Source organism: Trichomycterus rosablanca, chromosome 22, assembly GCF_030014385.1.
Source record: "Trichomycterus rosablanca isolate fTriRos1 chromosome 22, fTriRos1.hap1, whole genome shotgun sequence".
Taxonomy (NCBI): Eukaryota; Metazoa; Chordata; class Actinopteri; order Siluriformes; family Trichomycteridae; genus Trichomycterus; species Trichomycterus rosablanca.
The window spans coordinates 12006889-12078977 of NC_086009.1; the positions used below are offsets into that span (position 1 = coordinate 12006889).

A 72089-nucleotide genomic window follows, 5' to 3' on the forward strand; every position below is an offset into this window, starting at 1 on the left:
GCTGTCTGTCTGTCTGTCTGTCTGTCTAGCTGAGAAAGGGGGATAAACTATTAGTGAGGGCAGAATGATTGTCTTAAAAATACACTGTAAAATCCTAAATAAACTGCATCTTTCAAAATGCTGGCTGATTTTGTGACCTGCAAAGTGACACATCCCGCCAGTAGATGATGTTACACATATTTACACATGATCCTAAAATGTACAAGAAGATAAGTACGAAAATTAAGCATAAGGAGGAAATTTAATGAAAGTGAAAACAAGTTTGTGCTTCAGGAAGAAAAAACGGTGCATCTCTTGTGTTATGAGGCTGTGTCTGTGGTAAAGTAGAACAATATAAATGCAGAATTCAGCCTCCAAGAAAAACAGCAGACTGCAATCACAGCAGGATACGTTACAATCGGCCCTTCGAGGGCCACCATAATGCTGATGTGGCCCTCGGTGAAAATGAGTTTGACACCCCTGTTCTAGAATATAGACCTTCATCAGTGGTCACAGGACGCTGCCCATGGGGTGCTGTTGGCTGGATATATTTGGTTGGTGGACTATTACCTGTCCAGCAGTGACAGTGAGGTGTTTAAAAACTCCATCAGCGCTGCTGTGTCTGATCCACTCATACTAGCACAACACACACTAACACACCACCACCATGTCATTGTCACTGCAGTGCTGAGAATGATCCACCACCTAAATAATACCTGCTCTGTGGTTGTCCTGTGGAGGTCCTTACCATTAAAGAACATGGTGAAAGCAGGCTGAAAAGGTATGTAGAGACACAGATGGACTACAGTCAGTAATTGTCGAACTACAAGGTGCTCCTATATGTTAAGTGGAGCTGATAAAATGGACAGTGTGTGTAGAAACCAGGAGGTGGTTTTAATGTTATGGCTGATCGGCTTGATATATGTATCAAAAAAATAACAATTAAGCCATATTAACTGGGTGGGCTAAATGCAATAGACTTGAGATTGTAAACGCTATGGTAATACTTAAATGGTTGCAGTCATTTCTCAGGAATCCTTAAGTTTATGGTTTAAGGTGCTAATGTCAATATAAAAAAAAAAATAGTATCTATATTTGATCTAAATATGAGCTAGCTAAGTTACCTGTGAAACTTTGTACATTTTATCAAAGTTATGCTGTACTGGACATTAACCTTCACAATTTCATTTTATTTTAAGATTTGTCTTATAAGAAAACAAATCATTATTTTATTCAGATTGGTTTAACAAGCTTATATGGTCATTTTTTACTTTTTGGATGATGTGGGCAACATTTTTTATTGTAATGAGTTAAGATGGAGAGAGATATAGATAGACTTTATTAAAACAAATTACCTGCCATTCAAAACTATTGAACTCTGATCACTGTGAATCCCAATAATTATGTTAGTGTGCTTTGATTTATTCCACGATTACTCCTTTTTTCCTGGCTTACACATTGGATTTTGATTTTATGAACAAAAAGATGCACCAGTGGACATATTAGGCAGACCCTCATTAATGATTACTACCCAAATCAAATATACATAAAAATGCATGATTTATATGATAAGCATTTTTATGAACAAGTTAGAACTCATTTCTTAACTTTTTCAATTCTTTCTGAACCAAAGAAAGTTCATTTTAAAATTATTAATAAAATATATCCTTTCAAAGTTTGCAATAAAAAAATTAAGATCTTGATTTACCTTTTAGAAAATAATTGTCATTTCTGTAATTATGAGTTGGAGGATACAGAACATTTATTCTTTTCATGTACATTTTTATTTATTTTTTGTAAAAGGTTATATGAATGGTTAACTCAAAATAGTGTTAAGGGACAGCCTGAAGATTCCACAGCGAGCAGTGTAAGAATTCTACATTTCAAACATAGACTCAAGAGTGTGCCTTAGAAAACAAAATGCTGCTCTGACAAATTTAGAAATGGATAATTCTTTTCTTGTGAAATTCCGAATGCACTAACATTTACTAATCTCTGCTTGATTCCTGTGATATCAATTTTGATTTTGGATGTGCCTGTAGCGGTTGTTGTATTTAACTCAACTGACCTTTGACAGCACAATTACGTCATTGAAGTAGGACAAAGGACTCTTGATAAGTGGTAAGACTACAGGTACCAGTTTTTCAGACATCAGCAAGTTTATTTGTTATTGAAAAGTGCAAAACAAATACAGGAATATATAGTAAATTTTTAAATCCTGCTTATTCTTTTTTAAATCTTGCTTAACTTTGTAATATTGCCTAAGTACTTGAGGTTTTCTTCAAATAGGTCAAACGAGAATCCAGTTCACAACATATAATAAACTGGTAATCATACTATCCTAAAAGCAAAACGTGTAAAAGCAAAGAACAGTGTAAAAGGTGCACTCAGTTAGGTACCAACAATTACCATAACAACCCCGTTCACTTATAGTGCAACATTTGTAGTAATAAGAAAAGAAAAAAAACATGCAACCTAACTAAAAACTTTGGCTTTTAACAATTTATATGCAGCATTTAATGATTTATTTACTACTGTTTAGAATAATCACAGTAAACGATGTATTCCTTTCAGGGTCTTTCTTTGTTATTTATTTATTTATTTATTTATTTATTTTCCTCACTGGACTTCATTGCCCCCAGCAGGCCATTGGCGGTGGTGAAGAGGTTGATGGGAGAGGAACCATCAGTGATCAGAGTGGATTTCAGACCCAAAGATTGTAGCAGTTTAACCTGAATAAAGAATGAACAGAATGAAGAATTAACAGTTGCAGCACAAAAGTTTTAGAATTGTAGTGAAAAAAATTTGACCTTTAATAGTCTTCATTTTTTTCAAAGCCAGTTTATTGCGTTTATCTTTAAGAGACAGCCTGAAAATTGTTGATTTACACTCAGTCTGCTTTTTAAACACCGAATCAAGAGTGTGCCTCAGAAAATAAAATATTGTTCCAGGAAATAATGAAGAGATTTTTTTCTTGTGAAATTCAAAATGCACCAACATTTACTGATCTCTGCTTGGTTCCTATAATTCAACGGATTTTGGATGTGCAGTGGCTGTTGTATTTCACTCAACTGAAAAATCAAGTCATTGAAGTAGTAAAAACAAATACAGAAATGTATATAGAATTTTTTTTATTTTGCTTAATTGCATGTGTGATATAGCCCTAGTGCTTAAGATTTTCTTCACATAGCTCATATGAAATTCTAGTTCACGTCAATTTGATACAAACACTAACGCAACACAAATTAATAAACTGGTGATCATACTACTAACTTGTAAAAGCAAAGAAAAGCATACAAAAAAAGCATCTGTCAGGTATCAACAATTACCATAATAACCCGATAATTGCAAGAAAGTTTTATAATTAAATTATATTTTGTTTATGCATTTTCTCCACTTTTTTCTCCCGACTTTTTAGCACGTCCAATCGCCCAATTATGTCATGCTTCCTCTCCACTAATGCTGACCCTCGCTCTGATTTGAGGAGAGCAAAGCTAACCCACGCCCCCTCCGACAAGTGGGCTGCAGCCGTATGCATTTTGTTACCCACACCAGGTGAGTGCATATTTGTGAATCAGCCTTGTGTACAGAGACACACAGAGATCATCGCACTCTTTCCCCGCCTCTGTGCAGGCTCCATCAATCAGCCAGCAGAGGTCGCAGTCACATCACTTACGAGGAGTCCCTATCCGGCTTAATACCCGACCCCTATATAAACAACAGGCCAATCGTTGTTCATGTGGCCGCTCAGACCAGCCGGATGGCTACGATACGATACAAAGTTTAGTGTGAATCATTTCACAGTGTGTTTATGCAGCACTTCATAGTATTTATTCTCATACTCTAATCATAAATTTGGAGACCTAGCAGGATTAGATCTAAAACTTTGCTAGTTGCAAAATTTCTTTTTCTAAAGTGTTGTTTTCTATATAATCTCAGTTGAATATAGATATATTGCAAAATTCCTATTCAGGATTTATCATACTTTTTGTACAACTTTGGATGTGCAATGGGTCCATATCTTAAAGTGAACTTTTTCATCAAAGTCTTTGAAAATACATTGCTTATTACATTTCACAGTGTTAAAACATATATGCCTTAATCAGAGATGAGCTGTGAGGATTTAAACCTTTTAAATAGAAACTGCACTGATAGCCTAGATGAATCTAGTAGGAATTAGATGCATTTACTTAAACCTAGATCAATCACTGATGTCTGTTTGTAAAGATGATAAGGTGTACCTGTAATTCTGGCCCGGCTCTTGCCATCTCTGTCAGGGTGCCGCTACCAATAGCCTCTACCAGCTGCTTGAAGCGCTGGCTCTCGATCTCAGACAGCTTCTGCTGCTTCTCTGTCTCTAGTTTATCCATTTCCTTCTTGTAGTGGATCTCCTGCTCACGTGCTTTTGCCAGACGCACCAGTTCAGCCTCCTGCAAAGACAAATGTTGCATGGTAAGATCGGACACAACCAAAAATATCAAAACTTTGAATCACAGCAATGCCTAAATATGACATATCTTATTATATTTCTGGAAAATTGTACTATTTACTACATAGAAAGTAATAGACTAATAATTGTAGTACCACATCATTTAGCAAAAGAAATTAGGGCAAAAGAGAGAAAAAGCTGAAAACAAAATAAATTACCAATGGAAAGTACTAAAGTTATGTTGGTGTTGAAGGGATAAAAAATTGTAAAAGTAAAAGGGAAAGAATTTGAACTAAATGTAGTAAGGCATAGGGCTGTCGCGGTGAAAGAATTTCCCCTTGCGATATTCAGCCTGTCTCAATATCGCGGTATGTGGTGATATCGCCATTTTTTTTGTTTTTGAAAATTACTTAATTTATCTGGATTTTAGAGCTATATAAACAAGCTCTATTGTTAGGCTACGATTCGGTATATTATTGCTTTATAATGACAAAGATGAGACAGCTTTAAGACAAATCAAATGCGTGTTTATTGTTAAATACAGAACAGAGCAGGGATGCGCGTCTTTTCTCTATTAAAAAAGGTTTAAATTAAGCTTCTAGCCTAGGATAGATATACACTGTGAAACAAAAAAAAAGTGTTTAGGCTAAATATTTTAAATGCACATCTAATCAAAATATGGTAAAAAAAAATAGAATAAAGTCTGTAAGAGTTTAAACCTGCGTTATCATGCGCGCTAGAAGAACCAACATGTTCACCTGATGTGGTTTAGAGAGGATCTGAGTGGGGGAGTGATGTTCCCGACGTTACCGATGTTGCACTAATACACGTGCACTGTACCTGCATGCGACTTTACACAGCAGAGCAAATCTAGCCTGGTTATCGCGCCACTATTAACTATCTATTTAGTAGGTATAATTAACATAACAATATAAACTACATTTTAAGTTATTATTCGTTTCAATACATTTTTATTCAACGAAACATACATTTAAATCATTCCAGCAAGCCAGCAAGAGAATATTTGCAGGTTGCAATGCCATAATAACCGTCATTAAGTGTTTTAGTACACCAAGGCTGTTTGAATATAGTCTAAATTACAAGTATTTATTGAGTGTGAACTCAATTTAATCATTAATAAACTTGCCAATAATTCCTGTTGCGATTGTTTACATTTTAAAACACAAAGCCTGACGCTCAGCAGCAACACATGCGAACAGGTTGCGGGAAAATGTCGCTCTTAGCTCATTTTCATTATGAATTTATTTAATATTTATTACGCCCGAATGTAAAAGTAAAACAAGATGGACCCTGCAAAAAAAAAAAAAAAAAAAAAAAAAAAAAAAAAGAGAAGAAAGAAAAAACGTCAATATCGCGGTGATGCGGTTGCTTGGCATGCCCTGCGGTTGGCTTGTCTATACCGCAATATTTCAAAATTGCGGTTAGCGCGACAGCCCTAGTGAGGCATAAAGAAAGAAAGACATACCGCCTCGATTGTTTGAGCCTCAACTTTAAGCCTGGCTTCGTCAACAGCTGCTTCACTCTGAATACGTGCTGCTTCTGCCCGGGACTGAGCTTCTGCTTTTGCTGCTCCTGTACTCTCCACTGCAGCACTGCACATCCCCAACAATAATACACTCTTTAGGGGTCATCAAAGGTTTTTTTCTGTTTCTTTTAGTTTGCAGTTGTTTTTGACTTGTAAATCTCTTACAAATACTATTCTGGCCTTAAATGCTGTCAGACGAGCTGAACACTCACACACAGGGCAATTTAGTATCTCCAGTTAACGTGACTGCATGTCTTTGGACACACAGAAAAGGCCCAGACCGCTCTACTTGGGAATCGAACCTGGGAGCTTCTTCCTGTGAGGCAACAACGCTACCCACCTATCCAAATAACTTTTTATGAAATGTCTGTAAATAAAAAAGGCCTGCAGTTCTTAAAGTTTTGTCACTTCCTGGAGTCATTAAAGCACTATCTCCCTTATGTTATTGATTATTTATTTGGATTTTAACATAATGTTTTACACACTTTGGTTAGATTTATGACAGAAGAGGTAGCTACTCGTTACACAAGATTCATCAGTTCACAAGTTCAATGTCAAACACAGTCATGGACTATTTTGTATCTCCAATTCACCTCACTTGCATGTCTTTGGACTGTGGGAGGAAACTGGAGCTCCTGGAGGAAACCCACAGACACGGGGAGAACATGCAAACTCCACACAGAAAGGACCCGGACCGCCCCACCTGGGGATCAAACCCAGGACCTTCTTGCTGTGAGGCGACAGTGCTACCCACTGAGCCACCGTGCCACCCACTGAGCCACCGTGCCGCCTCTCTACCTTATGTAGATAGATGGCTCTCATTATGATAATATTAAAATTAGCATTGTAAAACCTTTCAGACTCATATATTTCATTTCATTCAAAATTTATTTGATGTAAAGATTTATCAGGTATGAAAGTTTAGTGTTTAGTCTACTAAAAATTAATTGGGCTACTAAGGGGGCAATTACATTTTTTACACAGGGCAAGCAGGTGTTGAATTACTTTAATGGAATAAATTTATTTGTACATTTGTAAATGTATTTATAAATGTTTAATTTAGTATTGGACTGTTACCTGAGTGCCTCCAGTTCTAGCAGTTCTTTCCTTGCTCTCTCAGCCTCGGCCTGGTCTGCGATCTTCTGCCTCTCCAGCTTACCACGTGCTTCCTGCTCGAGACGCTCTGCTTCATGTCTGAAAAACAGAGGGAAAAGTAAATTATAATACCAAAAAGATTAATACCAGTACAGCACACTGTAATGCAGGGGTGTCAAACTTATTTTTACAGAGGAAAATAAAAGGGCCGATTCTAACGTATCCTGCTGTGATTGCAGTCTGCCTTTCAAGTCTTGGACAATGTGTTGTTTTTCTTGGAGGCTAAATTCTGTGTTTGGTGTCAAAATGGCAAATTTATACTGTATATTTATAATGTATATCTACATTTATATTGTACTCCTATACCACAGACACGGCCTCATAACACAAGAGATATACCAGTTTCTCTTCTTAAAGCACAAACTTGTATTCACTTTCCCATCTTCCATTTAATTACCTTCCTTCTGCTTAAATTTTCTCTTCTTGTACATTTTGGGATTATTTGTAAATATTTCTCAACATCATTTGTTTAAAACCGCCTCAGTTAAACGCTGATGTGGAAACACTGCCATCTAGTGGCGGGATGCGGTCACAAAATCGGCATGCATTGTGGGAGATGCAGTTTATGTATGATTTTACAGTGTATTTTAAGACAATCACACGTCTTTTAAGTTCTCGTGTGCCTTCAGTTCTGACTTCTTGAGTACTGAGGTCTGCCACTGCTCTGCTGAAATAGACATGGAGTTCCTGGGAAAAGATGTCTTACACTGGGCGGAAGACAGCAAACACTCTGGACAGGTCGCCACTTTATCACAGGGCAAAAACACTCACACAAACATGTATACACACACACAGGGCAATTTTCTATCTCCAATTGATGTGACTGCATGTCTTTGGACACACAGAAAGGACCCAGACCAAACTCCAAGGGAATCAAACCCAGGACCTTCTTGCTGTAAGGTGACAGTGCTACCCCCCTGAGCCACCCAATTTTTCATACAATGAGGTCTGTAAATAAAGAGTAATGAATACAATATAGTTCTGTGAAAGAGAATTAAGTGTTATATAGATGGGAACCAAGAAAATGATTTATCTATCATATCATATTGGTTCTGGCTATTATTTACAGTGGCAGGGTAAACACCTTTGGTCCCTACTTCATATAGTATGGAAATTTTAAAGATGTTTTAATTTAAGTTTATGATTTATCAGCACAGGTGTGGCACTGGTAATGTGCTGGCAAATTTAGTTTAAATAAACTAAAATATTTATAACAACACATCATGCAAAGTAAAAATAAAAGCTATGTTCTGACCGAGCAGTAGCTTCCTGAGAGTTGGTGGTGATCTCTATAGCCAGCTGTACACTCTTCTGCAGGGCATCACGGGTACGCTGGTCCACCGGCTCCACTGACTGAATGTCCACACTGCTGATCACCAGGCCATTCTGACTAAAGCACAGACTTGAGCGCACTGCCAGCTTCTCATCAAAGCCAAATACGGCTGAGCAGATGATCCGGTTTGAGTTCTGAAGAAACAAACACGAGAGCAGTGTAAGGAAAATAAGAAGAGAGTAAACCCCAAGTGCATCGATGCACTGACAAAACATAAAAATATTCTTTAAAAAATATTGTACTATTTAATTGTAAAAAGTGCAGTCTCACATAGTCTAAAATCTAACACATCATATATTATATTATATTACTATTGCACTATTATTCAACCCCCAGCCTCAGTACTGAGGTGCTAGAGGAAGTTCTTTCACGCTTCTGACACCTCTCTTATGGAATCTTCGCTCATTCTTCTAGTGCAAAATCTTCCAGCACACTGAGGTTTCATAACCATCATTGGAATCATCGTCTTTCTTGAAAGTTCAATTTTCACAAAGAGTTTCACCACAGAAGGCATAACAGTCCTTCTCAAACAGCTTGGTATCTCTGTGAATACATGATGCCAGTCACATGGTCAAGATTGCCAGTTCCTGTAGCAGAAAAACATCCCCTAATCACTCATGCTTGAGCGTAGGGATACTATTCTTCTGGTTATAATCCTCACCATTCTTGTGACCAGACAAACTGCTGATCTGTATGGCCAAACAGTTCCAGTTTTGACTTGTCACTCCATAGAACTGTGTCTCAGAACTCTCAGAAAGTAGATCTATTCAAATTCTTTCTGACATATTCCAGTCAACCATTCCTGTCCTGTCAAGAGTAACGTGTATTGTGGAGTTCAGATATTAATCCTTGGCTGTTAAGTGATCTTCTTATGGTTGCCACTGACACATTTGTCCTAGCCTTTATCAGGTCATCCTGTAAGTCATTTGCAGTAACACAGGTTTTACTTTATTGCCTTCTGCTTAGACCTCTAAACAAAATTTTAGAATTCCTCCCACAGCCAGGCAGGTTTTGCTACTGTGCCATAAGCTATGAACTTTAAGACAATACTCCTAATGGAAAATGTTAAAAATTACTTTTAAACACAAGTTGTAAAATGTAATAAACAAAAATGGAAATGTATTGTGAGGAAAAAAGTTAGGACACCCCCACATTTATTACTACTTAAAATGTCTAAAATTAGAATCCGGTGCACCACATCAGCTGCAATGATTAGACCATCGTTAGAGGACATTGGAGTTTTATTTACACCTCAGACATTAGTTTGGTTTGCTCTTGAGTGTTATCACCATGGTGAGATCTGTAGAACTCTCTGAGGCCTTCAGAAAAAAGGTTGTAGATGCATACGAGTCTAGGAAGGGATTTAAAAAGATCTCAAAACTATTCGAAATCAGCCATTCCACTGTCCGGTAAATAATTTACAAGTGGTGAACATTTAAAACAACTGCCAACATGGCCAGGTCAGGCCATCCTAGCAAGTTCAGCCCAAGAGCAGACCGCAAGATGCGTAAAGAAGTCTCCAACAATCCTACAATGTCATCACGGGACCTACAGGCAGCTCTAGCCACAGTTGATGTCAAGGTACATGCATCTACCATCAAAAAGAGACTGCACAAGTTTGATTTTCATGGGAGGTCTGCAAGGAGGAAACCCTTGCTGTCCAAAAAAAACATCAGGGCAGGACTTAGGTTTGCCAGAGAACACCAACACAAAGACCAGGACTTCTGGAACAATGTGCTTTGGACAGATGAATCCAAAGCTGAATTATTTGGGCACAGTAACTAAAAACATGTTTGGCTCAAACCAAACACAGCATTAGAGCACAAAAACCTCATACCAACTGTGAAGCATGGAGGTGGAAATTTCATGGTTTGGGGCTGCTTTGCAGCAGCAGGGCCTGGCAAGCTCTCCATTATAGAGGAAAATGTAAGACCATCTGTCCAAAAACTGAAGCTGAAGCAGAGGTAGACCATGCAACATGATAACGACACAAAACATTCCAGTAAATCCACCAAGGAATAGCTCAAAAGAAAGAAATGGAGAGTTCTGAAATGGCCAAGTCAATGCCCGGATCTGAATCCTATTGAGATGCTGTGGGGTGATTTGAAACGGGCTGTGCATGCAAGAAACCCCTCAAACCTCACACAGCTAAAAGAATTCTGCATGGAGGAGTGGGGAACTTTCTCCCAGTCGATCTAATCTAATTGAGGTTATAAGCTCCATCTCTCAATACTGTTCAAATGAAGCTCAAATGCCCATATGTTTAATTATGTTCTAAAAGACAAAGGTTCTTATGGGGTGTCCTAACGTTTTCACATGACTGTAATTGTATACATATCCTGTTTCAGTTCATGGATCACCCCACCCTAAAGAAATCCTGAATAATGTAAGCTTTAATTAACCTTGTGGAAGTCGTCAAACTGAACTGAAGCCACAGCTCCTCTGATCCTGGATGCGATGGCTTTACAGGCATCTCCTACAAAGTCAGGAACAGAGAAGAGAGCTGCAGCCTGTGCAGGGTCAGACTGGTTCTTTATGTCAAAGTGCCTGTTCATGGGAAGAATGAAAGAAAGAAAAGAAAGAAATAGACAGATGGCATAGGTAATACACAAATTAGTTTATATATTGAAGAAAAAAACAGTCAAACCTGTATTATGAGCTCCAAATTGTCTTTTTTACAGTAAGTGCTTTTACTTATGATTGCTGTTTACTACACACCACTCTTTGATACAAGAATCACCTACACTTATGGATTTTAGAAGTTTGAGTGTCTTTCAACCACACTGAATAATGGGTATATAAACATCAGACTAAAGCTATTATGGTGCCCTACAGACAGACAGATTGCACAAATAGAGACGCACATAGACACAGACACGCAGCCACACAAATAAACAAATTACCAGTTGTAGGAAAGCTGAAGCTGCAGCCGGGCGTGGTCAGCAGTTTCTATGGTGATGATGTCTGTGCAAAAGTCAGGACCGAGCAGCAAGCAGATAGCTTTGATGACATTAGCTCGTTTGGGTTTATCTCCAGAAAGAGACAGAACTGTAAACTGCTCATCTGGACCCAGCATCACCAAATCAGGTCCAAACACCACCCTAAGAACAGTAGGAAGAGTATTACATATATAATTAGTTTTTAAGCCACTAACTAAATTAGGGTAAAGCCTTTCAGTCATTCAAATGTTTACAGGTAAAATCAATTATATGTTTACAACTTTGTGGCAACAATTTGAGAAGAGGTCCTTTCCAGTTCTATAATTTGTAGGGTCATTTTATTTTTTTCTTATTTATTTTATGGCACCATGTTTACACTCATGCGTTACAAACATGACAAGATAGGTTTGTATTTGAGCTTTTCTGTTATGTTAGATGGCTTTCAGTTTCACATGTGTATGCCCAGCTTGATATTTGTCTCAAGAACACAGTAACAGTAACAACTTACCCAAAAGTTCACAAAGAACCCAAATGAACATTTAAAAACCTACAAGCTTGCTTTACTCAGTTAAAGTCAATGTACATGATATCAGAATGCAAAAGACACTGGGTAATAACAGCATTTATGGTAGAGTTGCAAGGAGCAAACCAAAGAGACCAAAGACAACACAATGGGTCATCTCACATTTTGTAATATGTTGTGAGTCACAAGTGTAACATTTTGGAAGACATGGATTGGATCTGAAGTAAATATAATATTGCATTCCATCATAAGAATAATATGGTGAACATTCATCTTCAAGATCTCCATGATGGTCTCGGGCTGCTTTGCAGGGTCTAGTCAACTAAATGTTGGAACCATGAATTCTGCTCTTTATCAAATAACCCTAATGAAAAATGTCTGTCTGTGACTTTGTAACCTAAAGCTTAAGCACAATTAGGCTTTGCAGCAGGGCAATGACCCAAAGCACACAGGCAAGTCCACCTCTAAATGGGAGCGGCCGATTCAAAGCCCTGATTTTAATTCCACTGAGATGCTGTGACGAGCTTTCCAATGGGGCAGCACATGCACAGAAACCCTTTAATGTAGCCAAATTGAGCAAGACTCGTACAATGGCTGACCCTGCGCTCTGACTCCAGCTTCCAAACAAGTATATGTATATATGACAAATAAAGGCATTCTATTCTATTCTAAATGTGACAAATGAGCAAAAATAGGAAAAACAGAAACTGGGAAGGGGCAAATAGTTATTTACAGCGCTGAAGCTAGTGCATATACTGGTTTCATAAAGATGTCCTGGGAAAAAAAAAAAGATTTTCCAAGCTGGTCAGCCATTGTGCTACAGGCTCTTATAACCAACAAACAGCTGCTTGTTCATCCTCCAGCACCATGTAAATTTTTATGTTGATGTTTAGCATATGAAAGCTGAAAAGAGCCCAGTCATGCTGAATTTACTTATTGGGGGGCATTAAAGACACTACTGCAGTGTCTTACCCAATTACAACATAAGCAAAAAAGAAAAGGACCCTTTTCAAAAATGGCAGGGAACGTTTCAAAAACCTAAATGCAGAGCAGTAGAGGTTTAATACAAATATTGTTACCTGGCTTTCTTCTCTCTGTAGTCATATACTTGCACCGCAGCATTGTGTGGCACACGGTAGGACACTACTCTGGTCTTGTCTCTCTGTTGGACCAAATCATCTCCTCCACGATCAGAGCGGCTGGCCAGTGGGTCACGCATGTTTGCAAGCAGCTTCTCCACATTGGGGGGAAGCTCTTTTTCCCACAGCTCTTCATCCTGTGTCAGCATATAGCTATGGCCGATCACAGCCCGCACCTTCACATAGCATTGGAAGAGAAGAGGATAAAAACATTTAAAATCGCATATTTCTGCATTGTGCAGGTTTTACTTTAAGTTAATGTTAAAACATAAAATTAATATTTAATCAAATTTGGGGGTGTCATGAATCCAGAGAGGTTTTTTTTTTGTTTGCTCCTGTTTGTTTGCCCACAGTCATGTTTAGAAGTCTTGTTTAGTGTTAGTCTGGTTCATGTTTAGCGTTAGCTTAGCTTAGGGTTTAGTTTTGGTTAGGTTCATGTTTCATGTGTTTAGCTTTGTTTATGTATGTTTAGATTAGCATTTAGCTTAGTTCTTGTGTTTGTGTTAATATGTCTTGTCTTTTATTATTATTAAAAATTTTGATTATCATTTCTGCGTGTGTCTGACCCTCTTGTCATGATCTTATATGCATGCATTTGTGCAAATATACTGTATTGGTCTGCTGTATTGTTATATATCAAAATACCAGACACATAGGGGCATGATGGTAAAGATAAAGGTCAAACAATACGACAAGTAGGTGTCATCATACTGTCTGTTCTTTATCATCTTCATGGCTCAGATTCTTGAGCATTTCTTTTCAAAAACCATTTCATGCTAGCTTGTGTGCTTCATGCAAAGCCTTATGATGTAATGCATCATGTGGTTTTGGAAAAGAAAAGTGTTTGCCTATTCAGGTCACCTTTTACACAGTCATACACTGAACCCAACTCTGACATTGCTATATGGAGAAAAGAAAAATATTTTAAAAAGTGCAATGTGGAACTCGGTCAAGTTCTCGGTCCTTGTTTGTTGTCTGCACTAATTACAACAGTGTGACAGAGAAGTAAAATAGTGCACATGTTACACTGGCCTGCCTGCTGTCTTCCATTAAATACGTGTGGAATATAATAAGCTACAAAGTTCTCAGTCAAACTGATACAAATTCCATGAGATTTATGTGAAAAAAGATTCTCTGACCTTGCCAGTCTTTATGTCCCGCACATATATTCCCTCATTCTCATCCAATGGAATGGCTTCACGTCGTAGCATAACCTCCACTGTAGCAGGTGGCACATATTCAATCGGCCCTCGCAGCATCCAGCGATCTCCTGGGCGCCTCCGCACGACAGCCTTTTTGGAGCCCCCTTCCTGCCCTTCTTCCTCTTCATCTTGCTGATAAAGAGACAGGGGGAAAGAGGGGGTAAGAGAGAGAAAAAGGGAAGGGGAGCAAATACAATGGCCAGACATGGGCGGAGAGTGACATGGCTGCACATGAACCATGCACTAATGTGTATGCACAAACAAGCAATGTAAACAACAAAATATTAAAAAAGTAAAAAATAAAAAGAGGAGTAAAATATTGGAAATGAGGATGAAATTAAATGTTTAATCAAAGTGGGAAGAAGACAATGAGAGGGGATAATGAATCAAATTCTGAAAAGGTTACAAAGTGACAATTTTATAGATTTATTAAACATATGCATACACCCAGCTCTTTATTAGGTACACCTATCTGGTACATACATTCATTGATTATTTTATAAGATACACGTATTATATGAATAAAATTTGTGTTTATATTTACTTACAAATACAAATCCACCCCCTCTACACCAGATAATAAATGAAAAAGACCCCCTTAAGACCCACTAATGACAATAAAATGGTAATAAGAATTTAGTGTGTGTTGTACTGGTATGAGTTTATCAGGTGAGGCACTGCTGTTGCAATTTTTTGACAACAGTCAGTATTTAAAATACCAACAACACTGCTGCAGCTACTACAATTATACCAGAACAACACACACTACTACTGTATGTCATTGCAGTGCTGAAAATGGTCCAACACCACCATCATTTGGTCAGGAGGGGGGAGGGGTGACAATGTGTACAAAGCTACAGCTAGTAACTGTATACCCACAAATTCCATCTGTATGTTAGGTGTAGCCTATGAAATAATTAATGAATGTGCTTACCAGATTGGTGCACATAATAAGGTGCATTATATGGCTGCCAACTTGCTTGCAAAAGACATCAGTTGATATGCAGGGCAATTTACTTGTATATAGATTGAACATTTAAATCTGCAGTATATTCTGGATGGTCCTTTCAAATTATTAAAATTGTTTGCTATGAGTTCTTCGTCTTAGTCATAACTATGAAATAAGCTTTTAAAAATGCTTACTTCATAATGCCATATAAAGTATATGTTTCCAGAAACATGACTTTAAAAAAAATATATTTTAGTTCTCAAATTAGAACTCAATGTGAGAAATCTACAATATGTTTTATTTATTTAGAGTGTTGTACTCTAAAATGTATTTACAGTGGTGTTAAAAAAAATAGCAGTCCAACACCATTAACCTGATAAATCACTGTTTTTAGTAGAAGTGATACCTCTGCATAGCAAAAAATTTACTTGAAAGTGTAGTAGAGTAATGAAAACAAAACAAACCCAACAATTAGAACATGCATGCCGCTCATTATGAGTAATCGAAGCATTGATTGAAAGGGGGTTGTTCAAAATAATAGCAGTGAGTTCAATTGGTGAAGTCATTCATTCTGCAGAAGAACGGGTGTCAATTTTGGCCCTTATTTAAGGTAGGAGGGAGGCAAATGTTGCACAGGTTGGTCATAGCGCATTTCCTTCTGAAATACTGGGTAAAATGGGTTGTTCCAGGCATTGTTCTGATGAACAGCGTACTTTGATTAAAAAGTTGATTGTAGAGGGAAAAAACATACAGAAAAGTGCAGCAAACTATAGGCTGCTCAGCTAAAATGATCTCAAATGCCTTGAAGTGACAACCAAAACCTGAAAGATGCGGAAGGAAGTGTGGAACTACTGTTCAAAAGGATCGAAGAATAGCCAGAATGGCAAAGGTTCAGCCAATGATCACCTCCAGAAAGATCAAGGAACATCTGAAGTTACCAGTGAGTACAGAAGATGATTAAGTGAAGTCAATTTACCAGCAAGAACTCCTTGCAAAGTCCCGTTGTTAAGAAACAGACGTGTCCGGAATGGGTTAACATTTGCCAAGGAACACATTGACTGGTCCAAAGAGAAATGGCTTAACATTTTGTGGAAAGCAAAATTGTTCTTTTTGGGTCTAGTGGCCGTAGACAGTATGTCAGACGACCCCTGAGCACTGAATTCAAGCCAAAGTTCACTGTGAAGACAGGTGGTACAAAATGATGATATGGGGATGTTTTTCATACCATGGTGTTACGCCCAGAGCCGTAGATAGAGAGAGTTGCGACACTCCTTGATCTCGCCGCCACGCGGTCACGTGGTTCATGTAACCCTCCAATAGTTCCAAACAAACCCGGCGCTGTCATGTTCTCATATGGGACAGGCAGCAGTGAATTAAATATTAAACGCTAAATAATAAACATTTGTACAATTTCTGGGGATTTTCAACTGCGTTTACATTTACTGCATCTGCTTTAATGTCAATTTGGTATATGAAGTGGAAGATTGATGTTTATAATGACTTGTTAATAGGTCGTTCTTGTTAACACACAGTACATTATATTAGCATACATTACATAATGCCATATCATCAAGTAGTAGAGACAATATACAGTACAGGGATTAAAGAGTTTTTTATGTTTTGTTTTTTGCATAAACTAATCTCCCTTCACTTTCCTGAGGATTCATAATAATAATCATTTTGGCTAAACACTAAGTCATGTGCTGGATTCATAAGGTTTACCTGCACTGAATGAACAGATTGATAAACACACTACCGTACCTTTAACATTATAGTGCAGGTACATGAAAAAGCTTCATTCATCTCTTATTTCATGAGTGATTAATCATTGATTCCTACATGTAATACATTAATGAATTCATTATGAATATGCACTAGTTCATTTTGTCTAATGTAAGTGGTGGAGAAGGAACACAAACCATGTAGTTGAGTTAAAGTAGAGATATCCAAGGTAACATATTACTCCAGTAAAAGTAGTAGTAAAAGTAAAATACTCTTTACCTCCACTAAAGTACTAAACTAAATTTACCTTCAAATGTACTTAAGTATGAAAGTAAAAGTATAATGATTTATTGTGGTTCTAATGTTTTATGATCATTTCTGTAACAAGACTCTTGATTAATCAACTAATTTTAGGTGAAAAGACTCTAGTGTCATTAATTAATCTTAACTGACTGAGCTAAATTGGGTTATACCTATTAATTAAGATAAACATGTAACATTTAGTGCTGAGCAAATGCTAAACAATAACAGTATTAAGTATATTAATGACATTAAATTCATTATTTTTTTAAAACAAAGCAACATACAGCTAAAAATGCTTGATAAGTAGTGGAAATGAATGGGGCTCTATGGGATGTTTGGAACTATTCAGAGCTCCACAACCCGGAAGCTGCGCAGAAAATATGTCCCGCCCCCTTTCCAACGGTTCCCTATGAGAGTGTCGCCACTCTGTTCTCTCTACCGCTCTGGTTACGCCTATTTATCTCATACGAGGGATCATGGATCAGTTTAAATATATCAGAACACTTGAGGAGATCATGTTGCCCTATGTCGAAAAAGAAATGTCCTTAAAATGGGTGTTTCAACATGACAATGACCCAAAACATCTTGGTTACAGACAAACAAGATTGAGGTAATAGAGTGGCCAGCCCAATTCCCTGACTTCAATCCCATAGAGAACTTGTCTTCTGACATCTGAAACATGTTTTTTTTAGGAAAAACCCAAAAATGCAGAAGAACTGTGGAACGTAGTCGGATCATCCTGGACTGGAATACCTGTTTAGAGGTGCCAGAAGTTGGTCGACTCCATGCAACACAGATCTTAGAAACAATTGTTACAGTGTATCACAAAAGTGAGTACACCCCTCACATTTCTGCAGATATTTTATTATATCTTTTCATGGGACAACACTATAGACATGAAACTTGGATATAACTTAGAGTAGTCAGTGTACAACTTGTATAGCAGTGTAGATTTACTGTCTTCTGAAAATAACTCAACACACAGTCATTAATGTCTAAATAGCTGGCAACATAAGTGAGTACACCCCACAGTGAACATGTCCAAATTGTGCCCAAAGTGTCAATATTTTGTGTGACCACCATTATTATCCAGCACTGCCTTAACCCTCCTGGGCATGGAATTCACCAGAGCTGCACAGGTTGCTACTGGAATCCTCTTCCACTCCTCCATGATGACATCACGGAGCTGGTGGATGTTAGACACCTTGAACTCCTCCACCTTCCACTTGAGGATGCGCCACAGGTGCTCAATTGGGTTTAGTCCATCACTTTCACCTTCAGCTTCCTCAGCAAGGCAGTTGTCATCTTGGAGGTTGTGTTTGGGGTCGTTATCCTGTTGGAAAACTGCCATGAGGCCCAGTTTTCGAAGGGAGGGGATCATGCTCTGTTTCAGAATGTCACAGTACATGTTGGAATTCATGTTTCCCTCAATGAACTGCAGCTCCCCAGTGCCAGCAACACTCATGCAGCCCAAGACCATGATGCTACCACCACCATGCTTGACTGTAGGCAAGATACAGTTGTCTTGATACTTCTCACCAGGGTGCCGCCACACATGCTGGACACCATCTGAGCCAAACAAGTTTATCTTGGTCTCGTCAGACCACAGGGCATTCCAGTAATCCATGTTCTTGGACTGCTTGTCTTCAGCAAACTGTTTGCGGGCTTTCTTGTGCGTCAGCTTCCTTCTGGGATGACGACCATGCAGACCGAGTTGATGCAGTGTGCGGCGTATGGTCTGAGCACTGACAGGCTGACCTCCCACGTCTTCAACCTCTGCAGCAATGCTGGCAGCACTCATGTGTCTATTTTTTAAAGCCAACCTCTGGATATGACGCCGAACACGTGGACTCAACTTCTTTGGTCGACCCTGGCGAAGCCTGTTCCGAGTGGAACCTGTCCTGGAAAACCGCTGTATGACCTTGGCCACCATGCTGTAGCTCAGTTTCAGGGTGTTAGCAATCTTCTTATAGTTCAGGCCATCTTTGTGGAGAGCAACAATTCTATTTCTCACATCCTCAGAGAGTTCTTTGCCATGAGGTGCCATGTTGAATATTCAGTGGCCAGTATGAGAGAATTGTACCCAAAACACCAAATTTAACAGCCCTGCTCCCCATTTACACCTGGGACCTTGACACATGACACCAGGGAGGGACAACGACACATTTGGGCACAATTTGGACATGTTCACTGTGGGGTGTACTCACTTATGTTGCCAGCTATTTAGACATTAATGGCTGTGTGTTGAGTTATTTTCAGAAGACAGTAAATCTACACTGCTATACAAGCTGTACACTGACTACTCTAAGTTATATCCAAGTTTCATGTCTATAGTGTTGTCCCATGAAAAGATTTAATGAAATATTTGCAGAAATGTGAGGGGTGTACTCACTTTTGTGATACACTGTATATTAAATATTAGTTCAGTAATTTAAAGTAAAGTGAAACCTCAAACATTTTTTCATGTTATAGAAATTTTTTTTTAGTTTTTTTAAGAAAAATGCTGGCACTGCTATTTTTTTGAACAACCTAATATTCATTTTTCTTAATTTTCTGTAAAGGATGAACGCAAACTGGCTAAATGTTAATAATGTTTTGATTTAGAATTGAAAGTGTAGTATTTTCAATGCATTTGCATTTATGGAAATAAAAGTTATTATAATGATTTTGTGCTTTATTCGGTTTTTTGAAATCACTGCTATTTTTTTGAACACTACTGTAAGTATATTCACGTGAAATTTTAGCCAAGTAGCTTGCTAAGAAAAACTCAGATTGCAGTTAACAAGCACAGTAACTATTAGGTTTTAACAAGTCCTACTGACCTTTGCTTTTTACAGATAAGATTTATGATTTTGCATGTTTTGTGAGGGTGTGCAGTGTGTTCATCGGGTGTGAGCAAGTCGAGGCAGTTGTGTAATACACAGATAGGATTGTGGATGAACCACAATTCTTGCAACACATGGATTAACTGTTTTTTTACACCCAAGCTCTCCCAATTTTTGCGTCAATCAAAATGTTTCTGTGTCTACAGTATAAACAGTAAAGGTATAAAATGTTAATGGAGTAATTTTGTATATCAAGTTTTAAAAAGGCTGAAAGATAAAGGTAAAAAGTTCAGTGAAGTTCATTCACACCCGGAAACCTTTGATGCAAAAGCACTGATCGCCGTGAATTGTTTTAAAATAAAAGAAATTTCAGCCAAGAAAAGGCTGATACGATTAGTAAAACCAGCAACGACCTAGAGAGATCTGATTTTCCTTCATTCCTAATTCTGGACTAAGCAATATAAAACTTTAAATACACTATATGGCCAAAAGCATGTATTCACCCCTCCTAATTACTGAGCTTAGTTTAGCTTAAGTCCCAGCCATTGCTAACAACTGTATAAAATCAAGCACATATCCAGGAACTCTTATGAACAGTAGGATGGATTGTAGTGAAAAGTGCACTGAATTTAAATGTGACAGTCATAGGATGCCACACTTTCCAGCCCTTAAACATTTGCTCTGCAAAATATGTTCTAATCAACTGTAAGTGCTATTATTATTATTAAACATAAGTGTCTAAGAGGAACAACAGCTCAGCTACAAAGAAGCAAACTCACAGATTGGGGTTTCCAAGTACTGAAGTATAAAGCATGCTACCATTAGACTCTAAAGCATTGGAAATGCGTTTTCTGGAGTGCTGAATCAGTATCTGAAGACAAATCTTAGGTTTTCATGGTTTCAGCTAGGCCCTTAGTTCTTGTGAAAAGTAATGTTATGTATGGCATAAAAAGACATTTTCAACTATTAGATGATTAACTTTATTGTAATGGTCACAGTTTTGGAATTGGATGTCCAACAAACTCATAGAAGTGTGATGGTCAGGTGCTGACAAACTTTTAGCCATATAGTGTAACTGTATAAATAAGCATTACATTCATGAATGTGGTTTTCCTATATAATAATATACAGTGGTACCTTGTAACTCAATGTCCCCTGAACTCAACATCTTTGAAACTCAACGCCCTTCGTCGAGAAATTTGTACCCTTAAACTCAACGTTTCCCTTAAACTCAACGTGTTCAGTTACTTTAAAAAAAAAATGATATATTTAATTTCAAATTAACAATGAACAGCCGCTTTGTTCAGTGATTGGAGCGGTGCCGTAAAACGTCATCAAAGTGTGATATATGAGACAAATCTGCATTTGTGTGGAATAACCGTCAAATCCACTTCGAATGCGTCTACATGTATCTGTGTTTATCTGGATTTTTCTTCTGTTTCACTTTTAAACTTGTGTTATAGCTTGGGGTTCTGAGAAATTGTGAGAATCAGCTTTTCTTCGAGAGAGTCTAAAACGCTTATCGTTAAAAAGCAGCGCAAAAGCTAATGTGCCGCTTCTCATGTGAATGAGCCTTTACAGAATGGAATATGGTATTCCAAGATCAAGCATCTCCACGATTAAAAAGCATAAGGAAACAAGAAATAAAGGTAAAGTGCAGGTTTTATTGTATTTTAATTGTTTTTTTAACTGTTTTCAATTGTATTTCAGTGTTCTTAAGTTATATGTGTGTTATTTTCAGTATATAAGTGTCACAAACAACCCCATTATTTTACATTAGCCTAAAATATATGTATGTAGTTCCACGGAACCATGGAGTGCATTAACAGGTTTTCCATACATTCTTATGGGAAAAAAATACCTTAAAACACAACGCCTTTTAAACTCAACACCACTTCCAGAACCAACTGACGTTGAGTTTCAAGGTACCACTGTATGTTCATACTCATTGCTCAAGCCCAATTCCCGATTAATCTTTGGACAAAGGTCTGTCTCACCGCCTCCGTGTCTGTAAAAGCTTCAACTGCACGCAGCACCAGCCCTTCTTCCTCGGATAGCACATATACATCCTGGATGCCATTTTCCAAACACTCACCAGGCCTCAGGAAGAATGATCTCTCTCCCTGATTGAGACAGAGAAAAATTAGAGCATTACTCACAAATTCCTCAATAATCAGTTTTAAATCATTTAAAAGCATTAGTTCTCAATATAGCAACAGAACAGTTTCTCTAGTGCTATCTAAGACACACAATCCAAGATTCTACAAAAGGTAACACCTAACAAGATGGTTAGATAATAACATTGGGCAAAGTAGTGTTTTCATGTCTGCTAGATTTATAAATGAACAGATTATAACATGGCCACCTAACAGAATTAAAAATATAAGACTTTTGATATATTTTGTTGTTTCTTTTTTGATTATAAGTTCTTTCTTGTAACAACTTGTTTTAAAATTTAACAAACAAACCTTATGGTTGTTCACCTTCATAGACTGTGATTATAAATACAACATTTGTTGTGTTCTCTCAGAATTCTCTTAGTATTTTGTGTATGTGGTCCATGGAGATTTAAACTGCCCTTTCGAGTCTGAAGCTTTCTTTGCACCCAAACATCTGATCCAGCTAATAAATGTTTGATCATTACTTTATAACTGACCATTAACAATAATCTAAATTTAAAGAAAATATTGCAGACCTTCACCACTCTCTTCTGTCCAAGCTGGGGCTTTCCATCAGGACCAACAGGGTCCAGAATGACGCAGTACTCCCTGCTGCTCAGTGTTGTCACGTTGACCACACCAACCACCTCTTCAGCCACTGAGGGGATATGTGCCTCTCTGTCTGCCACTGTCACAAGCCACTCCTCTCCTGTCTTTCGTTCATTCCCCCCCACATCCTTGAAAGGGCGCACAGCCCTCACATGCAGAGCAGACTAAAAAAACATTAGAGCATTATTAGATTACAATTGAATGTGATAAGTAAACAAGCTGAAAATGGCAGATAGGAGCTTACAAAATTGGATATAAGCTTGTAGATTAGGGATGCTCAAACTTTTTTTAGAGTTTAACATATAAAATATCAAGGGGAGGTTATTGCTTTTACTGTAATAGGCTTAAAATTATTCTGTTGAAAACATTGATTGTGTGTAAAGGTATTGCATTCTTTTTAAAACAAGTTAAAAAGGATGAAACCTAGGCTTAACATTTAATTTAAGGCCATTATGACTAAGTGATTATTTTTCTTTAATATTCAAGGATTAAGCATAAAACTAAAATTTAATTAATTAAAGCTTTGCAACAACTACTTAATAACAACATGTACAGTCATGCTTGAATAACAGATCATCAGATTATATAAAATGTATATAAAAAGTTACCTTATCAGTAAGAATATATGCGTTGACAATATCAATGACCTCTTCATGTGCTCCTGGCAGGTATGCTCCAACTTTACACACCTGCCACTCCTCACCTATTGAACACCGACACACAATTTATCATGGTATTATTATAAGCCTGGTATTTAATACACCAGGTTTTAATGCTGACATGTTTTAATTCATCATGCCATTCCTTAGGAAAAGCACCAGACTTTATGCCCTTTTCTTTTTGTCACATTGATTAGCTGCTTTTAATAGCTATTAACAAGCTTATGTCACAACTGTAGAGTTCTGGCTGGAAACTGTATTCATAATGACTGGCTAAACAAGTATAATTATGTCAACTCTTAGGAGATCCACCTGTTTCTGAACATTTACTTCCTTTATCTCAATGCTTACAACTTTTTAACTTCATTAAGATTTACAAAGTTGTTTTTTCTTCTTTAGGACCTACTGTAATTAATATGACCCACACACACATACACACACCAATCGGCCTGCCTACATGTTTTTGAAAATTTGGGAGCGCATCCGAAACCCACTTAAAAACAGGGAGAACACACAGAAAGGACCTTTCCATATCACCTGAATAATCAAATCTACTGACAATAGATAATAATCAGACTATAAGTGTATGCAAGAGCACATTTATTGACTCAGACTGCTGCTTCAAAATAGCTTATATGTCCTGCAAAAATGTGTTGCACATATTATTTGTTTATAACAAGATAAAACATGTTCAAATGTATAAAGTCATTAGTCTAATATAATCTTTTTAAGACAGTAATGATAAAATGATATACAGTGCTTAAAAAAATAATTAATATTTTATCTCAGAAAAGACATTTAAAATACAGTAAAGTAAATAAATTCAGTAAGTAAAAAGGTTTTTTATATAGTTGACATTCAATCCAAAAAAGTTAAGACAAAAAACAGGCAATGACTTGCTAATTCTTTTAACCTGTATTTAATTGAAAAAATGGTAAAGAAAAATAACATATTTCTTCACAATTTTTTTTATTAATATGAACTCATTCAAAATTTGATGGCTGCATAATGTTTCAATAAAGTTGGTACAGGGCGTGCTTACCACTGCTCCATCATCTATGCTTTTAACCACAATCTGTAATTATTTGGGACCTTACAATATCAGCTGTTGTAGTTTTGAAGGGGAACTACCATTACCACCATTGTCTACCATTACCACTGTCATTTACTGCACTGCATATTATGCACTGTGAAACAGGTCTAAACTGCAGGCACCTAGCACCTGCACTTTCTATAAAGCCATAATGTTGTTAGTAACAAAGTGCAGAAAGAGGCTTGGTAGTGACCATGATTGATACTTTTGAACTTTGCGTTGGTCTAAAAACTAAAAGGTGATCGCAGACATGTTTCCACTTTGTGTCAATCCATATCAGATGAGCTTGAGCCCAGAAACGTTTAGCAGCATTTGTCCATGTGGTCTTATTTATTACAAAAGCAAGTTGGTTTTTAATGTAATGTCATCTGAGGGATCAAAAGTCACAAACATTCAATTTAGTTTTTTGGATTATTGGAATTTTTTTAATGTTATGGACTGCAGATGGCAAAATCCCCAAATTCTTTGTAATTGTGCACAGAAAAATATTGATTTTTTTTAACTTTAACTTATCTTTGCTTACTACACAGCTTAGCCTTTGTTAATGTTGCTTTCATACCCATTATTTTTATTTTACAGTGTTCTCGGTCAATTTGCTTTACTTACTTGCTAGCATTAAATTACTAATTAGCATTTACTTAGAACAATAATTTGATCATGAAAAAATAAATATCTCTTAATTGAGATTTTTTTTACATAAAACTTACAAATCATTGCTTTGTGATTTCATGTGTTTCACCTTCTGTAAACAGTGTTTGCATTTACATTTACGGCATTTAGCAGACACTTTGATCCAAAGCGACTTACAGTACTGTGACAGTATATTGTCTAAGCAATTGAGGGTTAAGGGCCTTGCTTAAGGGCCCAACAGTGGCACCCCGGCAGTGGTGGGGCTTGAACCAGCAACTGCTGGATTACAAGTCCAGTACCTTAACCACTAGGCTATAACTGTCTTTAAAAGTAAAAGTGCTTTTTAAAGTATAGGTGTGCCTTATGTTATTTGTTTGTTTGTTTATTAGGATTTTAACATCATGTTTAACACTTTGGTTACATTCATGACAGAAACGATAGTCACTCGTTACACAAGATTCATCAGTTCACAAAGTTATATCCAATACAGTCTTGGGCAATTTTGTATCTCCAATTTACCTCACTTGCATGTCTTTGGACTTTGAGCACCCGGATGAAAACCCATGCGGACACGGGGAGAACATGCAAACTCCACACAAAAAAGGACCCGGACCGCCCCACTAGGGCTGTCGTGGTGAAAGAATTTCCCCTTGCGATATTCAACCTGTCTCGATATCAATATCGCGGTATGCGGTGATATCGCCATTTATTATTTATTTTTTTTTAATTACTTAATTAATCTGGATTTTAGAGCTATATAAACAAGCTTTATTGTTAGGCTATGATTCGATATATTATTGCTTTATAATGACAAAGATGAGACAGCTTTAAGACCAATGAAATGCGTGTTTAATGTTAAATACAGAACAGAGCTAAGATGCGCGTCTTTTCTCTATTAAAAAAGGTTTAAATTTAGCTTCTAGCCTAGGCTAGATATACACTGTGAAACGAAAAAAAAAAGAGTTTAGGCTAAATATTTTAAACGCACATCTAATCAAAATATGGTAAAAAAAAATAGAATAAAGAATAAAGTCTGTAAGAGTTTAAACCTGCGTTATCATGCGTGCTAGAAAAACCAACATGTTCATCTGATGTGGTTTAGAGAGGATCTGAGTGGGGGAGTGATGTTCCCGACGTTACCGATGTTGCACTAATACACACGTGTACTGATCCTGCATGCAACTTTACAGATCAAAGCAAATCTAGCCTGGTTATTGCACCACTATTAACTATCTATTTAGTAGATATAATTAACATAACAATATAAACTACATTTTAAGTTATTATTCATTTCAATACATTTTTATTCAATGAAAAAATACATTTAAATCATTCCAGCAAGCCAGCAAGAGAATATTTGCAGGCTGCAATGCCATATTAACCGTCATTAAGTGTTTTAGTACGCCGAGGCTGTTTAAATGTAGTGTAAATTACAAGTATTTTATTGAGTGTGAACTCAATTTGATCATTAATAAACTTGCCTATAATTAATGTTGCGATTGTTTACATTTTAAAACACAAAGCCTGACACTCAGCAGCAACGCATGCGAACAGGTTGCGGGAAAATGTCGCTCCTAGCTCATTTTCATTATGAATTTATTTAACATTTATTACGCCCGATTGTAAGCGTATAAAACAAGATGGACCCTGCAAAAAAAAAAAAAAAAGAAAGAAAAAACGTGAATATCGCAGTGATGCGGTTGCTTGGCATGCCCTGCGGTTGGCTGGTCTATACCACGATATTTCAAAATTGCGGTTAGCGCGACAGCCCTACGCCCCACCTGGGGATCAACAGTGCTACGTAGCCACCATGCCGCCTGTGCCTTATGTTAAAAAAGATCTTACAAAAGTTTACCTATATACCTTTATCTTTCTTTTGAAATCTTATTTCATTTAATAAAAAAAAATTACAATAAAATATATTTATAACTCTTGTAATGTAAAACTAGCTTCAATTATGCAACAGAATGCACTGCCAACTCACTTAACTGTCTGATAGTTAGCATCTGTGTAAAAAATGTAGCAGATAGCTTCATTAAGGTAGAGAAGAAAGTCTAAGGAGCATTCAAACCAATCTAGTAAAGAAAAAAGATCTGACGAAGGATACAATACTATTCAAGAGGCAAAACATAAAACTACCACCACGCTGTTGAGGTCAAGCTTACCTTCTAATGGGCAACACTGCTCTATCACTGTTAACTAAAACTTATCGAAAAAAACCTCTGTTTAACACCAAATCTTAAACAAGGAGTACACATTTTTTAAATTTGTTTTTGGGGCTAATAAATGTTTAAGATAATAAGTATCAGATTTGAAAGTTTGATGTTAAAATTAATACAAATCCTAGGTGAATATATTTTTTCAAGGTAATGAAGATGTGTATGGTAGAAAAAATAATGTGTTTGTATCTGGATAAGAAATAGTGTGTGTGAGTGCATGTCTAACCTGTCACTCTGTGGACTCCGCTGCGATCCACTCCCTCTTTACGAGCTCGAAGGCGAATGGCCTGGTTTTCTCTAATCACAGTGGCTTTAATGGTCTCCAGAACTGCTACCTCTTTTCTTGGGATGTATGTCCCTGTACAGTCATACAAGCCACTGTTATCCAGCAAGAAGTACATTAAACTGACAAGATTTCTATTGAATTCAAAATATTCAGATTGTGTGTAATGCCATTTCAAGTGTCAGTTCATGATATGTGAAAAAATAATAGAAAAATAATAGCCAGACAAAATGAAAAGGTACCTGGTCCTTCAAACAACCACTCATCTCCAGCTACTCTCTTCTCTCCGTTCTCCTCCTCAAAATCCAGCAACGACTGCAACCGCAACGCTGTGTCAGGATACACAATCTGCAGCGGCGTCACATCCTGAATAAGTGAAGAAAGAGAAAGGAAGAGAAAGATTAAGAATATAATTTAATAAACCAAACCAAGAGAAAGTGAGAGACTGATTGGTGGATGGTGTTTATTTGAGAAAACAATGACAAAATACAATGACTGGTTAATATAACTGGTTAACTGGCACAAGCTTGAAGCTTCCTAACCTTTGGCTACCTGCTCAAGTTAGGAATCCAGGCAGATGCAGGGCCATATAGTCATAAGTTAACTTATAAAGGAAAATTAAATTGTGAAAGACATTTAGTAGCTCTAAGCAGCATGTTGGTATTGGTGTCACACCTGTCAAAATGAACACTAATGTGTTGCAAAACAAAAAAGCAGGTGCAATAGGTAAGTTCACACTTCTTCCTTAACTACAGTACTTCTAATGTGAACTCCAACAGGTTTTACACAAAAAAACTAAAAGAAAACCTCACCTTTTGAATCTCTTCTCCAGGGTAAAGAGGGAAAGGATCCTGAGTCAGGCGAATCTCCAGATCAGCATGGCGCAGTTTAGCTTGGCCTGCAGTGTCAAACTGAACATGTCCTTCACCATCACGAGCCACCGGGTTCAAAACCACGCAGTAATGACGTGGGGGGACCATCGTCATGCGGGTTGGAGGGAAGAGGACCCTAGATAAAAAGAATTTGAAATTTAAAATGAACATTTATATATTTTTACTGTCTCAAAAAAATAAACATTATGTCATACAAGTAAAAAATGTTAAAATCAGCAACGTTTTTACTAATCTGACAAAGTGTGTAGTAGTGGAAAGTGGTTTGAGGTGCTAGTCAACTAGTCATTTTGATTACAGGTAAACAGAAGGGGATTTTGTTAATATAATATTGTTAATATAATATTTGACTGGATCACATGTCAAAAATATTAATTATTATTATCTATGCAGATAAAATTACTTTGTTTCCAGACCTTTTGTTACGCTTCACTTATTCCAGGATCAGATGCAAGCAAAATTGTGGACCTTAAAAGGCACAGATATTTAATGTGTTGCCCGATGGGTCTGAGGTTTGTTTTCTTGGCTGAGCTCTAGTTCTTGAACTTGCGGGATGCTGTCATGGGTATGCATGTTTTTCAATCTGCCACTTCCGTTTCGTCTTTCATAGCTACCAGTTTCACGGATTTTACCCAGCAATTTTTAAGTTCTCCTTTTTTCCAGTTTTCTCTGGAAATTCAGCAAGTAATCTTATACAGCCTTCCAGGAGATACAAGTTCTTTTTTAAATTCATTAAATTCTTATGTTCTGTCTTTAATTCTTAAATAGTTAAAATTAAAAACAAAATTACCATGTTGTTGTATCCAACAGTGAAGGAATTTTGAAAGTTCATCATTGTATTGGTTGTGTAGTACATGTGACAACAATCTCCCAATATTTTTACATGTCTGGGCTATATGTTCAAGACTGGCTATATTTGGCAAAAACCTACATCAAGACCAAAAGCATGTGGCAAAATGTGTCATGGTCTGATAAGAGCAAGGTTAAACTTTTTGTCCATAATTTTTGCCAAGGAAGGCAGGAATTTGGGCTTTAGTCAAAGTGTATGAAATTATAAACAGTTCCAAATATCAGTCAAATTTTGAAATGGCCCCGCCAGAGCCCAGACCCAATCCAACTGACGATTTGTGGAGCGACCTGAAGAAGACTGTGCACAAGAGATGTCCTAGCAATCTGAGAGTCGAGATGTGCCATTCTGATAGATGCCTACCCATAACCCATAAAGACTGAATGCTGTCATAAAAAATGTGCTTCAACATAATATTAGTTTAACAGTGTGCATATTTATGCAACCACATTATTAATATTTTATACTGTTCCCCCTAAAAATTTTGTTTGTTTTTCAATGAAATTGTACATATTGCAAATAATAAAAGGTTAAAAAAAGTATATATAGTGAAACTGGATGTATTACTTAAAGGTTTTTATATTAGTCAATAATTATGTATCTATATTAGACAAATTTGCTATTAAATAATAGTGAATTGTACGATTCAGTTACCTTTCATTGTCCTGTCGGATGTAGGTAAGGGGTCCAACCTCAACCCGGGCAATGTTGGTATTTTGATCCAGCACATGGATGAAGTGGTGAGGAGGGATTCTAATGATGGAGGCATCATTAAGTTCGATATCCATTCGGGTGTTTTCCTGTCTCTTTGACATATTCTGAGAGAGACAAGGGTACAGTTAGTTACTGTAAAATTTATTGTGACAGCAGTATATTAATAAAACACTGATTCTAGACCTGATTCTAAAGCCTAGTACAATATGCTTATCATAATGTCATGTAACTTTGCTTAAAATTTCGAAGAATAACCAAATAATACCCAATTTTCTAACCTCAGTAGCTTAACACACCATTCACATAGTAATTTTAATTTGTGAAATGCAATAAAATGATAAACAAATAAATAAACAATCTTAAGTAATGTGGATCACCCAAATGGAGGGTCCAGAGGCTATTTAGGAAACATCAGGCACACCTGGACAGCATCCTAGCAATGCCTAGCAGGGAAACATTTACTAGTCACCAGTACAGGTTAAACTTTATGTAAGGGCAATTTAAAGGAGCCATTTAGTCTATTAAGATGTAAGACAAAAACAGAGGAACCCAGATATCACACCATTATATACTATACAGCCAAATGTATTTGGTCACCTAACCATGAGCTTGTTAGATGTCACTCATTCATTTATTGTCTGTTTTACCACCGCTTTATCCTGGTCAGGGTCGTGGTGCATCTAATTAATTGTGCAAAAGGAAAAAGGAAACACCCTTAACAGTTAGATAGTCAATTAGGGGACACACACACACACACACAGGGAGAAAACCAAAGCACCTTAAGGAAACCCACACAAACACAGTAAGAACATGCACTTGACAAAACAAGGACCCTGGCTGCTTGGCCATGGAATCAAACCCAGGCCGTTCTTGCTGTGAGGTGACAGCACTACTTATTGCGCCACTGTGCCACCCCTTGTTGGACATCCTACTTCAAAAACAAATGGTATTAAATAGTGACCTCAGTTCAGTTCAGTTGTAATAACAGACACTTTTTAAGAAGACTTCAAACAAGGCTTAGAAGTATGTCTATGGGAATTTGCACCCACAGAGTCAAAAGAGAATTTTTGATGTCACTGATGTTGGTCAAAAAAGCCTCAGTTGGTGTTACAGGTCATTCCAGTGGGGCTAAGGTCCGGGCTCTGTGCAGGTCACTGGAGTTGCTTTAAACTGAGCTTTTCTTCATGTCTTTATATACCTTGCTTTCCAATACGTCACAATAATTTTGTCCTTATATATTTATTGATTCAAGCAATTTTGATAGCATCTGGTTCTACTGACTTATGTCCATGTGTAATTTTATTCAATCATCAACCACAGTACTTTGTGGTGCACCCTTTTGTACTGATAACATTTAATTACAAATAAAAAAAATTTCTCTCGCTCTCGTGGAAGACGGACGCACTTTTCCCTCCTCCTCCCCTATCTTCCCTGCTTGGCTTCTCCTGTATTGTATTGTCTCGTCTACTCTACTCTACAGAGTTTTTCTTAGCACAGCTCCTCAAAGAACAAATTATGGAATTGGTTAAATGGTCTCTGAATGCTATTGACACCATCTTCTCATCGAGAAGTTCGGGTTCGGGGAAACCCACATGCCCCGACGGAACGCAGATGGCAGGATACGCGATGGACTCGTGGGGGAAGTGGAGGGTCGTGTGCCTGGCACCTCTTTCGTTGGAGGACGTAGAGGTTGTTTACCTATTCGGAATTTTGATTGTGGGGTTTTTGCTGATTGGATTAGGCTTTGCCCTGCTGTATCGGGAAATTAAAAGAGTTGGGTCAGTTGTCAAAGGTCCCCAGAAACTGCCCAATTTGATTGAGATGGTGGGCAGAGCCGTTGGAACTCAGACTGTGAATATTAGTCGCAATATGGATTCAATCTTGGAGAAACTAACGGTTTTGCGAAATGAGATGAACCAGAGACGCATTCATTCTGAGAGTTTGTGTTAAATTTTTATTAGTGCTCAGACAAAACAACAGTCATTTCTGCTCTTGGCTCCCCTGTTATCAGCTACGGCCTCGCTGATAAGTAAATTCCTCCAGAGGACCTGCTGCGATGTACCGACCCCCCTTCACTGACTGTTTTTCATTCTGGGCAGTAAGACAGCCATGTTATCGCGAACTTTGTACAGACTTTTCTTGCTGCAGGAATGATGGATTGACAGAACTTTTCCCGAACCCCAACCCAACGTCTCCACTCTCTTAGCTTAATCCCACCAATACGGCAGGACGGGTCTGCAGTGCGCGCTGGCATACTGGCTGCGAATCGCTGGGGCTGCTTGTCGTAGTTTGGTTACTTTCCTATCCCCACATCCCTAACCTGTGGCTCATTGTGTGACTATGTTATGTTCTTATGTTTACATGTGCTTGTGTGCTGTAAGGAGCTTTTTTTCGTGTTACCATAGTGTGCTCCTTAGGGAGCACAATGTGGTTGCTGGTTTTTTTATCTCCTACTCTCCCAATGTGTTACCATTTCTTGTTTAACGATGTGAATTTCCCCATTGTGGGACTAATAAAGGATTATCTTATCTTATCTTAATTAGCTACTCTGATAAGTGCTAACAAGCTTCTGACAACTCCCTTGTGGAATTTGCCCATCCTCTGGTACAAAAGATCCAGCTCGTTGAGGTTAGATGGATTTCAAGCTGCAATTGGTTTATGGGATTTAAAGACTAAGAAACTGACTTCATGATATTTCCTAATGAAGTTGGTTGACATGGAAGTGTGCTTGGGATCACTGACTTGCTGAAAAGTCCAATTATCACAAAGATTTATTACAGCACAGAGACCATAACATTCATGTCTGCCATGATGCCAGTCAAACGGTCAAGATTGCCAGTTCCTTTAGCAGACAAACATCCCTACATCACTGACCCACCTCCAAACTGCTGATTTACACTGATCAGCCATAACATTAAAGTCACCTCCTTGTTTCTACACTCACTGTCCATTTTATTAGCTCCACTTACCATATTGAAGCACTTTGTAGTTCTACAATTACTGACTGTAGTCCATCTGTTACTCTGCATGCTTTGTTAGCCCCCTTTCATGCTGTTCCTCAATGGTCAGGACTCTCCCAGGACCAGTAAAGAGTAGGTATTATTTAGGTGGTGGATCATTCTCAGCACTGCAGTGACACTAACATGGTGATGGTGTGTTAGTGTGTGTTGTGCTGGTATGAGTGGATAAGACACAGCAGTGCTGCTGGAGTTTTTAAACACCTCACTGTTACTGCTGGACTAAGAAAAGTCCACCAACCAAAAATATCCAGCCAACAGCGCCCTGTGGGCAGCATCCTGTGACAACTGATGAAGGTCTAGAAGCTGACCAACTCCAACAGCAGCAAAAGATGAGTGATCGTCTCCGACTTTACATCTACAAGGTGGACCAACTAGGTAGGAGTGTCTAACAGAGTGGACAGTGAGTGGACACTGTATTTAAAAACTCCAGCAGCGCTGCCGTGTCTGATCCACTTATACCAGCACAACACACACTAACACACCACCACCATGTCATTGTCACTGCAGTGCTGAGAATGATCCACCACCCAAATTATACCTGCTCTATGGTGGTCCTATGGGGGCCCTTACCATTGAAGAACAGGGTGAAAGCAGGCTAAAAAGGTATGCAGAGAAACAGATGGACTACAGTCGGTAAATGTAGAACTACAAAGTGCTTCTATATGATAAGTGAAGCTAATTAAATGGACAGTGAGTATAGAAACAAGGAGGTGGTGTTAATGTTATGGCTGATCGGTGTATATGGCCACACAGTTCCAGTTTGATGTCCTTGTTTAGTAAGTGACCTTCTTTTGGTTGCAATTCCTTTTCAGTAACACAGAGGTTTTCTTTGTTGTGCTAATGAGATTGAAAAGGCCTCTGTATGAAATGTTGGAATTTCCTCCATGGCTAGGCAGGTTGCTGCTGTGCTATAAGTTTTAAACTTCCATCCAATATGCCTAATGTTGTCTCAATGAATGTTCAAGGTCTTGGAAATTTTCTTATACCCATAGCCCTTTGGTGCATTGAATTATCTCCTTAATTTTCACCATGGTTGCAACACATGTTAAACAGATCTCTAAGTGGTGTTTATACAACACATCACAGCTGAAGCAAATTAAGGGTTATTAAGCGTTATTATGTTGCCAAGGTTTTACTCATGTTGTAACCCAACTTTAGGTGACTAGTAGGTTAGGATCAACAATATTATTTATGGGTTAAATAATTGTAAAATTGCAGCATTAACAAAATATCTTCCATCAGCTGTTTGTTTATTTGATGTATAATTTCATATATAATTTATAATTATAATTTATAACAAAATGTATCTTAGCAGGAATGTTTAGAGTTATAAATCCTTATTTGCTTTGGGGGCTGATTATTTCCAATTACAGCTGTATTTAACAGTGACTTAAGCCAGATCTTTATCTTATTTTAGTTGTTTGTATAATTTCAGCTTTTTTTGTTTTTATTTTTTACTATTCAGTTTTTATTTAGTTTTTTATCTATTAAAAATGAGACACATTAATGTATGTTTAATTTTTACATTTAGCAAATTTTGAATGTCATGGTTCCAGCTTAGCCTGGCTCCCAGAGCAATGTTTTTGTTTATGCTCTATTCCCCCTCTGTCTTGCCCCCTTGCCCTCACATTCATGATTACTTTCTGTTCCTTGTTATGCCATAATTGTCTTGTATAGAAGTTACCCCTGTTTTCTTGCCCATGTTGAGGGCTGTTAGGCTGAGGAGAGGAGCTGAGAGGAGCTTCAAACCTTCCTTGTAATCCTGACAGGCGCTTTGTACCTTGTTATAGCCTAGTCATAGTATTTACCTTGAGATTCTTTTTATAACCCTAGCCTTATATAGTCCTTGTTAGGTCTTTATTGTTCACAGTTCTTGCCTTGTTCCTTGTTTTCACCTGTTTAGTGTTGTAATTAAAATCCCCAAGCAAACGTCTCTGCGTATGCGTCTTGTTTAATAATCTTAAATGGGCAAACGTAACATTGAAGGCATTATTTGTAATTTGAATGTTTATACATATTTTCCCCCATTTTGCCTTGTCCTAATTTGCACATACTCAATTACCCAGTGCACTTTGGCAACCTCTGCCATTTGCATACTTACACTAGCCAAGACTAGCTGATGGGCTTGAGTTTACTAGTTTTTATTTTCCTTACCAAGCTGTACCAAACACAGCTTTGTACCAAATATTTAATAAAATATATCTGGTATAGGACTTCAATTTAAATAGTGTCTGTTCTTACACATACAACATTTTTTTTAACTACACAGGTAAAATCTTTACTACAGGACACACCACACATATCACATCTACTAATCATGCATATGATAAGATTACTAAAAATCAGGACACAACCATTACATCTAATGATACAGAGGGTTTGAATGACTGGATGGTATTGCTGTACTAAAGATTTACTGTAAAAAGTCCCTGGACCTTTAACCTGTCAAACCTGGTTACTGTACAGAGAACAAAGCACATGCAATAACTTACTGCATAGCAATAATCTTCCTACGCAAATAAGAACACACCTACATTTCTGTCACAGCCCTGTGAATACAGGATTGTTTTTACTGACATGGCTTTTTCACCTGCAGTATTCCAAACAATCAGTGGTACGGGCAACGTATAAATTAAGGCATGTCAGTTTGAACAATGACTCAGAGCAAACAAAGGAGGGTTATAAAAATTGTCTATGGTCAAACTGCATGTATAAATAATGCAAGGTAAGTAAGGTGGGTAGAGGGCTGGACCAGCCAGGTCATGTAGAGCAGGACAAAAAGTCACTAAAAACTATGTAGACTTCCCTTGACAGATTTCATTCATTTCGCCACAACCATTGCTAATACCTACATGAAATTAATTAAAATGTATGTAATTTCCATAGACAAACAGTAGCAGTATTTTACAATTTCAAATTGTAAATGGTACGGGCAGCTTTAGGGTTCCAAAGCGGGTAACAGTGCCAATGCTTTGACAAATAACTGATGACTGATGACTGATAAACAACAGCACAGTGAATGTTTAACTTGCCAGCAGATTAATTTGCAGGGTAAAATGTCCTGCAATGTAACACAAAATGTCTTTTAAAATATGCCTTTTAAAATATGGCTGACCTCATAATACTTGTACATACAGTACTTATATACTACAGCTTTTAAATTTGGGAAAAATTTCAAAAAAGTACAGTGGTACCTTGTAACTCAACATTTCCCCTAAACTGAATGTGTTCAGTTTGTTTTTAAAAAAATTATTTATTTAATTTCAAATTAACAATTAACAGTTGCTTTGTTTAGCGCTCGGCTTGACCGGTGCGGTAATATGTCATCGAAGATGAGATGAAACTGCATTTGTGTGGAATAACTGTCAAATCCACTCTGAAAGCTCCACATGTACCTGTGTTTAGCTGGATTTTCCTTACTGTTTCACTTTTAAACTTGTGTTCTCGAAGTTCTGAGAAATTATAAGAATCAGCTTTTATTTCAGTGCTTTTATATTTGTGTAATTTTCAGTGTATGTGTCAAAAACAACCGAATTATTTTTCATAAGCCTAAAATATATGCAAGTCCACAGGACCATGGAACGCAGTCCCAGAACTAATTGACGTTGAGATTCAAGGTATCACTGTATATCTAGAAAAGCCAATTGGACATCAAGTACAACCAAATTAACAAAGTAAATCCAAATGTGGATTTAAAAAAGCTTAAAAGTCAATTAATTCTTCCAAAGAACCATTCAGCTAGCAACAGTTTAAAAAGCAAGTCAAGACTTTAAAGTATGTCTGTGGGAATTTGTGCTTATTTAATCAAAATAGCATTTGTATGATTGGGTACTCATGTTGGTCAAGAAAGCCTCAATTTATGTTTCAGTTCAACCCAAAGCTGTTCAGGATTTTTTTTAAACCAGGCTTTTGTAAAATATCTGAAATAAGTGCAAGACAGAACTTATCAACCAATATGTTTAACTGCCCAGGGCTTAACGCTACTCTTGTGGTGTAATGAAAATGAATTCCAGCAGTCACGCTTCAAACTCTAGTGGAATGGTCTCCCAGAAGAGTGGAAGGTGTCATAGAAGCCATAGGGTATAATTACACATTAATAGAAATGGTTTCATTTACGATTTGGGTATCCACAATCACAATAAATAACATGTGCCCCCCCCATATTTAGATATGCTCACACATATTCCACAGATTTGCATAATGTTAGGATCCATCAGCGTTTACATCAGCTGTTGATGGCAGGAATGTTTTAGAATGGCAGGGACCCCAGTCCCCCCACAACCAGGTAGATTTGGTCCCCCCAGTGTTAAGTTCATGGCTTTGGCTTTGATTTACAAGCTGAATCATCCAATCCTATTGCAATTTCCAAGCAGTAACCTGACCTCGTAGAAACACAACTGCACACAGCACTGGTCACATTACTCTTTTATCTATGTGTGGTGAAAACCCTTACTGTACAAACTCAAGCAACATAGTCAGCACTGCAGTATTGACAAATGGAAAGCAAAGAATAACTTAAGACAGTGATCAAGGCAGAATTGTGTAAGTTTTGGTGGTGAAACGCCCAGAATTTGTAATGCAAACAAGCTGAAGCTCGATCTTCCGCATGTTGTACAGTGAATACAGTCATCACAATAACAGGTACATCACAAATCCAAATGGTGTAGCAACTAAAAGGTGGGATAAAAACTAACTTATGACGTAACAAAAGTGCTTAAATATGTTAGTTAAAAGTGTTTTAGGAGCAGTACAGTTTGTATAAGTACGACATATAAGTATGACAGACCTTTTTACCTCGGCGTTAAAATTGCTGGCCTACAGCTCGCATTCCGAATCAGATCTTTTAAATTTGAGCAGTTTTATAATAAAAGACTTCATTCAAAAACATAAATCTCTTTAACACAAGACTCTATAATCGCTAGCGACACATATGCTTAGTCATAACTTGACAGCGCCATAATACGTATTAAATGCAAAATAAAAGTGATAGATTACATTTCTGACAGTAATTTAAACAGTTAAACTTACATTTGAAAGCGAAGAACACTTCCTACTGTTCAGATTGTTGATCTAAATGGAGGCGTTTGCTTTGACGACCTCCTGTTTCTAATATAGTGTGGGCGTGGCATTAGACATACGCCTACTAAGACCGCAGATTTTCGTTTTTTACGTCATTATTCAGTAAATTCGCATTATTTTTTACTATTATCGAGTACATGTCATGAACAATGTCATTGTATTAAATATAAAATCTTGTACTTTTTTCAATACAATACAATGGAAAATCTAGACTTAACAGCCTTGTCAGGACGGTGGGTGGGGTTTACGAGAGATCGTGCGTGAGGGAAAATCCCATCATCCACGTGATTACTGGGTATGTGAGTATTTAAACCCCCTTCCTGATTTGCGCTGGAGTAGGATTTGAGACAAAATCAGCAGTTGACTGTGAGCTTGTTGGATATCCAATTAAAAAACAAAACAAAACAAATGGTGTTAATATAGAGTAACTTCTGTGTGAACGTTTAGATTATAACAACATCCAGTATTCTAAGAAGTATTTTTACAAGCTCACAAAACATTGAAGTATGTCTGTGGGAATTTGTGCCCATTTAGTTAAAAGGCCATTTCTATGACTGCACCCTTAAGTTGGTCAAAAAAAGCAGTGATTGATGTTCCAGTTTAATTCCAAAGCTGATAGGTGGGGTTGAAGTTAAGGCTCTGTGCAGGCCACTGGAGTTTCTTTGAATCAAGCATTTCTGTATGTCTTTATAGACCTTGCTTTATTCACAAGACCACAGTCATGCTGGAACAGAAAAGGAAATATAATTTACTTTATATAACTGATTTATTACACCTGTTAGCAACTGTTGCAGAAACTAGTAATTAGGAGAACTGTCCATGTACATTGGTTCATATAGTTTAGGGGGTGTCACGGTGGCTCAGTGGGTAGCACTGTCGCCTCACAGCAAGAAGGTCCTGGGTTCGATTCCCAGGTGGAGCGGTCTGGGTCCTTTCTGTGCGGCGTTTGCATGTTCTCCCCATGTCTGCATGGGCTTACTCCGGGAGCTCCAGTTTCCTCCCACAGTTCAAAGACATGCAAGTGAGGAGAATTGGAGATACAAAATTGTCCATGACTGTGTTTGACATTAAAGACTTGAAATGATGTAGTGTAGGTGCCTGCATTCACAAGGACATTTTGACATATGTTTGACATTTATTGGAGTAAATTCTTCTCCACTTCACCTGCATACTAAATCATGTACAATGTACTAAATGTATGTACAGTGTATCACAAAAGTGAGTACACCCCTCACATTTCTGCAGATATTTAAGTATATCTTTTCATGGGACAACACTGACAAAATGACACTTTGACACAATGAAAAGTAGTCTGTGTGCAGCTTATATAACAGTGTAAATTTATTCTTCCCTCAAAATAACTCAATATACACCCATTAATGGCTAAACCACCGGCAACAAAAGTGAGTACACCCCTTAGTGAAAGTTCCTGAAGTGTCAATATTTTGTGTGGCCACCATTATTTCCCAGAACTGCCTTAACTCTCCTGGGCATGGAGTTTACCAGAGCTTCACAGGTTGCCACTGGAATGCTTTTCCACTCCTCCATGACGACATCACGGAGCTGGCGGATATTCGAGACTTTGCGCTCCTCCACCTTCCGCTTGAGGATGCCCCAAAGATGTTCTATTGGGTTTAGGTCTGGAGACATGCTTGGCCAGTCCATCACCTTTACCCTCAGCCTCTTCAATAAAGCAGTGGTCATCTTAGAGGTGTGTTTGGGGTCATTATCATGCTGGAACACTGCCCTGCGACCCAGTTTCCGGAGGGAGGGGATCATGCTCTGCTTCAGTATTTCACAGTACATATTGAAGTTCATGTGTCCCTCAATGAAATGTAACTTCCCAACACCTGCTGCACTCATGCAGCCCCAGACCATGGCATTCCCACCACCATGCTTGACTGTAGGCATGACACACTTATCTTTGTACTCCTCACCTGATTGCCGCCACACATGCTTGAGACCATCTGAACCAAACAAATTAATCTTGGTCTCATCAGACCATAGGACATGGTTCCAGTAATCCATGTCCTTTGTTGACATGTCTTCAGCAAACTGTTTGCGGGCTTTCTTGTGTAGAGACTTCAGAAGAGGCTTCCTTCTGGGGTGACAGCCTTGCAGACCAATTTGATGTAGTGTGCGGCGTATGGTCTGAGCACTGACAGGCTGACCCCCCACCTTTTCAATCTCTGCAGCAATGCTGACAGCACTCCTGCGCCTATCTTTCAAAGACAGCAGTTGGATGTGACGCTGAGCACGTGCACTCAGCTTCTTTGGACGACCACCGCGAGGTCTGTTCTGAGTGGACCCTGCTCTTTTAAAACGCTGGATGATCTTGGCCACTGTGCTGCAGCTCAGTTTCAGGGTGTTGGCAATCTTCTTGTAGCCTTGGCCATCTTCATGTAGCGCAACAATTCGTCTTTTAAGATCCTCAGAGAGTTCTTTGCCATGAGGTGCCATGTTGGAACTTTCAGTGACCAGTATGAGAGAGTGTGAGAGCTGTACTACTAAATTGAACACACCTGCTCCCTATGCACACCTGAGACCTAGTAACACTAACGAGTCACATGACATTTTGGAGGGAAAATGACAAGCAGTGCTCAATTTGGACATTTAGGGGTGTAGTCTCTTAGGGGTGTACTCACTTTTGTTGCCGGTGGTTTAGACATTAATGGCTGTATATTTTGAGGGAAGAATAAATTTACACTGTTATATAAGCTGCACACAGACTACTTTTCATTGTATCAAAGTGTCATTTTGTCAGTGTTGTCCCATGAAAAGATATACTTAAATATCTGCAGAAATGTGAGGGGTGTACTCACTTTTGTGATACACTGTATGTATCTATGTATGTATAGGAAACATGACACTGTTTTATTTAGGAGCATATTATTTAGGAAAAATAAGCTATTGTGTGAAATACAAGGGCGTGGAAAAAGGGGCCAGATCTGATATACGGCAAATCCCCTCCACTAATGAACAAGTGAAAATGAACACACAGGTCAATATAAACAACACACTTAATGAAAATTGTAACTTTACAAACTCATTACAACAAGAACAAAAAAGGACTGGAAGGCCAAGAGTTTTTTCTGAGACCAAAAGAAATCCAACAAGCACCTGGCTCAGCATTTAACAGCTTCATCAGGATGCCAAGTGGACCCCTCTACAGTCTGGAAGCTTAATCAGGAATTGTCTTTTTGGAAGGGCCAAGAACCCAGCCAAGAAACCACTTTCATGAAAGGGAACAGGGTAAAAAGGCTAATGTATGCAAAAAATCCACCAATATCTCTGAATTGAGCCATCAAGTGGCAAAGCAGTCTGTTATGCTAGTCCACTATTAATGAGATCTGGATTCTGTTTACAGTTATTATTGTCTATATGTGTGGGGGAGGACAGATCCTGTAGTGGATTGCACTCTGTTCTGGATATTTTTGCTTTTGTTTCTTGGTAGAACTGTACCTGCTGCGACTCAGAACTCTAATCAGTTGAAAAATAAAATGAAAATCTTTGTAAAAAGTAAAAGTGCAAGCCAGTACTTCAACCAACATGTTTAACCCTCCAGGCCTTAACACTACTCTTGTGGTGTAATGTAAATGAATCCCTGCAGTCATGCTTTAAACTATAGTGGAATGTCTTCCCAGAAACTGTTATTGAAGCTAAAGGGACTAACCACACATTAATAGCCATGGTTTTCTTTGTGATGTTTGGGTATTCACAGCAAGGCCGTAATCACAATATATAACACGTTTCCTCAATATTTAGAAATGCTTAAAATGTCCCCCCAATAAACTGATGTAAAAATGATAAATATACATATTCCACTCATTAGATTTGCATGATGTTGAGATCTGTCAGCATTTACATCAGTTGTTGATGACAGGAATGTTTTAGAATGCCAGTAGACCCCAATGCCCCCATACCCGAAGTTCATGGCTATGGCTTTGACCCACTAGCTGAATCATCCAGTCCCATTCTAATTTTTAAGCAGTAACCTGATCTCATAGAAACACAACTGCACACAGCGTCGTTCACATCACACCTTTATTAAGGTGTAGTAAAAATCTTTACTGTGCAAACTCTAGCTACAAACTCAGCAATATTGACAAATGGATAGAAAAGGATAACTTGGCACATTGATCAAGGTAGAATTGTGCAAGTCTTGGTGGTGAAACACCCAACATTTGTAATGCAAACAAACTTAAGATAGATCTTCCCACCTTTTGTACACTGACCACTGAGTGTATCGGTAAAGGTACATCACAAGTCCAACTGGTGCACATTTCCGACCGTCATTAAAACAGTTATATATAGATATACAGTTATATAAAACTATATATACATATAGCTGCAATCAGAAAAATGTAACCCCCTTACCTATGGTGATATGTATACAGTAGAACTGAATTCCGCTAGCACACCAACGCAGAGATTCTGAACTCCTCGGTTCGAAACTTGCCGTTGCCTCCAGTCGGCTGGGCACCATCTAGCAGGCAGAATTGGCAGTACCTGCAGCAGATACTACTTGGCCACTGTATCTGCAGGGTGGGGGCCGGACAATGTGTGGGTGGGTGGGTCTTCAGAGATAGATATACTTTAATTTGTCATATATACATATACAGGTGTACAGTACAATGAAATTCTTTCTTCGCATTTCCTAGCTTGTTTGGAAGTTGGGGTCAGAGCGCAGGGTCAGCCATCGTACGGCGCCCCTGGAGCAACAGTGGCTGCATAGCAGAGCCTGAATTTGAACCGCCAATCTTCCGGTTGATAGCCCAAAGCTCTACCCACTAGGCTACCACTGTCATACGCTGTGTAAGGACCCTGATTGGCAGAAGAGACACCTGTGCAGAGTGCATGGGCAAGAAGAGGAGGGCTGTACACAGGTCGGAAGAGGTATGTGCAGCAACGCTCTCCTTGGATGCAATCTGGTATCCCTCAGCACGGGAAGACAAAAATTGAGCGTGCTAAATTGGGAGGAAAATGGGGAGAAAATGCATTAAAAAAAAAGAAAAAAGAAGTGTCAGTAAACAGAGGAAGACTATTTATTGATACATACATGCAGGTTTGATAACATAAGTGAAATAAAAAAAACATCTAGTTTTCTGTGTCATTTGTGGCAGAACGTGTTATAGTTTGTTATGTTTATTGTTTTCTGTATTTGTATTCTGGGTCAATTTTATATTTTCATTTTTATGCCTGCAGAACTGTTTGTGTGTGTTCTTTTAAGAATTTCCTTTATGGTACTTGGTCTATGCATTTTCTTTGGTGTGTTCTTGGCTTAACTATTAATGTTAAATATTAATTAATCTTGGAGACTGTTCTTGGTCTGTGTGCTCCATTCATTTTGCAGTTCGTCCCTGATGTCCCTCTTCTTTTATCTTGATGTTGTTGATTGTTTCTGTTTGCATGTTGCGGTCCCTGGTGTTTAGCAGTTGGGGGCAGTAATTTTTTTATGTTTTGTCACTTCTGTTACCTTTTTCTTCTTGGAGTTTGCTTGTGCTCAGAGTTAGTTGTGAGGCCATGTTTGGGCTCTGTGTATAGGTGTTTTTTGATTGGGATGGTTCTTTGGTGAAGCTTATAATTTGCAGCTTATGTGTTGAGCCATGTGTAATCAGTTCGGCAGCTGCTTGATTGTGTTGCTTGAAACTTGGGGTGTCATGGACATTTTTAGCTTCAACATGGCTGATATTTATAGTATGAAACTCTCTTAGTCATAAAGCTAGTATGAAGCAGCATGTGGGCCTCCACAGTTCCTGCATTTTGGTTTGTTCGTGCAAGGCAGTTAAACTGTGATGCTTCTGCACTCAGCTGATCCAAGTCCGAATTTTTGGCATTTATACACAATATTTACAATTATTTACACAGAAATAGTTATTTACAATATTAACAATATGCAGTTCACTAATTCATTAGGATAGATTAGCACTGACTAACTAAACCAACCTGCTATACAACAATCACTAGCATATCTCAGTCTGCTGCTCCTGCCCTCGTCCTTCTTTCTTCTTCTTTTATAGTGTCCCAGCAGGCATGGCAATCAGGCACTCCATCCTTGACATAGCTCCACCTAGGGATAGGGAAGAACAGGAAAGAACAGACTATTTGAACATAATAAAGGATCAGAAAATATTTTAGCTGATGCATCACGTTTACTTGTGATGTTAAATTGTTGTACTAATAGAGCCCATGTCTTTAGGCGTTAGTTTTAATTATGTATCTTAGGGGATTAGGATCTGTGTGCACAACTGTGGGTAAAGGATGAGAATTTAAATAAATAAATTTCACATTTTGCTGTAGAGCAAGAAGCGATGCCAATGTCTCTTTATCAATAGTGTGGTACTGTAACTTCTAACTAATGAACTTCTTAGATCAATTCCCTTACTATCCTCTTGAATTAAGACAGCATCTGTATAACACACATTCACTTCTAACTTTAATGGGCAGAAGAAGTCCGAAGCTGCCAACACTGGAGCAGACCCTTCGCACTTTCACATTCTCCAAATGAGTTTTAAGCAGATTGGTCATTGGGAACACCACCGTTAATAAATTCTTGAGAATCTACAGAATTCGTTTCTAGTATGTAGCACAGGGTATTCAAGAACAGCCTTTATCTTGTCTTTGGGGGTCTAGACTCTACCTTTACCCACCTCACTTCCAAGATAATGTATGGTCGCCTTGGCAAGCTTACATTTAGCAAGGTTTAAAGTCAAAGACACTTGGTCTAAGTGGTCAAAGATATTAGGTACAGACTGAAGTACACAGCAGTGCTGAAATGTAACAGGTCATTACACACCCCATGGGCCATCACCAAATATTGTAAAAAAAACAAAAAACCATATGGGGTTACAAAAGAAGAAATTACAGAAGCACAGCCTGTTAACAGAACTTGCCAATACCTTTATAACAAATCCAACTTTACTGATAGTGTGGATACTGCCAAATCTGACACAGTCCTCGATTTGGGGCAAAAGAATTAGGAACAGTGATAGCATTAGATTTGGTCACTTTTCAACATTCAGTACAGATCCAGTAAGCTCCATCTGATTTAGGCACTAACACGCACAGTTCCCTCCATGGACGGGAGCTAGGAAAAACCAAATCATGCCTTGCCAGGTGATCAACTTCTGAATTCAGATAAACACGTTAGAAAGGATTTACCAGATAATTCTGCCTAATTGAAGCATTCAGACCCATGTCAATGTCATTTTGGAGAACATGTGTTTGTTGTGGTACATCTGTTACCAGGTTAGCATATTCACCGGGGGTCTTCAGTTCCACATGAGAATCAGCAGATAAATGTTGCAGAATGGTATCCAGGTTAGCCAGCACATTTGAGTTCTGCAAACTAGCAGTTAACATAGCAACAGACATTAAACAACTATCACATTTATACACGTCAGTTTCCGATAGCACTTTCACCAATGTAGGCTTACCTGCTGGAGTAGACAAATCTACTAGCTTTGTGGACATCTCATTTTCATGACCAATATGCCTACAATCAGGAGTAGAGACTACATAGGTTACATTATTTAATTTCTTGTAAACTTTATTTGGACCTGCAAGTTTCGCATGTAAAGCTTAGCTTGGCACCGGTAACATAACCACAAATTGGTCCCAAGGGTTAAATACTTGTGACACTGTTGTCAGTCTTCATGGTAAACTGAGCAGACAAAAGAGATACTTTTGCTGTTTTCCTGGCTTGATGGAGCCTGTCCTGGAATCTGCTTACACAATCCAGCAACTTCTGTTTTCTAACACAATTCTCATTCAACATTTGATCTTTAAAGGTTAACAGGCCACGTACTATGTTAATCAGGACAAAAACCAGTAGACTCCTGTTTGTCTTCTCCCAAGCAAACTCTACAAATGTTTGGTCCACAGATTTTGAATGAGACTTTTGCAGGTAGGCCACTGGTACTAACTCATAGGCTGTCATAGCAGCAGCCTTGATAATATCATAAGCACAACTCTACTTAAAGCAGCAAGTAGCAAAGGCCACGTATCTCTAGGCCAATGCAAAGTATCTGCCACTCGCTCAAAGACAGTAAAATGAGAATCCACCTTAGAGGTACCAGAAAGATATATTTGCTTATGTTAAATTCCATGGTGTGTGAGCCCAGGTTGTCTTGAAGAGGAGAGCCTACACACTTCCACCTCCAAAGCGTCTTCACAGTCTTTGGGTTTCCCTCTCCTGTTGCCTCATTACTAGATCTATCTCTTTTAGCTTTATAGCCATGTTCAAATCCAAATCATTTAGAGGACTTGCCCCTGGTGGAGAAGCAAGTAGATTTATACCAGAAGGTGTCCCTGGTGACCTCCCAGCAGTCTCTGCCACTAAAGAAATACCAGGTTCCCCTAATGTAGCACCTTCCACCCTAGGTTACATAGCAGGCTGAGCTATAGCAACACTTCCTGAATCAGGAGACACTGGTAACCTTTGGTCCTTACACAGTTTAGCAGGCACATTCTCCCTTATCTAAACATGAGCAGCATGTGGTATTGCTATCATAAAACCCTGCTACCTCCAACAAATCAGCCTTTCGACAATTACTAAAGGCCTCCATTGATTAAGGCAGAATACATTTCACTAAGTAAACTCCATGTCTCAGTTCCAAACACACTACACTCACCTCCCCACACAGAAGTACTGTGCTACCAATGCACAGAAAAAAGGAACAAAAGAGAGAACAAAGACCCAGAAGAAAAGCTCCTCATACTACAGGCAAGCTACTACTTGCTACAGACAAACACTCAATCTGTAACAGAAGTCTGTAAGGGAATACACCACTATTTACACACAGTATTGAGCTCACAAAGAATTGTACAAAATGTACAAAAGTAGATCATTAAAAATTTTATCTCTTTAGAGGGTAAGCCAGACAAAAAAAACAAAAAAAAAACCCTACACTGACTTCTAAACCAATTTGTTTAACTATTTATTAATCGCATTAAAAAAAATCTGTGTAAATGTTATAGAAAACAAGGATTTTTATGTGAAATGTTACAATTAAAATGGTGAACACATTTTATGCTAAATGTACTGATGTTAAAAACCGCTGGGACAAGAGAAAACTGTAAGGGAGTTTTATTCACTCACATACTAGGCAGTAAATGTCAGATTGTAGTTTAGAATTTCTCCATCAGCAAACATTGTAGATCAGCGGTGCTTTAGGTGGGATAAGGCGTAGTTATTGTAACAGACTTTTCTGTGGTTGTATTGTGACAATGGTTTGATGGCCGTTTCTACACGAAGTGAGTGTGTTTTGACCCTTTGGGGCTTCCATAGTTCATGGACTAACGTGCTTGACTCAGCTTTCCGGTATTTGGTACCTTAACAGAATAAGTTAATAAAAGTGTTCTGCTCCCGACAACTTGTGAATATAGCGTGTATTTATTTCTTTATAAGTGCATCACTACAACGCTCGGTTACATTATGCTAACAAACCGCAAATGAAAAACGGTGGCAAGTCCGACATTAAAACGTTTGTTTTAACATAATGTTAACATAATGTAACCGAGCGTTGTAGTTCTACCAGTCAAGTCTCAACATTAACTAGAATTTGCGTTAACGGCACTATTATTTTTAATCGCGTTAAATTGAAATCGCGTTAATGCGTTATTATCGCGTTAACTTCGACAGCCCTACTATTTATTTATATATGTATTTATTAGGATTTTAATGTCATGTTTTACACACTTTGGTTACATTCATGACAGGACAGGTAGCTACTGGTTACACAAGATTCATTCAGTTTAATGTCAAACACAGTAATGGACAATTTTGTTTCTCCAGTTCACCTCACCTGCATGTTTTTGGACTGGGAGGAAACTGGAGCTCCCGGAGGAAACCCATGCAGACACAGGGAGAGCATGCAAACTTTGCACAGAAAGGACCTGGACCGTTCCACCTGGGAATCGAACCCAGGACCTTCTTGAGGTGACAGTGCTACCCACCTAGCCGCGCCTCTTTTTACTAGCCTGAAAACAAACAAACAAAAGAAACGAAAGACAATAATGGACAATAATGACATCCATTCATTCATTATTAAATTGTTACCAGTCTCTCTACCCCATCATTGAGTAGCTCCCCTTACATGCTTCATTGTAAGGATGGTATTATCCAGGTGATGTTCAATGTCTGTTTTCCCCCCAAGAGTTACATTTTTTCATTAGACTAGACTTCTGTGATGGCAGCATTACCACAGAAAAGTAACATATGCAGTCTTCAACATCTTTTTTAGGGACGTCCTTGCATTTTTAACAAGACAATGCAAATCACATGCTGCTCACATTACAAAGTCATGGCTGTGGAAAAAGAGGGTGCGGTACAGGACTGGCCTGCCTGCAGTCCTGACCTGTCTCAATTAGATAATGTGTGGATAATTTTTAAAGGAAAAACCTCATACTGATGCACACCTTGAGACATGTTTGCTGGAGAAAATGGACAAAATAACACCTGAAATCGCTTGGTATACTTAGTGCCAAAATATCTCTTGGTGCCAAGTGCCAAGTGTTAAACATGATAAATACTCTACCGTCCCAAAATATTTTGGAATGTGTTTCAGGCCTGAAATGCAGGAATGAATGTATATTAACAAATGAAATGAAGTTGAGCAGACAAAACATGAAATATCTTGGGTTTATACTGTCTGCAATCAAATAAAGTCAAAGTAAATGTAAGGAACACTGCATTTTTATTTTATCTGCATTTTCCATACTGTCCCAACTTTTCCTTATTTGAGGTTGTATATTAACACATGAAATGAAGTTGACCAGACAAACCATGACATATCCTAAGTTCATACTGTCTTCAATGAAATAAAATTCAAAGTAAATGTACGAAACATTTTCCATACTGTCCCAACGTTTTCTTATTTTGTAGGGACTGAGGGCCCTACATGTAGCCATGTATATACAGTATCTGTATATACATGTATATATGTGTACTTAAGTATATTCATACACATGCATATGTATGTTGATGTATATATACAGTGTATCACAAAAGTGAGTACACCCCTCACATTTCTGCAAATATTTCATTATATCTTTTCATGGGACAACACTATAGACATGAAACTTGGATATAACTTAGAGAAGTCAGTGTACAACTTGTATAGCAGTGTAGATTTACTGTCTTCTGAAAATAACTCAACACACAGCCATTAATGTCTAAATAGCTGGCAACATAAGTGAGTACACCCCACAGTGAACATGTCCAAATTGTGCCCAAATGTGTCGTTGTCCCTCCCTGGTGTCATGTGTCAAGGTCCCAGGTGTAAATGGGGAGCAGGGCTGTTAAATTTGGTGTTTTGGGTACAATTCTCTCATACTGGCCACTGGATATTCAACATGGCACCTCATGGCAAAGAACTCTCTGAGGATGTGAGAAATAGAATTGTTGCTCTCCACAAAGATGGCCTGGGCTATAAGAAGATTGCTAACACCCTGAAACTGAGCTACAGCATGGTGGCCAAGGTCATACAGCGGTTTTCCAGGACAGGTTCCACTCGGAACAGGCTTCGCCAGGGTGGACCAAAGAAGTTGAGTCCACGTGTTCGGCGTCATATCCAGAGGTTGGCTTTAAAAGATAGACACATGAGTGCTGCCAGCATTGCTGCAGAGGTTGAAGACGTGGGAGGTCAGCCTGTCAGTGCCCAGACCATACGCCGCACACTGCATCAACCCCATGGTCGTCATCCCAGAAGGAAGCTGACGCACAAGAAAGCCCGCAAACAGTTTGCTGAAGACAAGCAGTCCAAGAACATGGATTACTGGAATGCCCTGTGGTCTGACGAGACCAAGATAAACTTGTTTGGCTCAGATGGTGTCCAGCATGTGTGGTGGCGCCCTGGTGAGAAGTACCAAGACAACTGTATCTTGCCTACAGTCAAGCATGGTGGTGGTAGCATCATGGTCTTGGGCTGCATGAGTGTTGCTGGCACTGGGGAGCTGCAGTTCATTGAGGGAAACATGAATTCCAACATGTACTGTGACATTCTGAAACAGAGCATGATACCCTCCCTTCGAAAACTGGGCCTCATGGCAGTTTTCCAACAGGATAACGACCCCAAACACAACCTCCAAGATGACAACTGCCTTGCTGAGGAAGCTGAAGGTAAAGGTGATGGACTAAACCCAATTGAGCACCTGTGGCGCATCCTCAAGTGGAAGGTGGAGGAGTTCAAGGTGTCTAACATCCACCAGCTCTGTGATGTTATCATGGAGGAGTGGAAGAGGATTCCAGTAGCAACCTGTGCAGCTCTGGTGAATTCCATGCCCAGGAGGGTTAAGGCAGTGCTGGATAATAATGGTGGTCACACAAAATATTGACACTTTGGGCACAATTTGGACATGTTCACTGTGGGGTGTACTCACTTATGTTGCCAGCCATTTAGACATTAATGGCTGTGTGTTGAGTTATTTTCAGAAGACAGTAAATCTACACTGCTATACAAGCTGTACACTGACTACTCTAAGTTATATCCAAGTTTTATTTCTATAGTGTTGTCCCATGAAAAGATATAATAAAATATTTGCAGAAATGTGAGGGGTGTACTCACTTTTGTGATACACTGTAGATATAGCTATATTGGCCCAATTCAATGTGCAATACTCATCACTTATCACTTTATATTTAATATTTAATCTATATTTAAATAAACATGTACAGATTTTAGAGTTGGAATCCATCTTGTATTTTACGCTAACTACATCTAGTGTTTTATGTTCTCTTTAACATTTTATAATTGCAACAAGTTGCAACAACTTAAAGCATTCCACACTTTTAATATTAAGTGAGTTTATAGTTAAATTAGTGCTGCTAAAATGTAATTTTTGAGCTGGGAAAAATAAAATAAGTGCAATAAGTGAAAAACTGCTGAGAGCAATAACAAACTCTTACTGTATATTATGCCTATTTAATAGGTCACTAAGTGATGGAATTACTGATTGATTACTTTATTGATCCTCAAAGGGGAACTGCAGTGTTACAGCAGCAATTACATACATCACAAACTAGTCTATATAGTGCAAAATAAACCTGAGGTAGTTTATATTTAAAAACAATTAAAAAAAATAAAATGTAAATGTAATGTAATATAAAAAAACAATTGTTTTTTATTAATTTAATTGATTAAATTGTGTAATTTAAATATGGTGTGCAACTGTGCATTGTTCAAACACATAGTACAATGTGCAAACAGGTTTATTATACTTCCACTTCCTTTTGTAAGAGGAACAAGAGCTGCTGCAACAGGCGGTGCCATCTTTAGTTCCGTAGACAGATAAACATGCTCTATTTTAATATGACATAATGACACATTTAGTGCATTGCAATGTGATTATATAGTAACTTATTAAAGACAGCATTGGCAAAATAAACCTTTTTTATTCAAACACTGCATAAAATGTAATCTACATAATTTTAAGCAAATAACACATATACACGATTGTCCTAATTTAATAGTTTTCATTGTACTTCAAAAATGTCAAAGCACAAATTTTACACACAACATATCCATATAAAGTTAAACAAGAGATTTTAAAGTAAGATGGGCTGAGCAGAAAAAGTAATCCAGTCATACCTTGTAAAGAATTCTCTCTACACCAGAGGTCAGTAAATGCACAGGGTTTTTTAGGTTCTGGTAAGTAAGTCACTTGACACCACGTAGGTCAGGGGTGTCCAAATTTTTCTTGTTGGGGGCCAGATGGAGTAAAACATATGCAAACACTTATGATGTCTTAATGATCAGGTATAAATGATACATTATTAAATAGGCTCAGTTGTTTATGTGTAAGGATGGGTTGAGGTTCGGCACATTGCAAAAGACTGCATGAGCAAATAGCCTAAGAATATTAGAATTATTATTATTATTATTAATGTATGATTGCTAGACATACCATTTACCACAGGCCACAGACTCTTATAAAGATATAAAGATATAGTCTACTAGACCTACTTGATTACTAATAATTACACTTCCTTTTTATTTAAGTGATTATTGTTGACAGTGTTGTGTAAACTAAGATTTTGCCAGTTTCACTCACTTTATAATCCTAATGGGAATTAAACATATTGTACTCAGTGAAAAAATATTCATTTTTCCAGCTCGCCTGAAATCTTCTGCATTTGCTGTTTAGTTTTCCATGTTTATCCAAAAATGGCCCTCTGACTGTAGTTTGGACATCCCTGATGAAGGTAAATGAATGACCAATAGAATACAGAGCTACATATTATTTATTTATGTAATTATCCCTACAGGGCCAATAAACAAACAAACAACAAAAAAACATTAGGAAAAACTGGACTTATTTAAAGCAGGTTGTATTTCAAGATACCACAGTTGTACTGTAGTGATCTTGATGCTCTGATCTCTCTTTTTCTCTCGACCAACTCTTAAATACAGCCCCAGTGATTTGTTAACTTACTTTTACAGGAATTTAAATAAAAACAGCACAAAGAAAAAATGTGCCTACCATATCAACTTAATTCATTTTTGTACATTTAAAGTTTATAATTTTAAGTGTGACAGGGACAATATAAAACTGGAAAGTTTGTGGAACAGCTGTTTTGGAATTATCCACAGGTGATGCCTTAATGATTTGGTATAAAAGGTACATTATTAAAAGGCTCAGCTGAAAAGTCTGAAGTTTGAAGAGTCCATCCTTTACAGGTGTTTTTAAAAATAATTGTCAAAGATGAAAAAAAAACCCAATCCAAACCAATGTTACCACAGTAAAATTTAAAACCAAGGATCTATCATTGTATGGGTGTGTTAGTAGCAATGACATGGGTAAATTGCACACCTGTAAAGGCACCAATAATGCTTAGGGGTATATACAAATTTTGCAGCAACATACGCTGTCATCTAGACAATGTCTCTTTTAGTGACATCCCAGTTTTTAATGCTAAAATATGTTTAGAATAAACAATCAACTTTCTCTAGCTTGGTGGGTGATTCTTCCCTACAGCCCTACAGACTATTGCAGCAGGATCTGTCTTTTTAGCTGTAACACTGTTTGAAAAAAGTTTTTACAGACCTCCTAAAGGAGCGGTTGATCACTGGGTAGCACCGTCAGCTTACAACAAAAGAGATTTGGGGGTCCTGGGTTTAATTTCCAGGTAGGCCCTTTCTGTGTGGAGTTTGTGTGTTTTCCTGGGTTTCCTCCAGGTGCTCCCACAGTCCAAACACATGCAGTCAGGTTAATTAGAGCTACTAAAATTGCCCTGTGCATTTGAATTTGTGTGTTTGCCCTGTAATGGACTAGTGACCTGTCCAGAGTCTTCTGCACGGTGAATTGGACCCACGAAGACCATGAATAGGATCACGTGGTGGTAAAACAGACAACAAATGAATGGATGTTTTTATTTCCAAGCTGATTTTACCAAATGTTTATTAAAGAAATAAAACTGTTGGTAAAATCATAAACAGGTACAAAAAGGTTTTATAAAGTACCATTAAATTGAGGTTACTCAAAACAGCTCTTGTGTGTTCTGTTGGTTCATTATCATAGTAATTTATTTGTATATTTATTGGAATTTGTAAAGGAGCAATTTTGCTGACATCCCCTCAAAATCATTCATGTTCATGTTCAAAAACAAATAGAAATAATTTCATAAAAAATAGGAAAAGTGAAATATTTATTACCATGGTTTTGGGATGAGATATGGATGTAATGTTTCCAAAAGATTTATTACATCATGTCCTGAGCTACACCCCTTGTGTTTAATAGGGTGTTTAATAGGGTGGTATCTTGTTGAAGAGATACATGGACAGGCCATTGTGTTATGATTAATTTAAAGATTGTGTGAGTGGGCAGGAGCACGATGTGGAATGAAGCCAGGCTTCAAGCCAGGTCTCTAGCATGCCATCCACTCCTACTGCTGACTGCACACACAACACACCCACACGCCACTTTCCCACAGACACAACAAAAAACAGCAGAACAACAAATCTGATTCATATGTAAACTATGTAAATATATTGTTACCTTATGCTGTCAGAATACAAAAACATGTATCAGAAAGTCCTCTGTAGTGTTTAAATTAAAATAAAAGATGATTATTGTGTTTTGTGTGATTATTATCTATTATCTAAAATGTTTATATTAAAAATTTAAGATATTCTTTCTATTCCTGACAGCTAATGAACTCAAGTACTTTTGACTTATAACATTCAAGAAGGGAGCAGTAATTTTCAGAAAGAAAAATAATAAAATAAATAGTTTTCTCCACAGTTCAGAAGCCAACGTGTTCAGGACCAACCAAGATCAAAACCAAAACTCATGCCAACCAAGACCAATAAGACTTAAAGACTATATACAATTATTAAGAAAATACAAAAAATACCCCCTTTTTGATTTCCTCTATTATTGCATATACTGTATATACACACACACACACACACACACACACACACACACACACACACACCAATCAGGCATAACATTATGACCACCTCCTTGTTATGTATAACAAGGCCAAAAGAAAGGTCACCATCTGGATTAACTAAGCAAATAGGTAAGAGCCTCCCATTGGATAATTACTGCATGGGTGATTATGTTTCAGCTGGCAACAAGTTATTTAACCCTAACTGATGCAGTGAGTAGCTTCTCATTTGTTAAACAACCATGTCGAAAGACACATCCTGTGGTCGTGGAAAAGATGTTAATCTGTTTCAGAAGGGTCAAATTATTGGCATGCATCAAGCAGAGAAAACATCTAAGGAGAAGCTGAAACTACTAAAATCGGGTTAAGAACTGTCTAGTGCATTATTAAAAAGTGGAAGGACAGTGGGGAAACATCATCTTCGAGGAAGGAATGTGGTCGGAAAAAAATCTTGAATGATCGTGATCGGCGATCACTTAAACGTTTGGTAAAATCAAATGGTAGAAGATCTTCAGTAGAACTCAGGGATATGTTTAATAGTAAAAGTAAGAGCATTTCCACACTCACAATGTGAAGGGAACTCAAGGGATTGGGACTAAACAGCTGTGTAGCCTTAAGAAAACCACTTGTCAGTGAGGCTAACCAGCAAAAACGGCTTCAATTTGCTAGGGAGCATAAAGATTGGACTCTGGAGCAATGGAAGCATGTGGTCTGATGAGTCCAGATTTATCCTGTTCCAGAGTGATGGGCACATCAGGGTAAAAAGAGAGGTAGCTGAAGTGATGCACCCATCATGCCTAGTGCCTATCGTACAAGCCTGTGGGGGCAGTGCTATGATCTGGGGTTGCTGCAGTTGGTCAGGTCTAGGTTCAGCAACGTTATCTGCACAATGAATGAGGTCAGCTGACTACCTGAATATACTGAACGACCAGGTTATTCCATCAATGGATTTTTTCTTCCCTGATGACACAGGCATATTTCAAGATGACAATGCCAGGATTCATCGGGCTCAAATTGTGAAAGAGTGGTTCAGGGAGCATGAGACATCATTTTCACACATGGATTGGCCACCACAGAGTCCAGACCTGAACCCCATTGAGAATCTTTGGGATGTGCTGGAGAAGACTTTGCGCAGTGGTCCAAATCTCCCATCATCAATACAAGATCTTGGGAAAAAATTTATGCAACGCTGGACAGAAATAAATGTTGTGACATTGCAGAAGCTTGTGGAAACGATGCCACAGGGTGGCACGGTGGCTAAGTGGGTAGCACTGTCGCCTCACAGCAAGAAGGTCCTGGGTTCGATCCCCAGGTGGGGTGGTCCGGGTCCTTTCTGTGTGGAGTTTGCATGTTCTCCCCGTGGGTTTACTCCGGGTGCTCCGGTTTCCTTCCACAGTCGAAAGACATGCAAGTGAGGTGAATTGAAGACACTAAATTGTCCAAGTCTGTGTTCAATATAACCTTGTGAACTAATGAATCGTGTGTAATGAGTACCTACCGTTCCTGTCATGAATGTAACCAAAAGTGTAAAACATGACGTTAAAATCCTAATAAACAAACAAACAAACGATGCCACAGCGAATGCGTGCCGTAATCAAAGCTAAAGGCGGTCCAACGAAATATTAGTGTCTGACCTTTTTTTTTGGCCAGGCAGTAAATATACAGTGTATCACAAAAGTGAGTACACCCCTCACATTTCTGCAAATATTTCATTATATCTTTTCATGGGACAACACTATAGACATGAAACTTGGATATAACTTAGAGTAGTCAGTGTACAACTTGTATAGCAGTGTAGATTTACTGTCTTCTGAAAATAACTCAACACACAGCCATTAATGTCTAAATGGCTGGCAACATAAGTGAGTACACCCCACAGTGAACATGTCCAAATTGTGCCCAAAGTGTCAATATTTTGTGTGACCACCATTATTATCCAGCACTGCCTTAACCCTCCTGGGCATGGAATTCACCAGAGCTGCACAGGTTGCTACTGGAATCCTCTTCCACTCCTCCATGATGACATCACGGAGCTGGTGGATGTTAGACACCTTGAACTCCTCCACCTTCCACTTGAGGATGCGCCACATGTGCTCAATTGGGTTTAGTCCATCACCTTTACCTTAACTGCCTTGCTGAGGAAGCTGGTCATCTTGGAGGTTGTGTTTGGGGTCGTTATCCTGTTGGAAAACTGCCATGAGGCCCAGTTTTCGAAGGGAGGGTATCATGCTCTGTTTCAGAATGTCACAGTACATGTTGGAATTCATGTTTCCCTCAATGAACTGCAGCTCCCCAGTGCCAGCAACACTCATGCAGCCCAAGACCATGATGCTACCACCACCATGCTTGACTGTAGGCAAGATACAGTTGTCTTGGTACTTCTCACCAGGGCGCCACCACACATGCTGGACACCATCTGAGCCAAACAAGTTTATCTTGGTCTCGTCAGACCACAGGGCATTCCAGTAATCCATGTTCTTGGACTGCTTGTCTTCAGCAAACTGTTTGCGGGCTTTCTTGTGCGTCAGCTTCCTTCTGGGATGACGACCATGCAGACCGAGTTGATGCAGTGTGCGGCGTATGGTCTGAGCACTGACAGGCTGACCTCCCACGTCTTCAACCTCTGCAGCAATGCTGGCAGCACTCATGTGTCTATTTTTTAAAGCCAACCTCTGGATATGACGCCGAACACGTGGACTCAACTTCTTTGGTCGACCCTGGCGAAGCCTGTTCCGAGTGGAACCTGTCCTGGAAAACCGCTGTATGACCTTGGCCACCATGCTGTAGCTCAGTTTCAGGGTGTTAGCAATCTTCTTATAGCCCAGGCCATCTTTGTGGAGAGCAACAATTCTATTTCTTACATCCTCAAAGAGTTCTTTGCCATGAGGTGCCATGTTGAATATCCAGTGGCCAGTATGAGAGAATTGTACCCAAAACACCAAATTTAACAGCCCTGCTCCCCATTTACACCTGGGACCTTGACACATGACACCAGGGAGGGACAACGACACATTTGGGCACAATTTGGACATGTTCACTGTGGGGTGTACTCACTTATGTTGCCAGCTATTTAGACATTAATGGCTGTGTGTTGAGTTATTTTCAGAAGACAGTAAATCTACACTGCTATACAAGCTGTACACTGACTACTCTAAGTTATATCCAAGTTTCATGTCTATAGTGTTGTCCCATGAAAAGATATAATGAAATATTTGCAGAAATGTGAGGGGTGTACTCACTTTTGTGGTACACTGTATATATATATATATATATATATATATATATTTATATATATATAGTTTTATATATAGTTTTTATTTATTAATGATGTGAAACCATTTAGAGAAAAAAAAAGACTAATACATTTGCACAGCAAATTAGACACCAAATGTCTTTGCTGATCAATTACATTGTGAACAAATAATAACTGTGTATTTTTTCATTAATTCATTTAGCTTTGAACTTCTGGTGATAGTTTGTGATAACATTTTACTGGATAGGCTACAAAATACAGTAGGTGTTAAAGGAGTCACACTCTCTTAGTTTAAATCCTATTTGAGTGATCGCTCTCAATTCGTTTATGTATAATAAATAAATGCTCGGAAACTACAAAAGTAAAATATGGTGTTCCACAGGGGTCAGTACTGGGACCTCTATTATTTACACTCTACATGCTTCCATTAGGAAAAATTATTCATAAACATGGTATAAATTTTCACTGCTATGCAGACGACACACAGCTGTATATATCAGCCAAACCAAATGATACTGACACAAACAGTAAGATAGAAGATTGTGTAAACGACATAAAAAACTGGATATCGTGTAATTTTCTTTTACTTAATTCAGATAAAACAGAGGTTTTACTTGTTGGCTCTAAAGCTGCAAGAGACAAGTTGTCTAACTTGGTGCTAAACCTAAACACTTTCTCTGTTACTCCCAGCTCAGATGTAAAAAACTTGTCACAATAGATTTAGATCTCTCCTTTGATACACACGTTAATAATATTACTAGAGTTGCTTTCTTTCATCTGCGTAATATCTCTAAAATAAGAAATATACCATCTGTAAATGACGCTGAAAAACTGATCCATGCGTTTATAACTTCTCGTTTAGATTATTGTAATGCTCTTCTCACTGGATTATCTGTAGTTCCATAAACAAACTCCAGTTAGTTCAAAATGCAGCAGCTCGAGTGCTAACTAGAACTAGAAAGTTTGATCATATTAGTCCTGTTCTATCATCTCTACACTGGCTGACAGTTAGATTCCGCATTGATTACAAAATACTCTTACTAACTTATAAAGCGCTACATGGTCTAGCGGGCGGCACGGTGGCTAAGTGGGTAGCACTGTCGCCTCACAGCAAGAAGGCCATGGGTTCGATCCCCAGGTGGGGCGGTCCAGGTCCTTTCTGTGTGGAGTTTGCATGTTCTTCCCGTGTCTGCGTGGGTTTCCTCCGGGTGCTCCGGTTTCCTCCCACAGTCCAAAGACATGCAAGTGAGGTGAATTGGAGATACTAAATTATCCGTGACTGTGTTTGATATAACCTTGTGAACTGATGAATCTTGTGTATCGAGTGTCTACCGTTCCTGTCATGAATGTAACCAAAGTGTAAAACATTACGTTAAAATCCTAATAAACAAACAAACAAACATGGTCTGGCTCCACAGTATCTGAGTGAACTTATTGATCACTACAACCCAGCACGTTCACTTCATTCACAAGATGCAGAGTTACTTATAGTTCCAAGAATTAAAAAGATCATGGCTCGTGGAAGAGCATTTTCTTACAAAGCTCCACAACTTTGGAATAATCTTCCTGCCTCTGTTTGGGATTCGGACACAGTCTCAATATTTAAGTGTAGACTGAAAACATATTTATTTTCTCAGGCTTTTAATTAGTATAGACAAAGGCGCAGAGCTTGGCGGTTCTTGGTCATAGAAACTTGTGGTGATCAGGGATGTTGGGTTGCTGTCGTTTTTGCCTCTCTTGTCTGATCACTCAGGTTTGATGATGGTGGGGAGGTGGGCGCTGATGTCCTGTGAAAGCCTTCATGACCTTGTTACCTGCTCGCTCTCCCTTTTAGTTATGCTGTAATAATTAGGGCTGCCGGAGTCTAAAACTCTCTGTCGCATTTTACATTTTTAACTACAGTTTCTGTTGTTTTACCCCGAGGTCCTTCTGATGAAAACCTGTTTACTTGCCCAAGGTTAAGAAATAAAGTCGAGACTGCCGTGCCAACAATGCTGCTCCTGCCGGATGTGACGGGACCTGGTGTGTTTGCACCAAGAATGTCAAGAACTACAGACTTTATTACAGACTGGACTGAATAATAACTCAATTATTATTTATTTATATATTATTGCTAGTTTTAACTTTTAGTTCATTTTAATTATGTGTTTGTATGATTTGTGTAAATACGATTTATTTAAAGTATCCTCCAGACCACCCAAGAAGGATGGGCCCTGCTGAGTCTGGTTCCTCTCAAGGTTTCTTCTTGTAATTTTAAGGGAGTTTTTCCTTGCCACTGTCACCCTCGGCTTGCTCGACAGGGGTTTTTGTATCTGTTGGTCCTGAATCTTGTAAAGTTGCTTTGAGACAATGTCTATTGTAAAAAGCGCTACATAAATAAAGTTGACTTGATTAAGTGTCGGTTTACCCTTATTTAAAATAGAGCCCGTAAATCATACAAATATTGACCATTGACCATGATGACCATTGCATTTAGGTCTTGGTAATTTTTTGTGAGTTGATCTGGCACAAGAGTAAATTTCTATGAAATCAGATTCTAATGTGTGTAATAAAACTGCAACTTTTCCATTCTAAAGTGCATAAACTTAAATGTAAAGTATACTAATCTTGCACCTAGACATTGAGGGGGTACTGTGGGTGAAGAACAACAAAGATTCAAAGTGACAATTACAAATAATAACGCAGGTGTACAATCAAGGAAAATAATACATCGTTTCTGCTTTTAAATGATTTTGTCCACAACCTGTTGGTTCACTTGGCAGATATAAAATCACTGCCTAGGTTTAACTGCAGTGCAGTTTATCAACCACCTTCTTATCGGTCCATATATGCACAATTACAACCTAGTCCACTTACAAGATATTATTTTGGTGGTTGACCATTTTCAGCACAGCAGTGACATAGGCATGCCAGTTCGTGTGGTAACGTTACGAGGATCAGACACAGAGGTTTGTATATTGTACATTTTAATGCAATTTGTTTAAAAAGATTTACACTCTTATTCAAGTTTTCCCACAGATGACACTTCATAAAATGCTGGTTTGGTAAAGGAAACAGAAATAGATATGCCAGGGTATCAACCAGAAGGGAACAATAAAAAAGAACAGCAAAACAAGGGAAGAGACAAAGTGGCCTGAAACAGATTGCATGGCAACCCACTGAGAGGGGGAATACTGCCAGCCAAACAGACAGGGAGTGGGAGAGAGGGCATTACTGAATGTAAAGGTCGAAGTTTTCAAAATATGCCTGAGACTGAAGAAAATTAACACAGTTTTGTCTCATTCTCAAATGTTAACATAGAACATAGTATTAAAGCACGTAGAGTTAAATACAAATGCAGGACAAATGTGGAAACTACTTCTGCATTCATTATTTATAAATAAACATATAATAAAATCATAAGAAAAAAACCTTTCTGAACTAATCTCACACAAACAGTTGTACTTTCCATGCCTTTAGTAAACACACTGATCAATCATTCACAGTATAGGCTGAGAAAATGTTAATGAAAGTCTGGGCTAACAAACTAACCAGTGTTTACTGTGTGTTTACAAGATTGATTATTGAATGGAGGCATTGTTTTAATATTTGCAATGCCTTATACATATTCAACACCTAAGTTCACTTTGCTTGAGAAAGATGGTAATGTGAGCCATGCCCTGATTAATAAAATTTCAGAAGTCCACAAAACCATGAGACAAATTGTCTACAAACAAGAAAATGGATTATAGTTGCTACTCCTTCTACAAGTGAGAATCAATCAATAAAAAAACATGCACAATGTGCAATGCTGTAGAACAGCAGTTCACAGCCTTTGTTCAAAAAAAAATTTCCACTGCTGTAAAAGGAATCCAAGATAAAAAACAAAAGACCTTAAAATCTATAGACCAGCACAGAGAAAATTATTGCTTTAAAACATAAAACTGCTGCACATTTTTAAGATCACATGAATAAGAACTTGATCTGTTGATTTATGGGACAAAATTGCACCTTACTGCAAAAACACTCTGGGAAAACAAAAGGCACTCCACAGCAACACCACAATCTAATCCAGCAGTGGTGGATTTGGGTTTAGGGTTGTTTTGCTGCCTTAGCACCTGGACAGTTTACAGTCATCAAGGGAGCGTTATTTATTTATTCACAAATTACTTCACACCCTCAATCAAAATTACCTGCCAGTTAATCACAGGATAACACACACTCACTAGCATTCACCAAAGAACAATTGAGGACAAAAATAGACAATTCATCTTCTGGATTGGGGAAAAGGCCATGAAAGCCAGAATTTTACACCACACTCTTATAAGGATAAATATCAGGGTGGTCACAAGTTAGAAGCAAAATGATGTAACAAGAAAATAAAAAAAATACTCTTAATTAGTGTTTAAATATACAAAAAATTGTGTTGTGGTAAGGACAAATGAAAGTCCACATCTGAACTCAAATTATATACTCAGGCATGACGAACCTTTAATATTATGGCTGCTAAAGGAGGTTCTGCCTGTTATAATACAAATAATGAACTAATGTGTTTAATAAAGACAAAAGTAGAACTGTTTTTGTTTTATTAGGTTATGTTTGTCTATTAAACTAAATAAAAATCAGTCCATGTTTTATAATTATTTATTGCAAAAATCCAAGTAATTTCAAGATGCTTCCAAATCTTCTTTTGTAATTGGGACTACAGAATGTAGTAGGCCTAACAGAGAACACAACTGCACACAGACAAACACTGTCAATGTGCTTTCGTTCTGTGGAATGTAACTCTGGCATAAACCAGTCAATAATTTTAACTGAGACGGCCATTAGTGTCAGTAATACTATAAACAAGCTGAGAAAAAACGTTGAAGATCGGCTCACCCTGATGATCCGTTGACCTATAAATTGTTGTTTAAAGTAAACTACAGAAAAACAGTCAAAGACAAGGTGAGCTGTAAACTGACTAAACTATAAGGTGTCTCTCATGCACACTTTACATACTCACATGCGCTCACACACACAAACAGGTCAAATAGAAAAGGACTGCATAGCTGTAACGGTACAGAAATAGAAATATATAAAATTGTGTGAAGGAGAAAAAACTATACTGAGATCAGTGCTAGGAGCATTTCCACACACACACAGCCAGACTTCCACCGAAAAACATGTACAACAGATTCTTCACTTCGTGAGTCACCTCGAAGCCAAAACCTTCACCGATGACCACGTGCCAGGAGCTCCCAAACTTCTTATCCATCGACTCCTTTATCATCCTAGCTGCACTCTGACAGAGAGAAATCATATAAAAAACAATCTTTACAATCTTCACCCAATTAATCACATACCTCTCTGATCACTGAATTTAGCAAAGCTTATAAAATTCTGGGTAAAAACTTTAACTAATTGATAAAATTACTTTGAAATTCTTAAGGTACAGAATGCCGGAGGTTTAGTCACAATGACTTGGATAGGATAGGAAATGAATAGATTTTCAGTGAACAGCAATAGGAGTTGTTTTTACTGTTTCACATGAACATTTTTAAAACAGGCAAGACATATCTTTTGGAATAATAGTGTTTTAGCCCTTAAGTACACTTTAAGAGTCTTTATGCCAAGACTTTAAGCTCTTTGGATAACTTGTGTCTTTAAATGTTAGACGTTTGTTTTTGTCATCTCACTGTAATTTACTGTACATAAGGTATGTATGATAAAAAAGGTTATACACCAAGATTGGCTATGAAAAATGTTTCTAATTATTATTTTGCCATAACACCTTTTATGTGTTGGTCAGGCTAGTGTGTATTCCTAAAAACTAACTAACAAGATTTTGCACACTGTTAAGTGCACTATGTAGCCAGTATAAACTCATTTAAACTTTGTCCTATCTGCTAGAGTTTTAGCTATATACGCTAACAAGTCACACAAGAGTTTCATAGTTCATAAATAATTCATTCTGTTTAAGGTTAAAACATTATTATGTGTATAGCAGTCCGCATGAATCAAAAATACATTCAATGTAATGAAACTGTGCACCGGTGTTTCAACATGTTTTTCTTCCCCTGCGTGTGTTCATGTTACAGCAGCATCAAACTACATTATACTCGTCACGTCCTACCTTCATATTTGGGTCAAAATTAAAGTTAATTTCAGCCTATTTTGTATTGTTTTTTTATTATGTATTTGAATTAGGGCTGTCGCTTAACGCGTTAATTAACGCGATTAACGCGTTAAAATTGTAATCGCGATTAAAAAAATTAATCAAGATTAAAATTTTTAATCTAACTATTTTTATTTGGCTGTTTGTGCCACGTAAATATGTGTCTCTGTGGCAATGAACTGTATTTCAGATGAATTAGGATGTAAAGCGCATGTACACAGAACTTTACAAACACAGCTGTTAAATGGATCACAAAGTCCGGGGTGTTCTGTCGACACTGGATCTGGTTTTATACGGGCCGCATCTTCTGTTTTAAACTGCATTACTTGTGACCCGCCAGCACAGTCAAACAGAAAAAAGTAATAAATTATCGTCGCTGTCCGATGAAAAACTACTTTGAGCGGTTTTCACTATTTTTACGTGTTGATGAAAAGATGAATGAAATCACGCAATCTCTGTAACGAGTATTTCCATTGGCTGCTAGACCTGTCCATCAAAAACCGCGTAGCTCCGCCTCCTTCTTTCAGGTACTGTTTGAGACAGAAGTGAAACTGCGTAATGTTTCATCTCTACAGTTTATTCAGGTTATTCTATCACATGGCTATAAACATGATTTATATTTGTGATGTTTGTAGTTTTTTAAAAACACATTTGTATCTGATATTTATATGGACTAAGCGTTTTTTATAGCTACAGTCAATAACTTATATATAATGTCTGGTAACTTGATTGTTTTAGGTATTTATAGGTAGTTAAATGGTAATTAATAACAATATTTCCCAGTAATTTTTCTGCACAACACAGTATTACAAGCTTTTCTTAATAGATGTATGAAATAATCATATCTGTGTTTTGTTATTGATGCATAATATTAGATTTAAATATTTTGAAAGCATGATTTATGCTTATCATCAGCATATGCAATTTGTTGAGGGGGTCCAACTTTTTTTTTTTTAACTGGGGCCCATGAGCTCCTAGTTACACCACTGGTGTTGCATCTAGAAATGGTTCTTGCAATAAAAATGTGCATAACTGTTCAAATTTTGCTTAATTATTAGTTTGCGATTAATTGTGATTAATCGCGATTAATTTGGCTCTTTAATCGTGATTAATCTCGATTAAAAAATGTAATCGCATGACAGCCCTAATTTGAATTTATTATTTGAACTAGGAATGCCGATGAGTAATCGGTTAACCAATATAACAACAAGTAAGTCAATAGTTTAATAAATGTTAATGGTTAAAATGTAATTTAAATTTATTTCCAACAGCTGATGATTGATTCCAATGGAGTGTGAAGTTGCACTCAGAGTAAGAACACCGATTTGAAACTCACTTGTATCCACCCCCAGAGTGTATGCATCAACTCTGAGATTGTAATCTAACCAGGAAAACTTTAAATAATCCTTTAAATAATTAATGCTGTTGTTTATTTTGATTTTATTTATTCATGTTTTCCCCAAACAATATGTGGATACTTTGCATCATGCTCTAGTATAGCCAAAACTCTGCTTATTATATCTTAATAAGTATACTACTGTGGTCATCATTATTATTTATGATTTACAAGTTTAGTTATTTAGCACTATGTTATACTGTTTTTAATTAATAAAACATGAGTGACTAGATACGAAACTCATTGATGTGTTTTATATCTTCATGGAATGCGACATGCTTGTTGTTCATCAGTTAACTGTCGACTAATGATGGCTGGTTTTTGGTTAAAAGGAATGAGCAAAATGTGTGTCCATAATGTGAACATTAAAAAGGGCATTATGAATTACATTTAATTAAGATACTCAAAATAAATTTCTAAATATTTCCTAATATAATGTCTTAAATAATACAACCAATTACCTAAACAAAGTAAAGGATATAAAAAAAGTTGACATTGTTATCCCCACAGACACAAAAATGCAGTCACTGACAAATTACATGAGTCTACTTCACATGTAAAACTAATAGGGCTTCAAACTGAAAATTAAAGGCGCATGCTATGTTAACACTCCAAATGGCTTTGTTTTTCTGAGTCTGAGATGATGTAAGTGTACAAATCTTGCTCAGACAGACTGAGAATCTGCCAAAACTCCCACAGACGTGGGCTAGAAAACAATATTATGTAAGGTTTTAATTCCATGCAATTCCCCTTATCTTACATTAACACATATTTCTTACCTCATTGTTTGTGGCAAATTTTTCACAGGCTGTGACGCACAGCTCCATTGTTTCAACTCTCATCTCCTCAGGCATATCTGTGTGCTACAAAAAATAGAAAACAGATCATTTTACCTGGAAATCACATCAAGTTACACATGTCTTTGGGGTGCCAAAAACCAACCGGCCAAACTGTCTGTTCTGTGTTGGTCAGTTTCTACAAATAGATGAAGATTATGGATGTTGAAAAGTGTAGATGAGCTACAGGTAGTAATTATATGCCTACAAATGGACCTATGAAGTATGAGTAGGAATCAACATGCCTAAATAAACTTAAGGTACCTGATAAACTTAAGGTATGGTGTAAAATGGAGATTTAAGAATGACTGTAAATGACTGCATGAAAATAAATGTCGCCAATTAAACATTAAAACAAAAAGGTCACAATTTAAACACTTCTCTCTAACAAACACAGACATCGAAAACCTAATACACACCCTGATGAGAGGAAAGCTGTGTAGTCTTTTGTAGTCTGCCTCCTCTTTTTTACCTTCAGCCGTTTCTGCCATTTGATTTGCCTATTAGAGTAAAAAAAAAACAAAAAAAAAAACAGATAGAATCAAATGTAGGTTTTAACAAAATGCCACAGATTACAATATAATTGCAATTTTTTTTTTATTGGGACAGTGGGTAAAATGCCAAGATCTGGGATTTATGAACTGTCTTTTAGAGGTATTTAATTAAAAACAGCATTAAGAACAGATTTTTTAATGTTTCATTATAATCCTTTATTTAATGCATGCAAAACATTTACAAAAATGGATAGGGGTGATCTACAGCTGGAAAGTAAAAAGAGAAATAATATTTTATAAAGCATGATTGCAAGAATTTAGGGATTAAATATGTAAAATAAGAAGGATAATGACTTAATCCCTGACAGCGTGACATTAAAAACTAAACCAAATAAGCTTGAGAATACTTTAATACACATATGCCAGGATGCAGTTCGTCACTGCATTTACAATTAAAAGTTAAAACTGTACTACATAAAGTCAAGCCATAACAACAGCCAGAAGCGACACCGATTTTTTTTTGCCTCAATCTTGTCTGGGATTGATGCAAAGCAAGAGAGACTGCTGTTGTCTGCTGAGCCAACCTTCCAGACTGTTTTCAGAAATTAATCAAGAAAAAGAACCATCACAAACAGTACTATCAAATAGGGCTTTGTGGTGTGACCACAAATTTGTATCACGGTATTTTTTAAAATTCTGACGATTTCACGGTATGTTTTTTTTTGGTATGACTGGCACTTTTTCTATGTATGTGGCTTATTCTACTGTCATAAGTACATAGAATATATATACAGTGGGGGAAATAAGTATTTGATCCCCTGCTGATTTTGTAAGTTTACCCCCTTACAAAGACTTGAACAGTCTATAATTTTTATGGAATGTTTATTTTAACAGAGAGAGACAGAATATCAACAAAAAATCCAGAAAAAAAACATTAAATAAAAGTTATAAATTAATTTGTATTTAATTAAGGGAAATAAGTATTTGATCCCCTACCAACCAGCAAGAATTCTGACCCCCACAGACCGGTTATGTGCCCATGAGGCACACAAATTAGTCCTGTCCCTGTATAAAAGACTCCTGTCACAGAATCAGTTTCTTCCATTCAAATCTCTCGACCACCATGGGCAAGACCAAAGAGCTATCAAAGGACGTCAGGGACAAGATTGTAGACCTGCACAAGGCTGGAATGGGCTACAAGACCATCAGCAAGAAGCTTGGTGAGAAAGAGACCACTGTTGGTGCGATAATTCGAAAATGGAAGAAATACAAGATCACAGTCAATCACCCTCGCTCTGGAGCTCCATGCAAGATCTCACCTGGTGGGGTAAGAATGATTCTGAGAAAGGTGAGGTCAGTCCAGAATTACACGGGAGGAGCTTGTCAATGATCTCAAGGGAGCTGGGAGCAGAGAAATGCTGGATATGACCCCAAGAACACCATCCCCACCGGGCATTTCTTTGCCTCCAAACACGGCGAGTGGAGTTGATGCCAAAGTTTTGGTCTCATCTGACCAGATCACATTCTCCCAAGCTTTCAGGTGTTCATTGGCAAACTTCAGACGGGCCTGTACATGAGCCTTCTTGAGCAAAGGGACTTTGCGGGCACTGCAGGATCTCAATCCATTACGGCGAAGTGTGTTACTAATGGTTTTCTTGGTGACTGTGCTCCCAGCTCCCTTGAGATCATTGACAAGCTCCTCCCGTGTAATTCTGGGCTGACCTCACCTTTCTCAGAATCATTCTTACCCCACCAGGTGAGATCTTGCATGGAGCTCCAGAGTGAGGGTGATTGACTGTGATCTTTTATTTCTTCCATTTTCGAATTATCGCACCAGCAGTGGTCTCTTTCTCACCAAGCTTCTTGCTGATGGTCTTGTAGCCCATTCCAGCCTTGTGCAGGTCTACAATCTTGTCCCTGACGTCCTTTGATAGCTCTTTGGTCTTGCCCATGGTGGTCGAGAGATTTGAATGGAAGAAACTGATTCTGTGACAGATGTCTTTTATACAGGGACAGGACTAATTTGTGTGCCTCATGGGCACATAACCGGTCTGTGGGGGTCAGAATTCTTGCTGGTTGGTAGGGGATCAAATACTTATTTCCCTTAATTAAATACAAATTAATTTATAACTTTTATTTAATGTTTTTTTTCTGGATTTTTTGTTGATATTCTGTCTCTCTCTGTTAAAATAAACCTTCCATAAAAATTATAGACTGTTCAAGTCTTTGTAAGAGGGTAAACTTACAAAATCAGCAGGGGATCAAATACTTATTTCCCCCACTGTAGTTTTAATTTCACCATGTATACAATGAAGGTTTTGAGTACTATAAGGTTAGCTTGGCCCCATAAAATGACGTGAATGGAATCAGTATGCGTGAAACTGTTGCAATAAATACAATTTTTATTGTTTATTAATATTTAAGTATTGTACAATTACCCTTAGCTCTCTCTTTAACAAATAAAACGACGTTTGCAAATTCCACTGTACAACTTGACCACAGGTCTGTTGTAGAAAAGTGGATGACTAAATATCTCCGCTTCCAATTCGCTTATAACATTGGTTTAGCAACTGACCTGATGTATTTTCGCCCCATAAGACATAACAGGAATGTACTGTTTTAATTATTGCTCTGAAAGCTTCTTTCTCGACTGTCTATAGAGGAATATCATATGATTTGCTGCCTACTGAAGCCTACAGCTGTTGTATTAACTATGCTACGGTATGGCGGTATTTGAAAAATCCATACGGTATAAGGAATTAAAGACGGTATACCAAATGTACCGTCATACCGCCCAGCCCCACTATCAAAGTTTAAAAGCCAGCCTTTGTCACGAGAGGGAGTGTGTTATCGCAAATAACATCACGACTGTGATGATCTACGGCACTCGCCTTCGGCTCGTGCGACCAAATCACAGCCGTGATGTTATTGGCGATAACACACTCCCTCTCGTGTTCTATTACTTAAATAGGACTGCATTAGAGCAAATTATTTCAGTAATTAGTACATGTAACTCAGGCTGTGTCATGTAAGTATATTTACTTTTTTTCTAGAAACCAGTCTGAGAGTTCTTTGGGTAATTGTATAAATAAAATGAATATCGCTTTAGATATTGAGTTTATTCTAAAATTTCGTAGTAAATTCCTCCATTACGCTTCCATTGATGAAGTGTAATACTCCAGAACTATTCAGCCTCAAAATATACAAACATTTAGCTGTAAAATGCAGATTTAAATTATTTGAATAATATTTAAAAAAACACTATATGCTCTTTAATACAAAAAAAGTTATTATTAATTATAATAACCGCCCCATCCTCACGCCACAAGCCATAAATATAAACCATCCATGGACAGACCTAGTTTTGTTTTGCAATTAGTTATAAAAATCTGCTGTTACTTTTAGCTTTATTTAAAGTTTTTCTTTTGACTCGTAAAAACAAGTAAAACATGCAGGTCTATATTACGAAACATTAATTTGCTACTGCAAACATTTAGGCATTAACACATTTAAAACAAGAGTATTTTTTTTTTTAATAAAGTTTACTATATGACATGTTTTATGCCAGGATTTTAAGCTTTGTTCCTGATGGCCCGCTCATATCACTAGCTCTCCCACAGGATTTAGCTAATAAGCTAATGATCAAGCTCTAACCTAAATAACAAATACATCTTCTTCTTTGAGAATTCAGACGCAGACATTTTACCTCAGCTGAACATAAATTACCTCAGTTTATCACCGAGCTAGCAGAACAATGAAAATACAAACCGGACTAGCTAGCTTACCTTCATCTGTTCTTTAACACCTTTAAATCACATCTAAACACACAGACAGACATTATGTATTAGACAAACAGTAGCTATTTCAATAAATGACAGTAAGAACTTAATGTTTAAATGTCTAACCCGTCGTTAAGATGCTATTCGCATACATTTGTGTGTTGCTAATTGCTATCAGGCTAACGCTATTATCTGCTTTTGTAACGCTGATAATTGTAACGCTGTATATGTAAAACAGAGCACTAATGCTAATACTAATCACCAACACACATTTTTGCTTTCTGTATTCAAACTTACCTTCTGTAACTACTGTTGACATGGATACGAACCAGCCATGGCAACCACTACAGAGAAACCCACGTGATCTTACTACTTCCGGCGTTCTTGTAGTGTGTAAAAGCACCGTAGCGCAGCACGTTAGTGATGTGCCATATTAATAGCATACGATGACGTAATCTTGCAAAGTAAAATTTCGTTTAAAAATACATCATGACGTTAGTGTAGATGCATAACGTTGCCAGAGATAAGGTGAAGTTGGGTTTATAATTCACTACTGCAAATCAGTGTGAGTGTGTGTGTGCGTATGTGTTTTATTTAAAGTATTAAAATAATCATTTTTATAAGATTAAAATAAAATAATGTTAACACTTTTAAAATTATATAAATATATATTCCCCAGACGGGGCAGTCCAGGTTCTTTCTCTGTGGACTTTGCATGTTCTCCCTGTGTCTGTGTGGATTTCCTACGGAAGCTCCCACAGTCCAAAGACATGCAAGTGAGGTGAATTGGAGATACAAAATTGTCCATGACTGTGTTTAGTATCACATTTCATCAGCCTTTCTATTAATGATACTTAATACACTGATCAGCCATAACATTAAAACCAATGCCTTGTTTCTACACTCACTCTCCATTTTATCTGCTTCACTGACCATATAGAAGCACTTTGTAGTTCTACAATTACTGACTGTAGTCCATCTGTTACTATGCATGCTTTGTTAGCCCCCTTTCATGCTGTTCTTCAATGGTCAGCACCCCCACAGGACCACCACAGAGCAGGTATTATTTGGGTGGTGGATCATTCTCAGCACTGCAGTGACAATGACATGGTGGTGGTATGTTAGTGTGTGTTGTGCTGGTATGAGTGGATCAGACACAACAGCACTGTGAATAGGACTGAGAATAGTACACCAACCGAAAACCGAAAACCGCTGATGAAGGTCTAGAAGATTACCAAATCAAACAGCAGCAATAGATGAGCAATCATCTCTGACTTGACATGTACAAGGTGGACCAACTAGGTAGGAGTATCTAATAGAGTGGACAGTGAATGGACACGGTATTTAAAAACTCCATCAGTGCTGCTGTGTCTGATTCATTCATACCAGCACAACACACACTAACACACCACCACCATGTCAGTGTCACTGCAGTGCTGAGAATCATCCACCACCTAAATAATACCTGCTCTGTGGTGGTCCTGTGGGGGTCCTGGCTATTGAAAAACAATATGAAACGGGGTTAACAAAGCATGCAAAGAAATAGATGGACTACA

General features: G+C 37.9%; 2 protein-coding genes across 3 annotated transcripts; both read right to left on the bottom strand.

Moving 5' to 3' along the window:
- Positions 1–2543: 2543 nt before the first annotated feature.
- On the bottom strand, positions 2544–38266 carry mvp (major vault protein). The gene is made up of 17 exons (XM_063018676.1): positions 38196–38266; positions 30088–30251; positions 28509–28704; positions 27939–28062; positions 27640–27771; positions 23421–23515; positions 22740–22976; positions 22042–22167; positions 14183–14377; positions 12984–13219; positions 11346–11543; positions 10845–10989; positions 8365–8576; positions 7032–7148; positions 5895–6021; positions 4221–4409; positions 2544–2711 (listed from the first exon to the last, which is right to left on the bottom strand). Exons 2-17 carry the CDS (start codon positions 30246–30248, stop codon positions 2586–2588), a joined length of 2616 nt encoding a protein of 871 aa, XP_062874746.1. The 5' UTR covers positions 30249–30251; positions 38196–38266; the 3' UTR covers positions 2544–2585.
- Positions 38267–62500: 24234 nt separating this feature from the next.
- dnal4a (dynein, axonemal, light chain 4a) lies at positions 62501–70917 on the bottom strand. 2 transcript variants are annotated; one of them, XM_063018703.1, is made up of 5 exons: positions 70831–70917; positions 70540–70572; positions 66680–66760; positions 66204–66287; positions 62501–63155 (listed from the first exon to the last, which is right to left on the bottom strand). In XM_063018703.1, the coding sequence occupies exons 2-5, from the start codon at positions 70543–70545 to the stop codon at positions 62991–62993; spliced, it is 336 nt and encodes a 111-aa protein (XP_062874773.1). In that variant the 5' UTR covers positions 70546–70572; positions 70831–70917; the 3' UTR covers positions 62501–62990. The 2 variants fall into 2 exon arrangements, with proteins under 2 accessions (XP_062874773.1, XP_062874775.1); XM_063018705.1 differs by lacking the exon at positions 70831–70917 and adding an exon at positions 70660–70772.
- Between the last annotated feature and the right edge of the window lie 1172 nt (positions 70918–72089).

Coding starts and splice junctions, on each gene's coding strand:
- mvp (XM_063018676.1), bottom strand. CDS start 30,248: ATGTCAAAGAGACAGGAAAACACCCGAATGGATATCGAACTTAATGAT. Junction 14,378..22,041: donor CTTTTACAGACACGGAGGCG/GTGAGACAGACC, acceptor TCTCTTTATCAG/CAAGATGAAGAGGAAGAAGG. Junction 13,220..14,182: donor GGGACATAAAGACTGGCAAG/GTCAGAGAATCT, acceptor TGCTATGTGAAG/GTGCGGGCTGTGATCGGCCA.
- dnal4a (XM_063018703.1), bottom strand. Junction 66,288..66,679: donor ACAGCTTTCCTCTCATCAGG/GTGTGTATTAGG, acceptor TATTTTTTGTAG/CACACAGATATGCCTGAGGA. Junction 63,156..66,203: donor AATTTGCCACAAACAATGAG/GTAAGAAATATG, acceptor TCTCTCTGTCAG/AGTGCAGCTAGGATGATAAA.